The sequence below is a fragment of the Malus sylvestris genome, chromosome 10 (assembly GCF_916048215.2).
Source record: "Malus sylvestris chromosome 10, drMalSylv7.2, whole genome shotgun sequence".
NCBI lineage: Eukaryota > Viridiplantae > Streptophyta > Magnoliopsida > Rosales > Rosaceae > Malus > Malus sylvestris.
In genome coordinates, this window is record NC_062269.1 from 34,716,532 (window position 1) to 34,768,025 (window position 51,494).

Genomic DNA, 51,494 nt, shown 5'->3' on the forward strand with positions numbered 1-51,494 from the left:
GAATTATGCACGTAGAAGACTTTATATAAAGAGCATCAATATATGATCAAAACACACAAGATCCAAAGAGTAAAAACAATAATGTTGCTATTCCCCTCCTCTCTTTATCTATACTAGCATATAGGCACACACAAAGTGTGTGAGAAATTTTTTTATTTTTGTTTTTGAAATAGAAGGAGAGTGAGGAAGAGAGTGATAGAGAATGTGGGAGTGAGAAGTTTTTTTTTTTTAATTAGTGATATGTTAGGATTACAAAACAGCAAAATTTGGTTGTGTGAAATTACATTTATGCCCCATATTTCTTATTCATATTCTGTTTTAATTTAAGGGTTAAACTGGTAATTTCATAGAATTTTGGTTGACAATGAGTGTTTTATTAATTAGTAGAGATATTTTGTGTGATACATTGCACCCGTTAGACTTTTATCTTTAGCAAAAGTTACCTCTCTTACTTTTACCTATTTATAACAGGAGCAACATTATAAGGCATTGGATGCCTTTCTTTTGGTTCCCATTAGCAAAAGACAAAAAGAAAGGTTTTGGGCAAATTACACGTTCAAGATATTGGTGCTACATTTTTTTGTTTTTAGGAGAGATGAAATTATGTATTTTCATCTTCTTTATTTATTCTTTGTTTCAATGAGAACTATTGGGTGTAATAGGATTTGGGGTTTCAAAGTTAAAACTCTATATGTGATCTCCATTGGTTATTAATGAATTTTCCTTTCTGTTTTCGCAAAAGATGTAAGCTTTTGCCAATTCAATATAAATTTTTGTGTCACTTTGAATTGTTTGTTTTGTCCAAATTTTCAGAATTAATTTATTAGTTTCACATTTTATGCTTTCAAAGACCACTTACTACTAGAAGAATAAGCTAAACCATTTAATCAAATTAAACTACAAGTTTACTGCACAAAACTGCTCATTTTGGTTTCATTTGACTGATTTGAATGTTTCATCACATAAGTATAAAGATAAAATTCGATTAAACGGAAGAACAAATACTAATTAAGTGAGAACATCATCAATTAAACATTGGCATCCAATATCGAGCCAAAGATAAGTTGGAAGGATCTAGCAAGCAGCGCCATTAGCCAACATTTATATCCAACACAATCACACAAATTAAACTCTCAACAGAAAAAGTTATATGTGGGAAAGAAAGAATGAATTACATGAAACAAGAATGTCAAAATAACGATGTAATCAACTTATTACGTGTTGTCACGCCACAAAGTTAAATCTTCCTTAAAGAAGCAACAATGAAATCCCCATGCAAGAGCTGTCCACTTTCCAATACTTGTTCAAGAGGAAAAGCTGAAAGAAACACTTTAACATATGGACTTTTAAAGTGAAAGAACAAGTATTTTCCACAAAAAAAAAGTGGAAGACTGACTCTGATTTCCAATACGCGTTACAAAGTGAAGAGAACGGTTTTCTACAAAGAAAAGTGTAAGACTGATCACTGTGAGAAATTTCCAGGAAGCTTCCCAGTTGGTAAGTGTTATCTTTCTTCACTTTTTCATTGCTCACTTAAGTTATTGGTTGTGACTTCTCTGCAACTTCCCAGCTTTCCCATTTTTCAAAATGAAAATAATTACGTCACCCACCAGTGGCGAAGTCAAGAATAAATGAATAAATGAGGAGAGGAGCGAATTTAAAAGCGTTAATAAAAAAAAAACATGGACAACCAAATCCTTTTACATGTTAGACAATATCGTTGTTTATAATGTATCAATACAAAGAAATATTGTTACAATTCTACAGGTGAGGTTTCAAGTTATAAAAATGTGGCATAATAGGTTCATTATTAATAAAAGAAAAAGCATCTCTTTCAATGTAAAAAACCAAGATATCATTCAACAATAGATTTCGATTTTACTACGCAGTGATGTTTTAAAATATTCATAACAATGTTTCTTATAGTTTTGTTCTATTATGTAGCTGTATAATGGAAAAAATTCTTAGACTCTTAATTTTATAGTACAGTCTTCTATATGACTAATAACTCTATAAATTAATAAAATCCTCTTTGTCAACCAAAAGATGATGAAAAGACAACTTATTCTTCTATCACAAAAAAAATGATGGGCAATAATGTAATTTCACATGTCTAAATTTTACTATTTTTTATTGAAATCTCACTTACATGTGATGTTAAAATATCTCTAATATTTAAAATTAAAAAAAAACCTCCCACTTCCCCACGTTCTCTCTCTATCTCTCTCTCTCTCCTCATTTTCTAAAAAAAATCTGTTCATACACACAAAGTGTGTAGGCAAATGCTAGTAATTAATTAAACTAACAATTTAATTAATCAATATCAATAATCACATAAATTATTTAATATCATATAAACTATTCAATAATCATTAATTCAATTCATCAATAATAAACCATTTCATTCATCAATAATCATATAATTCATATCAATAATAAATGATCAATACCATAAGTTATAATTCTGTATCAATTAAACACAATTTCATATTAAAGTATCAATTAGGAATTTAAATAAAAAAACTAGAAATTTAACTTAAAAATTAGCTTTAAAATCCGGCTTTGAAGTAGAAGCTGTTGACTTGGATTGGAACTGGAAGCCTCTGGCCAAGGCTTGGCTTGAAGGCTGGAAAGGAAGGGGGTAATCTGGGCAGAATAACTGATTTGGGTGAGGGGATTGGGAATTTGGGACTGGGAGAATGAAGGATTAATGGGGCCAAGTGCTCCCATATTGTATTATATAGTTTTTTTTTCATTAAAAATACGACGTTGGGGTTAATGGGGTGGTCCCCATATTGTATTATATAGTTTTTTTCATTAAATCAAACAAGGCTCAGTTCCTTTCGTTTTGGGCCTGAACTTTTCAGAAAAAATAGCCAACGCACACAGCAGCAGCAGAAAACATAACCATCACCTGCAAATTTTTCGAAGAACCAGAGGGACGGCTACTCGCTCATGGGCTTCATTTCCGACGAGAGGAGAGGCGGCTGACCCTCCTTGCTCCTCTGTAGCTTCGTCACTGTACATGAATGTTTGAATTCCTCCTCTATAATCTTCTATATCTATATATATAAAGGGAGAGCCCCAGTTTAGTGAAACATTCGATAATGTCAAAAATACCCTTACTTAATGACATAGCACAAATCAAGGATTTGATACCAAAAGAGGGATAAAATGGTACAAACATTAACTACAGAATTTGAAACGTGGGAGGAAAGTGAAAAAGAATAAACAGTCGCCAGTTCAGCTATCAGTTCTTCTTCAACTTCCCATGATTGAAACAAACGGAAAATTTGGAAAAGTAGCCAAATTTTTAATCATTAACAGAGTTTTAGCCAACAATTATAATATTTAATAATTTTAACCAAAATTTGACGTAAAAATACTTAAACACCCTTATTGACTGAAAATTGCTAAAACTATTTTCTGCAACTTCTTTTCTTTCGTCCCAACCGGCATCAAATCAAAATCGTCTAATTGATTCCACGATCATATGGCTATCTTTTTAATGTCAGATCTTCCAACGATCATCAAGGTCAGTGACGCTTTGATGCTCCAAAACCTTCAAATTGGACCAACTCAATATCAAATCCTCCATTGTCCGATTGAGTCCTAATTTCTCAACACAACCATTCCTCAAAACGGAGAACTGAAAATTGTAATTCCTGACTATATTGTCTGGAGAATCAAAGAATTCAAATTCAATTTCTTAACCTTGTCTGCAATTGCCAGCCATTGAAGCCATTTCTTCTTCACTACGCTTCCCTGAATTCACAATTTCCAAATTTGTCGCGGTAGATAGGAGTTAATCGCAAACACTGAAAGCGAAGAACAGAAAAGGATGGTAAGGTGGAAGAAGATGAGGCATATATTCACCTTCTTCTTCTTCTCCCGTTGAGATTCATGGTCGCGTCTCAGCACCACTGCGTTTTTGGAACTCTTTCTTTCTCATTCATTCATCCTTTGTTTCCCAAGAAAATTTGTCGAAAAATTATATGAAATCTTGCGGCTTTGATTTTGATTCGAGAATGATTACAATGAGTTTCAATTGAGTCTGAATGCCAATTCTTAAGGGTTTTGCAGAAATTGGGTTGAAATTTTATGTTGGTAATTTTCTGTCAACATCAAGGATGTTTAAGTATTTTCAGATCAAGTTTTGGTTAGAATTACGATAAATTACAATAGTTGGCTAAAATTCTATTTATGGACCAAAATTTGATCATTTTTCCAAATTTCCCAAACCAACGTGTTTGACGATTCCCACGATCGAAACTAGAGAGCATTTTAATGATTCCTACGATTTGAGTTCAGTTGAAGGTTCAACAATTACTACCCACATACCACCACTATATACAGATGAATAATCGAAAAAAACCCAATTTTTTGAACCAGAATCCGGGATGCGTTTTGGAACCCATCCTTCTTCACACCTTCGATCCCGGACGCCCACCTTCAGGAGCCCAGTCTCTTGGCCATTGCTCCTCTTCCTCTCTCTCTTCCCGATCGCGATATTCATTTAAGTTTTCCATTTTTTGCAAATCCCTAACCCCAACTTTCCTTACTATTTAGCTTTCGATTTCAACTTTTCATTCAACAAAATGCATGCTTTTAGGGTTTCTCAACCTTAATTTAATTATTCTTCATCCATTTTTCATCAATTTATGTCACTAATTTGGTCCATCTCTAATTCATTTGCTGGGAGAGGACATTGGAATACCCCGAGTGTTTAGTTGGGGTTTCGATTTGATTACAATTGGTTTTAATTTTGTCTCTTCTACATTCACCATTGCTGAAACGATGCTATATAGTATTGTTTAAGATGCTTTGGGTGAGCATTGTAATTGTGATTGTCAAAGATATTTCCATATGAAAAACAAATTAGTACTGTCAAACAACTAATTGTAATTGTGATGAGCATTGTAATTGTGCAATGGGTCTTTTCAAGTTGGGGGATCCCAACAAAGCAAAGGATGAAGGTCATGATTTGTAGGCACTCTTATTTACTGGATTGCAAAATACAATTGTATTTTTAAGTGATTGCATTTAAGTTCTAATATTTGGTTTATTAGAACTTATTTAAATTCCTCTGTGCTATATCTTCTTCTTTATTTTATAACTTTATGAGTTCCTTTTGTCTTCTTCTTACATTCTTATTTCAGAGAACTTTGCATATTTCGTTGAATTCTTAAACGAATTTTCTTGCTTTTTTATCTTTTTTTTACATATATCATGGAGACCCCTCCTCCGCGCATTTTCCGTATATATATAATTTCTTCATCTTAAGCCGGCAATCCGGAAAATAAACGTGAGAATGTACAAAACTCGGTGAGCGTTTCCCCACTTTTTTCCAATTTCAGTTTTTTTATTTGGTCCCATCATCTGCACACCGTTTTTTTTTTCTATCTTTCCTTCTGTGTCCTTAGTAGCTTCCATCACTCTTGCTCTCTCAAGATTGCACTGAGACAGAACACTCACTCACTCAAGGATGATCTGGTAAGCATTTTCTTTTTATGTGATACTCTCTCATATTTTCTGTGTTTTCTTGGTGGGTTTTGTGTTTACTGTAGTTAATTTTGGGTTTTGTAGAATGAGACAGCAAGACGGAAACTCGAAAACGAAGAAGTAGAGGAGGAGGTCGGTGATGAAAAGAGAAGCAAAAGTAAAAGGAAAAAAACGTGAGTTATTTTTTATTATTCTCCTTTTTTAAAGAGCAATTTTTGGATTTTTCTTTAATTAGTGTTTGGTTGTTGGGAAAATTGGGTAGCAAAGAAATTTGATTGTTTTGGTCGTATGAGGATAAAATCTTCTCAATTTAGCTTTTATTTGAATTTATTGGGTCCCACCCACATAGTGAGAAATGTGCCTTCATTTGAGGTTTCAGAGTAGTTGGAGGAAGTTAATTTAATTTACATTGTGTCTATATTTCTACAAATAATTTGCGTCTAGCAGCGGTTTATATTGTTTTTGTCTATTTAATGACTGAGAAAGTTTTGAAAGTGGATGTCTTTTTGTTGTTTTAAACACTTAAACTATACCAATATTGTTTGTATTGCATTAACAATGAATGGAATTTTGGTGTTTCTACATCTCCATATTTGGGTGTGGTACTGTCGTTAATCATCTAAAATCTCAATGCTCATATGTTTGATCAAATACCGAGTCTTTCTGGTTGTAAGCTGACATCAATTCATCTTTATGTCTCATTTTTTCTGATGACACTCATGTGTGACCCAAATGTATAAAATTTTGGACTCTACTTCCTTGCTCGCAGAATATGTTAAGGGATATATCATTGTTCTATTATTGCATGTATGCTAGACAAGCTTTAAAGTGCCTTTTGTTAATAGGTTATTTGGACTTTGAATAATTGGATCCTTTCTATTTCCATTGAGCTCAAGCAGTAAGAAAAGCTTTATTGTTGAGTAGATGAGATGACATCTGCTTTTGTCTCTTTGCCTTTAACATTTTCTCACAAGTTTATTAGCTACTTTTTGTTTTTACATTTCACCATGCAAACAAAGTATGAGACGATGGTGATGCATTGTAAGAAGGTTTAAAAATCATTGTACGTTTCTCTTGGTTGTGTTAAAAATTTATTAATTTTGTTTATTTACAGAAACTCCACAAGAAATGCAACAAAAAGTGAAGATGGCACCACCTAATAAAGATGAGACACCTAGCAGACGTGTTTCTATTTTTTCGCTTGGTTGGGGCATCTCCGTTGGGGTGAAAACTATTGATGTCAGCAAACTAATTCTCAAAGAGGTTAAAAAGAAGAAGCACGAGCAGTATGTATTCCTTAGCTTTCTTCTTAATTTTCTATAAATTGAAATTTTGGGAGGAAACATTGAACCTTATATATATCTTTTCATATAGGTGGCGCATGAAAAATGCTTTAGCAGAAATGATAACTGCAACTACTCCTCACATCATACGAACCTACAAAAAAGTTCAACAAATTAGGTATAATCCTACTTACCATGCCTATCTATCTTTGACAAATTTCTTTCTTCGTAATATGTTTGCCAATTAATTATTCATAATTATACAAAACACATGAATATCCTATCTGGATAATTATGTTGGTGCAGGAAGAAGATTAATCGTAACCATACAATTTTTCTATAATATTTTTTTATAGTTAAGAATGTAGTACATTCTATTGCATTAGTTTGAAATCAATCACATAAGCCTTATCAAACTTAATTTTGTAACAGTTCTACAAGCATCATACCTCTCTCAAACTGAAAAAGTTGAAGCATAGGATTAAGGTACAATATCACAATTACTTATTTCATAAATGTGATCACAATTTGCTAACTCGAACTTGACCAAATACTTACTTTACAGTCTTCTTCAAGCAATTGGAGAAAAAGTGTTGCTATGGACAAATTATCTAATATAAAGGTAATTATGTTATTCTACTCACTACTTATAATAATTTTTTTTTATAGTCAGACTTCTAATTTTCTCATATTATTTGTAGATGCACAATGAAAATGTGAAGCATCAAGTGAAAACAAATGGGTGGCAACCATGGCATTGATGTTGCAAGAAAACTTTAGTTTGTAGATATAGTTCATCTTTTACTCAAGATGAATGTTTTATTTTATTTTTAATGTTGCTAACTACAAACGTGTTTTCGAAACATATTGTAAGGTCTTTTTTTTTTTAGTTTCATGGATATGGATGTATTATAAAAATTCGCTCTTTGTAAGGTTTTTTTTCCTTTTCATTTTTTATTTGGTTTCTTGCATGTTTGTGAGATGCATTGCTTATGCAGGATGCCATGGATAAGAAATACTGAAAAGAAGGAAAAAAAATTGAAACAAAGAAGTTAGCTTGGTCTTAGAGAAGAATTCAGTATTGATTATTTTAAATGTTAGAAAAAAAATAACAGAAACAAGAAATTTGCTTGGTGTTGAACTTTAGACTTTAGAGGAAGTCAATGCAATAGTTAAGATTTAAAACGTAAATTATAAAATAAATAAAAAATGAAGACAAATTGGTAAAAAAATATAACTGAACAGAAAACTGTTTTGAAAAGTAATTAAATTAAAAAAAATATACACAATTATCCTCTCAAACTTTGTAGTTATTCGATTAAAAAGGTGAAACACACACCATGGCAAGTATTAAGATTAGTTGGCTGCACATGCTTATGTGCGTTAGTTTTTTTATGATTAATGTTGTGTCGGCATAAAAGTGACAAATCAGTTTGTAGGTGGAATGGGAATTGTAAGATATTGTCAAGAAAAATAGTATTTTATACTATGAGAAAGTCTTTAAAGGAAAAGATTTGTTATAAATAGGCAAAAGTAGAGAAATAACATTTGCTAAGAGCGAGGACGAAGTGGTGCAAAATATCACACTGACAAAAGTATTGCAGATCTTAGAAAATGAAGGATACTGAGAGTATTATATTTCTTCCTTTTTCTCTTCTTGATCTTCTTTATCTTTGAACAATCAAAGTGCTCTATTTATAGAGCCACTTCAATGGAAAATTACAAAATGATTACTATTTAGCTTGTGAGTTTATACTATACACATATGGGCAAACATACCCACTATTTAAAACACTCCCCCTTGGATGCTCACATATTAGTATCAATTGCCTCGTTAAAACCTTGCTTGGAAAAACTCAGTGGGAAAAAACCATAGCGAAGGAAAAAGAGTACAACTTTACCCGGATGGTGTTGAGCATGCTTATGTTGTCTCGTTAAAACCTTGATAGGAAAAACCCAATGGGAAAAATCCTAATCGAAGGAAAAATAGTACAACATGCATGTATCATGGATGCTCCCCCTGAATTGTATCTCCCCCTGATTTCGCATTCTTCAAATTTGTAAGCCGACGTAATCCGATTCCCTGCACCAACTTCTGAAATGTGCACTTTGGTAGAGATTTGGTGAACAAGTCTGCTAAATTTTCATTGGAACGGATTTGTCTGACTTCAATAACTTTACCCTTATGAAGCTCATGTGCACTGAAAAATCTTGGAGATATGTGTTTAGTCTTATCACCCTTGATGAATCCTTCCTTCATCTGGGCGACACAGGCTACATTATCTTTATGGATGACAGTTGGAGTGTCTGTCTTTGAAGGTAGACCACATGAATTCCTGATGTGATGAATCATTGATCTTAACCAAGAACATTCACGACTTGCTTCATGTAAAGCAATTATTTCCGAGTGATTGGAAGATGTAGCAACTAGCGTTTGCTTCGTTGATCGCCATGAAATTGCAGTATCTCCATTAGTGAACACATATCCATTTTGTGAGCGGGCTTTATGCAGATCGGAGAAAAAACCAGCATATGCGTATCCAACAAGGATCTGTTCATTTATGGGCTTGTCTGAGTAGAAGAGACCCATATATGTTGTCCCACGAATGTATTATAGAACATCTTTGACTTCCTTTCAATGACGAATTGTTGGAGCAGAGCTATACCTGGCTAACAAGTTAACTGAAAAAGTTATAACTGATCTAGTACATTGTGCTAAATACAATAAAGCACCTATTGCACTTAAATATGGTACTTCTGGACCAAGGACCAGTTCATCATCTTCTTTTGGATGGAATGGATCTTTCTTAATGTCCAAAGAACGAACTACCATTGGGCTGCTAAGTGGATAAGTTTTATCCATGCCAAATCGTTTCAATATTTTTTCAATGTAAGCTGATTGATGGACCAAAATTCCATTAACACAATGCTCGATCTGCAGTCCGAGACAATATTTTGTTTTCCCAAGGTCTTTCATTTCAAATTCGCTTTTCAGATATTCAGCAGTTTTGTTGAGCTCTTCAGAGGTTCCAACTAGGTTCATATTATCGACGTATACTGCCACTATAGCAAATCCAATATTTGATTTATTAATGAACACACAAGGGCATATGACATTGTTGGCATATCCTTCTTTAATCAAATACTTACTGAGACGATTATACCACATTCGCCCAGATTGTTTTAGCCTATATAGTGATCGCCTTAATTTGATTGAGAACATATCTCGTGGTTTGTTAGTTGCTTTAGGCAACTTAAGTCCTTCTGGGACTTTCATATATATGTCTGTATTTAATTCTCCATATAGATACGCGATGATGACATCCATAAGGCGCATGTCAAGTTTTTCTGAAATCACCAAACTTATTAGTAACGGAACGTAATTGCATCCATTATAGGAGAGTATGTCTCTTCATAATTAATTCCAGATTTTTGTGAAAAACCTTGTGCAACGAGTCGTTCTTTATATCTTGCAATCTCATTTTTCTCGTTGTGTTTCCTTGTGAGTACCCATTTGTAACCTACAGGGTTCACACCAGGGGGTTTGGACTACTGGTCCAAAAACACTTCGTCTTTCCAAGGAATTTAATTATGCATGGATTGCATCTTTCCACTTAGGCCAATCTTGTCTTTGTCTGCATTCATCAACAGAGCAGGGTTTAATATCATCACTTAATATAATTTCAGTGGTTATTGCAAATGCAAACATGTCGTCGATGATTATTTCATTTCGATCCCACAATTCATTAGTACATGCATAATTTATGGATATTTCTTTGCTTTCATGTACTTCTGTCTCTTCAGGGACATGTGTCTCATCAAGGATATTTTCTTTTTCTAGAAGTACAAAATCATGAATTGTGGATTTATCATTCAATTTCTTTTCTTGAATGATATCATTTGGGTTCAACTGTGCCCTTATCTTTCTCTTTCGAGGGGCTGAATATTTTGAACCTGGGGGTCTACCACGCTTTAGGCGTGCACTGGATGAATCATTCGTTGCCACTTTATTTTGTCCAACAGGGACATTAATTCTTACAAGTGCGTTTGCAGCTGGTATATGTGACTTTGTCACTTTCGAAGCATCATTAAATGCATCTGGTATTTGATTAGCAATACCTTGAAGATGAACGATCATTTTCACTTCATTTTCACATTGATTGCTTCGTGGATCAAAATGAGATAAGGTGGAAACAACCCATGTTAGCTCTTGCCGTTCTTCTGGAACGGTATTTTCTTCCCCTAACAACTGGAAAACTGTTTCATCAAAATGACAATCAGCAAAACGAGCTGTAAACATATCACCAGTCAAAGGTTTCAAATATCTAATGATAGATGGTGAATCAAAACCCACATAAATTCCCAGTCTGCGCTGAGGTCCCATTTTAGTTCGTTAAGGCGGTGCAATAGGCATATAAATAGCACAACCAAAAACTTGTAAATGTGAAATATTTGGCTGATGTCCAAACACGAGTTGTATTGATGAGTATTGGTGGTTGGTTATGGGTCTCAGTCGAACCAATGATGTTGCATGTAAGATGACATGTCCTCACGTAGAGACTGGCAATTTCGTTTTCATGAGCAGAGTGCGAGCTATTAATTGAAGTTGCTTGATAAATGCCTCTGCTAAACCTTTTTGGGTGTGGACATAAGGAACATGATGTTCAACATCAATGCCCAGTGTCATGCAGTAATCATCAAAGGTTTGAGACGTAAATTCACCAGTGTTATCAAGTCGAATGGACTTAATGAGATGATCTGGGAACTATGCTCGCAATTTAATTATCTGAGTAAGAAGTCTCGCAAAAGCTACATTTCGAGTAGACAATAGGCAAACATGTGACCATTGGGTAGATGCATCAACCAAAACTATAAAATATCGAAATGGTCCACAAGGTGGTTGAATAGGTCCACAAATATCCTCTTGAATTCTTTGAAAAAATGATGGGGATTCATCATCAACCTTTAGTTATGATGGTATAATTACCAACTTCTCTTGGGAACAAGCCTTGCAAGGGTTATCATTTGAGACATCAATGTGTCTGCTCAATAATGGATGTCCATTAGAGTTGGTAATGATTCTACGCATCATGGTAGATCCTGGATGACCTAGACGGTTATGCCAAAGCATGTAAACCTTTGAATCAATGAACTTCTGATTCATGACAGTATATGCCTCAACTGTCTTTATGTATGTATAATACACTCCACTCGATAAACCATGCAACTTCTCAAATATATGCTTTTGGGTATCATTGGAGGTAATGCATAAATATTCCACATTTTTTACACTTTTTGTTTCAATGTGGTATCCATTTAGATGTATGTCTTTAAAACTCAACAAATTTCAAATGGATCGAGTAGCATATAATGCATTCTTTATGGATAATATTGTTCCATTTGGTAACATAATCTGGGCTTTTCCTGAGCCTTCAATTACATCTGATTACCCTGATATTGTTGTTACCTTTACTTTTGCAAGTACCAAATTCGAGAAGTACTTTCGATCTCGAAGTATTGAATGCGTGGTTGAGCTATCTGCAAGACAAAAGTCTCTGTCATTGCTCTTATTTTGAGACTAACCATAATTTTTATCCATGTTCTCTGAGTAAAGAAAAAGCAGTTTATTCATACTGGAATACTACTTTTATTGAATTGAAAATGTGAGCATTAAACAACAAGTACAAATAACAAGAGTACATTAAACATAAATAATTCAATCGGACCCATAAACTTCATTCCCTCTTTCATTAATAAAGTCTATAGCATCCAGGTGGGTTGTGTTTAACTGTCCTGATAAATTGGTCACTGGATCAGGTGTTTTCATTGGTTGAGCCTGGTCGAATAAATTGATCTCGACACCCTTCTCCTTGAATGAGGCTTGATACAGTTCCACCAGATGCTTTGGGGTGCGATAAGTACGCGCCCAATGTTCGTTGCCACCACACCTATGGCAAACTCATTCAGGATTTCTATGAGTGTTCATATGAGTTTTTCCTTTCTAGCGATTTGCATTTTTAAAGCTCGGGCTTGGATTATGCCTTGGAACTTGGTTGTGAAATTGGACACCATGGTTTTTGCCTTTCCCGTTCCACCGGCCTCGCTTGTGGCCACATCTTTGTTTGTAATTATTGCCACGGGAGGATATGATGTTCCTTTCAAGGGAAGCAACATTCACTTATGGGAACGGTGTTGATCCAGTAGGTCGGGAATTATGATTTTTCATCAGAAGCTCATTGTTCTGTTCAGCTACCAGGTCGGGAATTATGGTTTTTCATCAGGAGCTCATTGTTCTGTTCAGCTACCGGGATCACATATATCAGCTGGTTGTAATCAGTGAAGCCTCGCGCTCTATATTGTTGTTGCAGGAGCATGTTAGAGGCACGAAATGTGCTGAAAGTCTTTTCCAATAACATTTCCTCAGTAATAGTATCCCCACAGAGCTTCATCTGAAAGGTAATTCTGAACAATGCCGAATTGTACTCAACCACTGACTTGAAATCCTAGATCCTTAGGTGAGTCCAGTCATAGCGAGCTCTTGGAAAAATCACCGTTGTCAGTTGATTGTATCTGTTTCTCAAGGCCTTCCAGATGGCTAATGGATCTTCAACCGTTAAGTACTCGCTCTTTAGTGTCTCATCAAGATGGCGACGAATAAAAATCATGGCATTTGCCCGATCTTGAGAGGATGACCTACTCTCTTCCCTGATGGTATCTCCAAGATTCGCTGCTTCCAGATGGATCTTGGTATCCAGTACCGAGGTAAGGTAATTTTTTCCAGTAATGTCCAGGGCAGCGAAATCAAGCTTTGCCAAGTTTGCCATTTTCTTTTCTAAAAGAAAAATGAGGTGTGTAAGAACTTGCAATAATATGTGTTCTGGAGGAATATATTGTTAGAACTTCTGATTCTTACAAATTTTTGATCTTCAGGTCAAAATGTTAAGTACTCAAAACTTCAGGCTCGATATTTACATAATTAATGAGAAGGGTAATTGTACCGCACCATTCTCATCGAAACAAGTATAGGATGGGCGATTATTCTGCACCACTTTAAACAGCAGGAAAATTTAAATATATCGAGTAAGGTGGACGATTATACCGCACCACCTAAAATTGCGATAAAATTTAAATACCCAAAACAGGATGGACGATTATACCGCACCACCTAAAATTGCTATAAAATTTAAATATGCAAAGCAGGGTGGACGATTATACCGCACCACCTAAAATTGCGATAAAATTTAAATATGCAGAGCATAATGGGTGATTATTCCACACCACCTAAAATTGTGATAAAATTAAATAGCAGGTAAATTTAAATATGCAGGATAGGGTGGGCGATTATACCGCTCCACTTAAAATTTGTAGTAAAATTAGATCTGCAATCCAAAATAGGCGATGATACCGCACCATCTTGGATTGCATAAATAAACACTGGGTTAGTAGTCAAGAGTTACACCAAACAAGAAATCAAAGATATAAGTAATTGCTAGGTTGAGAACTAGAAGTAAACATGGTGCAAACAGTTCTTCGCGATGGTATATTCAGCAATTGAGGCAGAGGAAGAAGAAGAACAATAAAAACCTTAGAGGAAACATTTTTTTTTTCGATGAAGGGAAATGAGAAATTATTAGAGATTCGTGTTGATAACGTGTTATAAATAGGTAAAAGTAGAGAAATAACTTTTGCTAAGAGCGAGGACGAAGTGATGCAAAATATCACACTGACAAAAATATTGCAGATCTTAGAAAATGAGGGATACTAAGAGTATTATATTTCTTCATTTTTCTCTTCTTGATCTTCTCTGTCTTTGAACAATCAAAGTGCTCTATTTATAGAGCCACTTCAATGGAAAATTACAAAAGAGTTACTATTTAGCTTGTGAGTTTATAATATACACATGTGGGCAAACATACCCACTTTTTACAACAAGATTCTCATTTTTTTTTTATAAAAATGGAGATTAGATGTGGAGTCCATACCACATCGAACTTTAACGATCATAACCGTCTATTTTTTAAGTTGTACCTTATAGATCATCCTTGCAAAATATTAGCCAAATCAGAAGTATTTAAGGCATCTAATTGGGTTAAAAAAATAAACGAATACTTTATTTACAAGAAACAATGAAATTTGATCTTGATAATTAAATAGGCAAATGGTTTCGAATTGAATTGAATTTTTGCAAGAATGATCTATGAATCGAGATTTACAAAATAGACAATTCGGATCGTTAAAATTCGATGTAGAGTGGACTTCACACCTAATCTTCATTTTAAAAAATAGGGATCATTTACATAAAGGGCCTGTATACCATGAAGCACAAACCCTACATACTCATCATTATCAATTTTTAATAACATATATTAAAGCGAGTTGTATTTTGTAGTGTTGGAAGGAAAAGATGATATGTGAATTCTTACTCTTAAACTCAATGTCGTAGATTAATTGTTTATTTTGTTTTCTTACAATATTATTTGGTTCCTTGCTATATTTCTTCATTTATTTGTTACAAACCTATTTGAATGTGCTTGCAAGGACTTTTTTTATTATTTATTATTTATTATTATTGTTTTATCACATATTTTACACTCGACTTAATTACGTTTTATTTCCTTCATCACTTAAAAACGTCTTGCATTAGTTGTTTTAATTTCATTGTAATTGTCCAATTACCTCACTAAATAAATTGAAAACAACTAATGTAAGACATCTTTAGAGGTGCTACGTGTTAGGGTTTGAATATCAGCCAATGATGTTTCGTCTACCTTTTTTTTAATTTACATCTACATACTATTGCGTCAATAAAACTATGTAGATACTATTGTTATGATGTGCGCACACGCACAATTTATGAAATAATCACCTTAAAAAATATAAAATTATCTAAAGAAACACATCTTTGGGGCGCGTATCGCCCGTGATGTAAAAATGTCTCTCCCATGCGCGTGAGTGCGTGCGGAGAGGCTAGTATTACTTTATGAGGTCTCGTGTTCAGGTAATCTTTTTGAGGTTTTTTGTTCAACTATCATTTCTAAGGTCTTATGTTCCGGTCTTTTATTGTTTGGAGGTCATGTGTTTGAATTTCTTCTAATATTGCTTTATTTGGTTTTGTATTCAAATATCCTCACCTTGTTAATAAAAAACAAAAACTTAGGGTATTGAGCCACAAATTAGGTTAGTGTGTCGAAAACATGGTCTATTAAATTTAGTGTACTGGATCGTATTCTTAACAAAATACAAAATCTCTCCTTTAACTGAATTGTTTATAAAAAAATTCCTACGTGAATTTTGGTCGGGCCCATCCTCTCCGATTATTTCCACCAAGTTCACCAGGTACATAATCTGAGCTTTTAAAATTTAATTCAACAATTATAAATAAAATCTATAATAACTTGAGCCGTTAGATTAAATTTCAAAAACTCTACTTGAAAAGAATCGGAGGATTCTTTTCCAGATTTTTTAACATTCCCCTTGACTGTATCACTGAAGACACTCACCTATCTCTCTCTTGTCTCACTGCCCACTTCCGATGACACCCGATTCCGTTAACTCCCAAACGGCCCCAAAATGCTGAGAAGTATTCGATCCCGGCGGCCCCACCGACCGCGTTACGGCGTTTACATCTGCGCCGTTATCTCCGCTCTCCTCCTCCTCCTCTCCGTCTCTCTCCTCTACACTCGCCTTTCTCACTCCCAATCTCACCACTTCCACTACCGTCACCAGAACCCCGATTCCCAATACGACGACGTTTCTCTCACCAACCCCCTCGTCTCCGATGAGGGCAACGACGTCGGCTCCATCGCCACCGAGGACAAGATCGACGAGCTCGACGACGTCGTAGAGGAGACACCCAAAGACGAGGAAGTGGACGATGAGGACGACCCCCAATCGGAGATTTCGCAATCTAGGGTTTCCGGTTATGTATTCGATCACGTGACTGGGGTTATCAGGAGGGGTTTCAATAAGCGTAAAATTGAGGATTGGGAGGAGGATTACAATGGGTTTAACATGGGATTGGGTGCATTGGATAAGAGCAAGGTGGCGTTCGGATCGGACGATGTGCCGGTGGATATGGAGGTGCGGCGGAGGATGAGTGAGGTGGCGGGTATTGAGGACGCGCTATTGCTGAAGGTGGGGAAGAGGGTTTCGCCGCTAAGGGAGGGGTGGGGGGAGTGGTTTGACAAGAAAGGCGATTTCCTGAGGAGGGATAGGATGTTTAAGTCCAATGTGGAGAAGCTGAATCCGTTGCACAATCCAATGCTGCAGGACCCTGATGCGGTTGGGGTTACTGGGTTGACAAAGGGTGATAAGGTGCTGCAGAAATGGTGGCTGAATCACTTTAAGAAGGTCCCGTTTCTCGGGAAGAAGCCGCTGGGAGTTTCGGGGAGGCCCCGAGAAGTGAAGCTCCGGGAAAATGGCCGCGAGGGTAGGAAAATGGAGAGTGATGGTGGAGATGGTGTTGTGAATGGAAGGGGAAATGGAATAGGTGTAGGAACAGAAGTTGCTGAAAATGAGAGTAAGGGTTTGAATTCAGGTTCAAGTGGTAATTCTAGTACCGACAGGAATTTGTCTTACATGAGTAATGTGAGTGATAAAGCGATTGGGAACACCGTTGAACAAATTAGTGAGTCGGATCCGGATCAAGTGGGTGGCTTTAAGGATGAGTTTTCAGGTGTGATATATGCAGATGGCAAGAGATGGGGTTACTATCCCGGTTTGGACCCGCTTTTATCATTCTCTGATTTTGTGGATGTGTTTTTCAGGAAGGGGAAATGTGAGATGAGGGTTTTTATGGTGTGGAATTCTCCCCCTTGGATGTATACTGTAAGACAGCAGCGGGGACTTGAGAGTTTACTATCCCGTCATCGAGATGCCTGTGTTTTGGTGTTGTCTGAGACAATTGAGCTTGATTTCTTTAAAAATAACTTTTTGAAGGACGGGTACTTTTTCAAACTTTGCTTATTTGATACATTTATTTGTTGGTTTTCTAATTTTCATTTTGTACTGAGGCAATTCTTTTTCCATAGTTACAAAGTTGCTGTTGCTATGCCAAATCTTGATGAATTACTAAGGGATACACCGACCCATATATTTGCTTCTGCCTGGTCCGAGTGGAGAAAGACCAAGTATTATGCTACTCATTACAGTGAGCTCGTCCGCCTTGCTGCTCTCTACAAGTAAGGTTATTTAATTGCAGATCTGTCCTTCTATGGGTCAGTCAATTTTTATTTTAATTTTAAATCCAGTTGGGACAAATGTGAACGTTTTGATTTGGATGGACAAAAGAGTACCGCTGAAGAGTGAAGAAAATGCATGAGAAATCTAAGTTCTTGTCAATTTACTTTAATGGTAGTTTAAGTTTTACCGTAGCTATTCAACACCGTCAATCTGATATGCTTGGGTAGGCATAATCCATGGCCCTAACTTTTGTCTTTCTTGTCATTAGGGTACACAAAGTTTTAAAGAGTTAGAGTTGCGTTAGGATTCATTATTTTTGTTGAAATTAAATGCACAATCCCATTCAGCTTTTGGCTAGGAGCTTTCACCAGTTCAGAGCAGGAACTTAAACTAAGGGCTAAAAGCCTAAAAGTTTTAATATTTAACCGGCTTTTTAGCCAAAATGGTCCCTGAGATTTGCATAACTCCTCACTCCGGTCCTTGAGATTTGAAATCAATAGAAGTGGTCCCTGAGATTGTCTACCGTGAATCATTTTGGTCCTTGGGTGAAAACTTATGTTAAATAAGGATCAAAATGACAAAATTAACCTCAATTTAATAAACAATAGACCAAAATAGTTTGATCAAAATTGAGGGTATTTTGTCATTTCATTCTTATTTTATGGAGATATTTCACAGAATGACCAAAATGATTGATTGTGGACAAACTTAGGGACCAATTCTATCTATTTCAAATCTCAGGAACCAAAATGAGGAGTTATGCAAATCTCATGGACCATTTTTGCTAAAAAGCCATATTTACCACTTGCCAATCTATGGAGGAGATAATGGGTAGAAGTAGGATTCAACATAATATTTTAAATCGATCGTTTCATACATGCCGACCCCACTTAGTGGGAATAGGCTTTGTTGTTGTTGGTTGTTTCATACATTATAGATATATCAGAATGGAAATTTTCGCCTTTTATGTTTCTGTTTATATCCATTTTATATAATTTGGTATTTCATCAAAAAATAAAAAGAGAAATTCTGTCACTTCGGCTTAGAAGAAGACTATCCGGCTGTTACTTGGTTAAAAAGAAAACTACAGCCATTGGCAACTTTGGGTGAGATGGTAGTAACTATCCACAGGTTGTTGATTCTTTACTTACTACCTTAGGCAATGAATTTAGCAGAATAGCTACAAGTTAGTATGGAGTTTGACATCTCATATTAACTGGACCTGCACAATTGTAGTCAACCATGCAATAATTTTCAAGCATTCTTGAGTGGGCACTATTAGTCTATTAGTTCTCCTTGTCGTTGCTAATGTTGTGAAGGGAGTTTAAACCTTAATCTTTCCTAATTGAATTTCATCTCTATACAAATTTTTTTTTTGAATTGTTTGTTGTAACAGATCTGTGTGCTATAAGTTTTTGTTGTAAAGAGGGAAATCAAATGATTTCTTTTCCTTTTCTGGCGTGTAGAGAAGTATGAAGTATTGTTTAGGCAAAATGTAGTTCCTCTTCCTGAAGTTTTTGAGTTTCGTTCCTCCATTTTCACTTTCAGCAAAAATTCTTAAACAAATAAATGAGCTCAAGAGTTTTCATGGTAGTTGCTTTAGTGGTGAGTTTTAACAAATCAATGAGCTCCATTTTCACTTCAGCAAAAAATTCTTAACAAATAAATGAGCTCAGAGTTTTCATAGTATGTGCTTGAGCAGTTGAGTTTTAAAGAGACTGCAAGTTTGCTAGATGAGCTCAATGCAACTAAAGAAGAGTTAAGTTTCCTGCTGAGCATATCATGGAAAACTTAACGCTTGTGATTACTTTTTAGGTTCAGAGTTTTCATTCTTTATGCCAATCTTAAGCATGGCCATTATCATCCTGTCTGATATGATCTGGTTATGTGTTACGTTTTGGATTATATGTGCAAACAGAATGGTGCATTAAACATGACATTTTTCTGTTGAGTTTAAAGATCTCCCTAACTTCATTTCTTTGCATTTGTAGATACGGAGGAATATATCTTGATTCTGATATCATAGTTCTGAAGCCTTTATCATCACTTCACAATTCTGTTGGTAAAGAGGATCAACCTGCGGGAAGTTCTTTGAATGGTGCTGTAATGGCATTTAATAGGAGGAGGTATGAACATGACTTCATCTCTAATTGTGGGAATCAAAGTACTATTTCTGTTGAAATCATTTTGAATCAGAACAGACTTGTATTTATCATTGAATGTTAATAACGACATTTGTTTTCCTTTTTATCTAAGTGTGCTTTTTATATGGGTGCATTGCATAGAGTACTAGAGTTCTAAACCATAAACAGGAGCTTTCAATGGTTCTTCCTGACATTACACTAAACCCTAAACCCTTAACCCTTCAAAATAATTATGTTTGTTTGTGTGTGTACTGGGCTATATGTTTGCGTGTTTTATGTGTCTTAAATTGTTTTGAATTGCAAACCCTTTATTGGGTAAACGCCAAAGAGAGTCCAGGAGAATCACATGAAAATTAGGAAATTGTGTTATATTTGAAAATTTAGTGGCATTGATCTTTTACATTTATTAGACGTCCTATTACAAATTTGAGTGGCACTGATGAGGAAAATTATAAACTAGTATATTTGATTTGTATAAAAATTTTGGATTTTGATATTTGGTTCACTTTTCCATGCAGCCCCTTCATAATGGAGTGCCTGAAAGAGTTTTATATGACATATGATGATACTCGTTTGAGATTGAATGGGGCTGATCTTTTGACAAGAGTTGCACGAAGGTTTTTGAGTAGTCGTAATAAATCAGTTAGACAGCTGGAGCTGAAAGTGCAGCCTTCTTTCATATTTTTTCCAATTGCTTCTCAGAATATCTCAAGGTAATCTTATATGAATTCTTTTCCAATGGAGAGGAGTGTTGTGGGCTGTGAGTGCCTATCAATCTGTGAAAAGTCACCTTTGATCGCCACTCATTTTCCGCAGCAGTCCTGGAACATTCATCCCGCATTGAAGAAAACCCCATCTTCTGATTTCTTACACTTATGTGTTTTATATTTGGATGCATGCTGGTGCATTTATTCAAATATTCTTGAACCTCTTGTGCTTTTGTATAGCAGTTTTTAACTTTTGGTTTACAATTCTCCCATGAGCTTTCTTCCTTTATGAATTAACTCAATTGATGTGGAAACAGATACTTCACTGCACCGTCAACAGAGACTGAAAAGGCTCAACAAGATGCCCTGTTCAGAAAGATTCTAGATGAGTCGTTAACATTCCATTTTTGGAACAGCTTGACCTCTGCTCTCATTCCAGAGCCAGAGAGCCTTGCTACCAGACTTATTGACCACCCTTGTATCCGATGCACTGATGTGTTGTGAGTTAACATAATTCCTCTGGTTGGTTGGTACCGAACGGGCCAATAACACTGAAGCTTATCAAGTTTTCACTTCCTGTCAATAATTAAAAGATAAGTGCAAGCCCGTTCGTGTAGCTGTAAGATCGTGTATCTTCTCTGTATGCTCATGAAAAGACGGAGTTCTTTTCTTTGTGAAATGCTGGTAGAAGCTCTGTTGTATTTGGAAGTTATTTTTTCGATCTAGCTAGTTTCTGAGGTGGCTCTTGTTGTTTAATCACTAGTCTGTGCCATTCTTCTTCCGAGTATCACGGGTGAAAGGTTTTGAATTCTACGTTGGTTCGGCCAACGTTTCAGGTTTCAGCTGTAGTGAAGAAACTATTTGTTACTAGTTTACATGGAAATATAGAAAGATGTCTGATTCTTTGTTATATATGCCCTCTCTCTCTCTTTCTCTCTCCAGAATGTACATAATATTATTTATTCATATGGTGGTACAATTGCAAAATAGTGCCTTTACTTGCATCTTCTACATCAATTATTCATTACAAAAAAAGCAGCGTATAAATAGAACAAGCAAAGCATGAAAGTGCTTTTGTCCAGTCTCCATGACAACCGCTAATAAGTAAAAATTTCCAACAAATCAAGCATCCTAAATCGCCAATCCCTTTACCAATAGGGCCCTCCACCCTTTTGAATCATTTGATTACATAATTACATCCCTCTCTCTCTCTCTCCTCTGACCTCAAAAGCAAGAAAGAGATCCATAAGCACTTTTGCACAAAAGCATTAAGCAGCTGTTAACCACAGTTCCATCCTCCTCCTAGTCCATAGCATTGGGACCAAAGCATCTTCTTTTCACAGGGTTCCAAATCCACTGTACCAAAAACTTTCTTCCTTTCACCCCATTTACATTAAACCCATTTCCCCATCTGTCCTTTGAAACCGCCCCAACATACCCTCCGCCCCCGCCACTACCATAAACCCCCAGACACAAATCTGCAATTTCTGTCGGTGCAGTTGGATCATCGCCTGCGTACCACGCATTCACAAGCGGGTTGCTCGAGACCTCCGCTAGCTCATGAGCTATCACACTTATCATCCCATCAGTGCCCGCGTCCCCGTTGGGCGCGCGCATAATGGTGTTCCCTCCAGGTGTGCCTGGTGGCGGCCGGCCTGAGTCCTTAGGCCAGGCAAAAGGGTAAGCGCATACGCCCGGACACTGACTCCCGCTATAACCCACCCATGCATACGGCACAGTCACACCAACTAGGGTTGGAAATGTGAAGTAGTGAAAACCACATACCGCCCTGCAGAAGTCTTGAACCCTAACATCAGATGAGCTCAGAACTAAGTAAACGCCGTTTCTCGGGTTGAGAGGCAAGGCTCTTGGATGTGAAGTGACAGCATTTTTTATGATGGACTGCATCGAAAGGCGGCTGAGAGAGCTTCCATGGGAGTATGAAGAATCGTAAAACTCTCCGGAGAGAGCAATGGTTCTAGTGATGTTTGAGCATGTTTGATCAGTGTAGAGCCTCACAGTGCTCCACCAATCAGCAACAGAAGGGTAAGGGGCAGGAGAGGAGAGAGAGTAGAGGAAGTCTCTAATGGTGGATTGATGAGTAGGGTTCCAGTGGCCATACCATATAACATAAAGGTTGATGGGAGAAGCAAGGACAGGACCCATATGGTACTGAAGGTCCACCAGATCAGATGAACCCTCATAGTTTTTGGCTTGGTTGAATTGTGTGTTCTGGCTCCATGAATATTGAGCCAGAATTGTAAAGAAAAAAAATGAAGAGAAGAAGAAGAAGAAACTGCAAAGTTGCAGATTTTGCATGTTTAATGGTGGGTGGTGAGAGACTTGGAGTGGGAGGTTCTTATAGAGAGAGAAACCAATGAATGTAAATAATGGGGTTGGTGAAGATTCTTATATTATAATTTTTGCTTGTGGTGATGAGCAGTTGTTTGCATGTTTTGCATAATTTCAAGTCCTCGTCTACTTTTTAATGATAACTATGTTGTTTGCATTTCTTTTGTTTTGGTAACCTTTTTCGGTTCTTATACATTTTTATTTATTTCTGGTATTTAGATCGAAGAAATAAAGAATGAATCAAGAGACATGTAAACATGGATGTGTACAAAGAAAAAAGGAATTGTTAAAATTATTTCCCTTTACTTTTCTATCATTATAAGAAGAAAAAAGAAATTGCAAACATGCTCATCGAAACTCTATTTTATTGTACAAATTTAAAGATCTAGTTTTTGAATGGAAAAAAGCTACATACACGACTTTCATTATAATCGACAGTTATTTCATAGTAACGATTTAAAGGCCTAAATTGAACAGAAAAAATTATAAACACAATTTATTGCACTCAATCATTATAACACTATAGATGAGGAGTTTTGTATTATGTAATTTTGTTCTTTTGTGTGTTTTTTACTATGATCATTAGTTGTCATGAACTAAATTAATTAAATAAAGGATGAGCTCTATGATATTCTTATTCCCATATTAGAATAAAGGTGTTATGCTAACCAACCTCTTTATCTATATATAATTGTTCTAGCCTACACTTGGGGTAGAAGATTGGGATCATAGAAGAAACTGTTTGTTTGTCCCCAATACAATTATGGCACTAATTTTTATATGTGATTCTTTCTTGATTCAGAAATTTTTATTTTCAAGTTTCTAATCAATTGATTATTACTGAAACTTTGTCCAAGCACACTGAAAAGTCTATCTCCTCTCTTAGATTTTTCTTGTGTCTTGCCACCTCTCTTCAAATTTTCAAGTTTAAAAATCTTTGATACTATGAGATACTAGATTACTGTTGTTGTCAAACTCCACAACTTTCTTTAATACAAAACTTATTCTTCTGCGGTTGTGGCCACATGTTATGGTTCTTGCTCATAAACTAACTTATCATTTGGATAATCAGCAACCTGATTAACTTCCAATGACTAGAAAGACTACTTAATTTGTTCAATTTACTCTGACAACTGATAATATTTAGTGAGAAACACTGAACGAGTCAAACTCCAGAAAGAAAAGAAGAAAAGAAATGAAAAAACCCTAGCTTGTGGTGCAATAGCAATAGGGTGGTGCAATAGCGATCGGGTAGTGCAATTGAGAGTACATAATTTTTTTTCTTTGTTCAAAGCGGAGTTTTAAGTGTTTTTGATGTTTACCTTTAAAATCAAGAGTTTTATGCACTGCCAATTATCCTTAAAAGAGTCCCACACGGTTTTGCATCAATGGAATTGTGATATACTTTTTTTCATTAAAAGTTGGAACAATCGACAAACTGTGATTACCCCATCTCTTCTCAGATGGTTGTTCGCCTCAATCCCCGATTGTCGGTGGTTGTGGCCCTGAGCAACATTTCAATTTGGGAACTTAATTTCCTCTCTTTTGTTTATCTTCCAAATTCTCTCTATTCCTTGCTATTGTGTTCCAAATTTCCATTAGCCCCAAATGAACCTCAAATCCCTAACGCATACGGATCCAGCACTCAAGACTCTATTTTGCCGTCAATTTGCCCACTTTCGATTGAGAAGTCCGACCGAGCAGTTGTGTCTGCTATCCACCTCAAGAGCGAATCGTCACTCATTTAGTTGAAGATGTGTGGAACTAAGACTTTGTAGGTTAATTGGTGATAATTTTTCAGTTTTATTTTGGTTATTTTAATGTTGTTTGTTTGCGTTTATTATTTAGGGTTTTTGAAGGTTTGGAATAATTGTTGTTTTGTGGAGCGGAATTGACGGTGTGGGTTGTCGGCTGTTTCTGGTTTTCAGGCAGCTACGGCGGGTCATCTCTCACGTAGGCTTGGTTTACTCCACTAGCCACCTTTGACCTCTATTGTTTGGCCTTATGTGGAGGATTTTCTTTTTAGGTTGAAACTCTTTCATGTTTTTTCATTTATGTAATATTTTGTATTTGCTGCTAAAGAACCATTACTCATGTTTTGTTAGTGTAAGCGGCGTTTTCTTTCTATATGCCGATCCTTTCTAGAGCTATAAGAGTTATAATTCGTCTATTTGACTTCTTTTTATGAATGTTTCTCTACCATTGACAATTAAAGAAAAACTGTGATTAGGGTTTTGGATAAAGGTGTCACATGAAAGAAGAAGAAGCAAGATGATGAGGGTCAAAACCAAGTATTAGAAAATGAATGATGGGTGTGGTAAAAAGCAAGGCATGTGATGCCTTTCCATACTTTTCTCCCTTTTCGACTACACCCCTTTCCTTTTCATGATCATTGACTATCTATGTTCTTCTTCTTCTTTTTTCATTAGTTAATACATCAAATGCATGGAATAGTGCTTTCTTATAAAATTTTCTGACCAATTTGTTCTCTCTCTCAACAAGTTAATTAGTGTAAACCACTAATAATAATTAATAGCAGCGAAAAACACTTCAAGAATTAAATTACATATAAAAAAATTTAACGTATCAACATATAATAAATGGTGCAATTCAAGTTTTTCTTTTTTCAAACCAGTACTTTAAGTGTTTTTAATTGTAAAATAGAGTTTGAAGAGTTGATTTGTGAATATATATATAGGTAACTTGAATCGATGGTATTTCATAGTCTAAAGATTGACAATAGGTGGGAGCATAGCACATTTTCAACTCTCATCAGCCCTTAAAATTAGGGATGGATTGGATTCTTAAAGGCAAAGCTTAAAAGAAGGGAACTATAAATGAGAATTGCTGGCCTGCTGCCACCTAATCATCATAAAGGTCTTCCCTTCCAATTGAGTGTCAAATACCCGGATGCTTTTCAGCTACCCTTCAGAGTCGCACTCTACTGCTAGTACTTCCTAAAGTTCTAAACCCGCTTTTAAATAACTAAAAACGCTTGCCACAATTTATACGTAAACGAGCTTCTTACAAAACTGGTAGAAAAAACTTGAAGACTCTTTTTGTGATAATCACATGTTACAGTGTACTTTCATAGAAAGCAAGCAATTATAATAGAAATGTTTGTAAGCAGAATTGACTCATATAGGAGCAGTCTTCACGGACCTTAGAAGTATATTATAAAAATAATTGGATAATAATTTTTTTACTGTGCTTCTCTAGTAAGTGCTTCTAATAAAAAGCACTCCTAGACAAACATCAAAACCTATTTACTATATTAAGAGGAGCAGAAGAAAAATAAGAATCTAGTGCACTACAATCTGAGGCTATATATGTTCATGACAGCATCATAAAGTGCACCCCAAGAGAATAATTACAATGGATTATGCTTAGTTCTTTTGTCTTTTTCACTATATCTAGAAATCGTGGTTAGAAGGATCTTGGAAGATCTTTATTTTCTTGTAAGTAAGTAATCCTATCACATTACCAATTAATGATGTGATTCAGTTAATATGTCATTACAATTACTTAAAAAACGATTCATAATTGCTAATGAAAATTGCATTGTACCTTGAAAAATTTGGAAGTTCACATGCAAATTAAATAATAAAGTTAGGTGTATACTTATGGGAGGGCGAGCTTTGGCGCAATAGACAGGTTGCTCTTTTGTGATTGAAATGTCACATGTTCGAGTTGTGGAAATAGTTTTTTTGCAAAGTAAGGGTAAGATAGGCGTTCCCTCTTGACCCTCACAACCTTTTTTGCAAAATAAGGGTAAGAGACTACGTACGATAGGCGTTCTACCTGATCCTCGAAAACAGGGAACCTTGTTAGCTTGGGATCGCTTTTAGGTATTGTTGACCCTAGAAACTAAAAAGCCTACGTGGCGCGCAGGCCGAGTATATTCTAAGCTAACTACGTCCTTTGGTGATTGCGGGGCGTGCCAACTCGTCGGCCGAGGCTCGGCCGAGGAGTAAATTTGATGATGCTGCGTTGGGTCGCGCTACTGACTTCTGCGTCTTGCGATTGCGGCCGAGAAAGGAACACGTCTCGGCCTCTTGGGTTCTCGAGCCTGAAGACAAGGCTGCTATTTCTTACAAAGTTCACGAACCGAATTCGGCTTGCAATGTGCCGAATGTAATAACTGTGACACCTCACCTCGCCGAGAAGGCTAATGAGATGACCTCGACCAACAAGGATTCGAAAATCCTTCTCGACCGAGACTTAGATAGGTAATCGACCGTTCTCGCCGCAGTGCTGTTGATGCCAACGGAAGATACTGCGAGACCGACCGACTCTACGGTGACAGAGCTATCTATGCCGACTTAAGATATCACCGGTTGCTTCCATAGTGCTGTTGATGCCAACGGAAGATGTGTCAGCGAAAAAAGGAAAAGAAAAAGATCTCAAGTTGTGAGAGTTGCGCAGGGCAATTTTGTATTGATTTTGTGGGGCTTCTCCTGATGCACAGCGTCCCTTATTTATAGTGCTGAACCTTGAGTCCGAGTTTAAATCCTACTCGGACTAGGTTTCCCTCTCCGGATTGCCTCGACCAGTCCTACATCTACTAGGACTATGAACCTAGTCCTTAGCTAAGCTGGATTAGTTTCCTGGATATCCGATCCCGTCGAGACTCCCCATTGCACCAGGATTCGTCCTAACCGCCCTAGGTTTGGACTCCCACGGGTTGACCGATCCATGGTCCTTTTGCCGCCCGGCCTCCTGGGCCGAGAGTGATCATACCCTCGGCCCAAACTATTATTTTGGGCCCAAACATTGCCCCCTCGCTTCTGAGGTCCTCGGCCTGAAACCTTCGGCCGAGTTTCGGCCTTGAAGAAGCGAATCTACCACTCAGGATCCTACTACCCGCGTTCCAAGGCGCATTTATTGAGCACGATCGCACGATCTTGATCCTGCTAACCCATTCGCCACATGGCGTCTTCTAACATGGCCAACTCCCCCATAATGACGTCTAAGGCGTGCGGCAGCCTGAACCGTCTTGCCATCATGACCACTATCTCAATCCGCGAGCCACCACCTCAGTCCGTGAGCCCACTTGTCATCGTGCGGGCGTCGAACCGTCTTTCGTCATTAATTTTGCCGTCACACTCAATCGTGCGCCCCCAAAACCCTAAAACCTTCGGTCTTCTCAACCGCATTTCCCAAATGTTCATCATGATCAACAATTCCTTCGGTCGATTTTGCCCTTTGTTTTGAATTTCGAACGATTGCTCTACCTCCCATTACTCTATAAATACCGAAATTTCCTCATTTGTACTTTACGTTCTCAAACTTCCTGAAATCCCCTACCCTTGCTCTCAAGTGCATTCCTCCATTCCAAGTTTTCGTCCTCAAATCCCCAACCCAGAAAACCTCCTTACGCTGTGCTTTACAATGGCCTCCTTCATCTCCAAGCTTTCCCGGGAATGCGACCAGCATCAAAAGATCCTTGATCGGAGCTCGATCAAGACTATACGGTTCGAGAACGACATGAGCACCGTCCACCAAATCCTGGGTCCTCTCTTCAAGGCAACAATCCCGCCGACCATCACTGGTCTTCTCCAGGAACACTGCCTTACACCCTTGCTCCAAGGGTTTGAATGGTCGAGATGGGAGGCGGCAAAGCCCCAAGGCTCCTGGCCCTCGACGACCACCACCTGGGCGACCTGGGTCGTCCGAATGGAACGGCTCTTCGGCGAAAAATGGAAAATCCTGGGTATCTACGACGCCATCCTCCTTTCGTCGATGGACGTTGTCCCTGACAAGGAGCTGCTCCTAGCCGCTCTATGCTTCTGGTGCTCAGCCACCAACACAATGGTCCTTCCCCTTGGTCCCATTGGTCCCACCATCCTGGACATCACCGCCATTGTGGAGACCTCGGCCACCGGGATCCCTGTCGACGCGACCCTCTCCGGGCACCCGTCGAATATCGATCTGAAGACGCTCTTCGACCGTCGAGCCTTCGAGACCCTGAACAGTGACGGTCACATCCCGTCGAGGGATGAAATACAGAAGCTCCACAAGAACTTTCTCAACTACAACACCCTCTACCTTCACTTCGCCGGCCGAGGGGAAGAGGACCTGCGAGAGGGAGAGCATGAAGCCTTCCTCTTCTACTGGTACAACAAATACATTTGTTGTACCAAGTCAAACAAATGTTTGGTCGAGAATATGCCAGTGGCCGAAGCCCTGGCCAGTGGTCACGTCCTGGCGCTGAGTTCCAATATTCTTGCCCACCTCTACCGTTGCCTGGCCGATGCGACTCTCCACACGGTGGACCCCCACCAGAATGGCCCTCTATGGGTCTTCCAGCTCTGGTTGCAGGTGTACTTCGCCTCCCTTCGGCCGGCTATAGCTGATTTCTCAGCAACAGAGGCTCTTGGTCCTCAGCTAGCCTTCCGACCAACACCTCCTCATCAGGCCGAAGAGATATTTAGGTACCTCTTTGCCCTTGACGATCTCTCAAGCGACGAATTCCTGATTTGTCGTTGTCGCGACTACCCCCCCTCCATCAGACTGCCTACCTCTACGTGGGCCGCAGAGGAGGATGCCGCTCTTCGCCAAACCTGGGGGTCGTTCGTGCTTGCTCGCGACCTTCCTCTCGGCTGCGACGGGAAACGGTCGGGGTGGGAAGTGTACCATCCGAACTTCCTTGCCCGTCAGCTCGGCTATCTTCAGGGCTGTCCCGTCCCCCTTCTCTCTTCCCGCACAGTCTTGAGCCGCGGACGCGAGCCTCGCTCTTCAGAGAACGAGTGCAGGACAGCCGCGAAGGAATTTCAAGAGTACTGCCAAAGATTTCGCCTTCGACCGGCCACCCCAGAAACCCATTGCACTGACACCTTCGGTGAGTGGTGGGAAAATTACACTCAGGAGTTCTTCGGTGCGTCGGTCGAAAATGTGCTAAGCAGGCTCTTCGGTGACCGACCTAAGAAAGCCCCGGCCCCCCATTCTCAAGGTAGTTGTTCAATTCCCCCTTTTTTTCTTCAACCTTGCATATTGTACGCCCTACTGAATTGTCTTTATCCTTTTAGGTAGTCGGCCTTTGAGAAAGACGGAGGCAGTTGCCGCTGCTACGGCCGGGAAAAAATCGGTCGTGGCCCAAAAGGACAAAACCGCTGGTAGGGCCGTGCTGATCAAACGGCCTCGCCAAGAGGCCGGGCCAGCTATCGAGTCTTCCCCGCCTGCCAAGCGGGTCAAACAACTGGCGAAGAAAGGTGCACGGGAGATCCACGTTATCTCCAGCCACACGACGACTCCCAGTGCTTCCCCTTCTCCCGCCGCCGGCCATTCCGGGGTCAAGAAACAGCCGGCTTCGGCCATAGAGACGGTCCCAGCGCGGCCTGCCTCTGTGGCCGGCGAATCAGTCGTACCTCCCTTTGTCGAGAAGGCACCTGTCTCACACCAGGCGGTTCCTACGACCGAGGAAACCTCTCCCAAGAATCCAAAGCCCACGGTCTTCGTGTTGGAAGAGAGTGAGAGGAGCGACGAGGTCCTGCTGGCGCGTCGTCCTCCTACTCGTCAACAACCTCCTCCAGTATCCGAGATGGTGGTTCAACCCGGCCCCTCCTCGGCTAATCGTGGCAAGCGCACGGTCGAGGAACCGACCCCGGCGGCCGAACCTCTCGTTCCTTCCCAGGACCAGAACGTCCCTGCCTCCACTGAAGCAGCTGCGTCAGTCGGCCCATCGGCAGCCGACCGTGGCAAACGCCTGCTCGAGGAACCCGAGGCCACGGCGGAATCACCGGTCCATCCTCAAGACCAAGGCTTCCACATCCCTCCACAGGAGGTTACCTCGGCTTTTGTAAGTACCTTCAATTTTCCTCCTGATTGCTTTTCTGCTTTAGAATTCTAAACAAGGAAAAACTAAATGTCAGGTGCCTGTACATTCTTTTCACCGTCAATTCTATGCGCCGAATGGCGTTATCTATATTTCCTGGCCGCCTCAGTGGCCATCAAACGTAGATAACCTCCATCGGCCGCGTGAAGTGAGAAGCAATCTGAAACATTGGGCTCGGCCATTGAGTTCTTTAGGTTCGAGCAACAACCCTGGGGACATGGCCGAGGTCTCTTATCGGCAGGTTAAAAAACGACACCTTCTTGCTATTCTTGCCATGACTTCCTTTAAGCTTAACCTTGTCTATTCGTGCAGGCTTCATGGGAGGTTGAATTCAAAGCTCTCCTCTCCAGCACGACCGCAGAGTCCGGCCCTTCGGCCGCTCCGACTGAGGCTGCCGATCCAAGCGCCCTATCCCAATTGCGAGAAGTCCTGTCGCTCTCATCATCGCAAGTACTTGAGCGCAACGGTCTTGATCTGCTCGGCGTGTGTCTGAACGACCTTGGAGCCGACGGTCGCCTGAGCGGAGATGCCATTGTTCGGGCATCGTCTGCCTTGGAGCGCGTTCGGGAGACATTTAGCATCTTCCAGACTACTCTGAAGGCCGAACAGGACCTGCAAGCCGCCACGGCCGTTCAAGACACCCTCCGTCCGAAGATTGACGATCTACGGGCAAAAGGAGAAGCGTTAGCCGAGCTCGACCGTCAAATGGCCGAACTAGCAAAACGCCGTTCGGTCATCGCTTCTGAGCTTGCGAGGGACTTCGAGTCAGGCGGGAAGGATCGCCTAACTGAGTATGCGGCGGCCAAAAAACGGGTCGAGCGCCTGAGGCTGGACAAAAAGAATCGGCAAGCCGAAGTCATCATGGCCGACGTGCGGTGGTTGGAGTTGAAAGCTCTGCTCAGCACTCTTCTTCCCTCGTCTCCTTGAATGTATTCGACCTACCCATTTTTGTAATACCTATCAATTTTAATGGAATGATTTTTTCTACAACAAATTTTTTTTTATTCACGCATTTCCCATGTGACCGGATAGTATTTCTTCAAGAACTTCCCATTAATCGGTAATTTGTGAACTACTCCAGTCCGGTCTTTAAGATGATACGCCCCTTTGCCGTATACCTTATGCACAATGAACGGCCCTTCCCAATTCGGCGACCACTTGCCGAACCTAGGATCTTTTATTCCTACGGGCAACACCGTTTGCCACACCAATTCACCCTCGCCGAACGTTTTTTGTCGTACCTTTTGATTATAGGCTCGCTCGGCAATCTGTTTTTGTGCCACCAGTAAGTTATAAGCGTCAAGTCGCGCCTCTTCCAAATCTTCTAGTTCTTGTCTCATGGACTGATTATATTCGGCGCTAAACAAACTACTTTGTTCAATTAATCGCAATGAATTTATGCTCAACTCGACTGGTAGCACCGCATCGTGCCCATAAGTCAATGCGTATGGGGTTGTTGCAGTCGTCGATCGGGGCGACGTTCGGTATGCCCATAATGCCTCGTTCAACTTCAAATGCCACATGCCAGGCCTTTCTTTTATTATTTTTTCGAGGATGCCAATCAACACTTTATTACTTGCCTCGGCCTGCCCATTCGCCTGTGGATAATACGGTGTGGACTGTTCCAGCCGAATTTTCAAATTGGCCGTGTATTCCTTAAACCTTTCGGCTGTGAAGATTGTTCCATTGTCGGTTATGATCGTTTCTGGCACACCGAACCGGGTCACAATGTGTTCCTCCACAAAATCGCAAACTTCTTTAGATGTTAACTCGGCATATGATTTTGCTTCGACCCACTTAGTAAAGTAATCAGTTGCGACTATTATCCATGCATGCTTAGCAGCTCCAGAAGTCGGCGTGATTTTACCGATTACGTCCATGGCCCATCCTCTAAACGGCCACGGCTTAATGACCGAATGTAGCGATTCGGCCGGGACCCTTTGTATAGGCCCATGGATTTGGCACTGCACGCATCCTCGTGCAAACTCGATACAATCCTTTAGTATTCTTGGCCAAAAATAGCCGTGCCGTCGAAGTAGCCATCGCATTTTCCGTCCAGACTGGTGAGCTCCGCATACCCCTTCATGAACCTCTGCGATCGCTCGAGCACTCTCTTGGGGGCCAAGGCATAGCAATAACAAACCATCTTCGCCCTTTCGGTACAACTCGTTCTGGTACGTGACATAGTTCGTGGCGTGAGCCCGTGTCCTGCGACTATGTTTTCCGTTAGGATTGTCAAGGTACTGCATAATGGGCTTTCTCCAATCATCTGGTACTGCCTCGGCCGCGCAAATGTCTATAGAGTCCTGCCGATCTAACAACGAAGGCAAGGACATGACCCTGGTGCATATCACATTGTCTCGACGGAGGATTTGCTGATCAACCAAGGCCGGGTATAATTGTTGTAATATTGGTATTTCCCGGCCTAGCTTGCCCCCCAGGAGTTGTGCACCGGAGGCGATTTGAGCCAAATCGTCTGCATCGGTATTATGAACCCGAGAAATATGCTCGAATGTAATACCGTCAAAGGACTCGGCCAAATAGCTGGCGACCATGTGGTAAGGCGCCAGAGTACAACTCATGCAACGAAAAGACCCATTAATTTGGTTAATCACTAGTTCAGAATCCCCGAGGACGAGGACACGAGTGGCATGTAGGTCAAGAAGGAGGCCTAAACCAATGACTAAAGCCTCGTATTCGGCCTGATTATTGGTGCAGTCGAAATCCAATTTGAGCGAAAAATACCAACGATCGTTGTAAGGAGATTGAATGACGATGCCTACGTCGGCCGAGGACGAAGTACTGGAACCATCGAAATACATCGTCCAATAGTTGTCGCGGGTCACCACCATGCCAATCTCGACATCAGCACCCCCGAAATCGTAAGGCGAAGGGTGCTGGGCAAGGAAATCGGCCAACGCCTGTCCTTTCACAGCTTTTTGCGGCACGTATTGCAAACTAAACTCGGACAACGCCATCGTCCATTTCCCAATTCGGCCATTCACAATTGGCCGGGTAAGCATGTACCGGATAACGTCGGTCTGGGCAATGACTTGGGTGACCGACGGGAGCATGTAATGCCGAAGCTTGGATGCAGCGAAGAACACGGCGAGACAGAGCTTCTCAACGGCGGAATAATTGATCTCCGGAGGACTCAGATTACGGCTAAGGTAAAAGATAGCCTGTTCCCGCCCGACATCGTTGTCTTGCGCGAGGAGGCAACCGATGGACTCGTCGACCGCCGAAATGTACAGCTTGAGAGGCTTACCGCGCTGAGGAGGGACCAGGACAAGTGGGTTTGTAAGGGAAACCTTGATCTGCGTGAACGCCGCCTGGTGCTCCTCATTCCACATGAACTTATCTGAGTCCCTGAGCTTCAAAAGTGTGGAAAATGCTTTCATTTTACCTGCCGAATTAGCAATAAATCGGCGTAAAAAATTGATCTGGCCGAGTAAGGACTGTAATTGTTTCTTCGTTGTTGGGGGTGGGGCGGTGACGATTGCGCGTGCCTTATTCTCATCGACTTCAATCCCACGATGATGTACGAGGAAACCAAGAAAATTCCCGGCCGATACACCGAAGGCACACTTGGCAGGATTCATCTTGAGGTTGTGCTGACGCATACGGAGGAAAGCCTGTCGGAGATCGTCCAGATGCGTCTGTCGGTGTTTAGATTTGACGACAACATCGTCGATATAAACTTCGACGATGGTGCCAATTAAATCATGGAAGATGGTGTTCATCGCCCGTTGGTACGTGGCGCCGGCATTCTTGAGGCCGAATGGCATGACAACCCATTCGTAAGTGCCGAGTGCCCCCGGGCAACGGAAAGCAGTTTTGTGCACATCGGCTTCGGCAATAAATATTTGGTTGTATCCGGCATGTCCATCCATAAAGGATAAGATCACATGATTCGCCGCGGCATCGATTAACAGATCTGAAATCGGCATTGTATACTCATCCTTGGGCGTTGCCAGATTCAGATTTCGAAAATCGGTGCAGATGCGCAGCGCACCACTTTTCTTTAATACAGGAACAATATTCGCCAACCATTCGACATATCGAGCTGTCCGAATGAACCCGGCTTTCAAAAGCCGAACTAGTTCGTCCTTGACACTGAGTTGTACTTCGGTCGAGAATCGACGAGGTGGCTGACGGAAAGGCTTGAATCCGGGCTTAATACGTAATTCATGCTCGACTAAAGCACGATCTAAGCCAGGCATTTCATGATAACTCCAAGCAAAACAATCTTTGAATTCCGTAAGCAATGCCCGCAACTCGTCCTTCATTTGTTGAGGAAGTAACGCACTAATAAACAAAAGTCGTGGGTCATCGGCCGTCCCAACATTAATCTCTTCCAAAGGGTCCTTAACAAGGGGCCGATGATCTTCGAGCTCGGCCGGGGCGGCTCGAATTTTATCAAAAGATAATACAGGCCCATTATCTCCCTCAGCAAGGAACTCGACGAGGTTGACGCCCGAATTTGGTTGTTTAGATATCGTATACCAATGGGCCAGCAGTCGTTCCATAGTAGATGAAACCGCGGCCCTACGTGCTTCCCGATCGGCGTCAAACATCGGTTTCGGGGAGAAAGTTAGCTAATCCGAGTCTCGCCGAATCCTGCTGGACAGTCTCGGCGCCAACCTCGATAGCTTTCTGAACGGAAATCCGAGTCGGCCGTCCCTCTTCATTGAAGCCTTGCAACGTAATATAGCCGACGTGATCGTCATAATACCGTGCTTGAATCATGTTGGCTTCGAAGGGCTGGCTATGGCCGGATGAACAGTGACCGATTTGCCGTCCCAAAAGACAAGCACTTGGTACAACGAGGAAGGAATACAGCTGGTTTGATGAATCCAATCTCGGTCGAGCAGTGCATTATACTCGGTTTTGGAATCAACCACGAAAAAGGCGGTCATATGGGTGCGACCGGCAATATTCACAGTTAACGGAAGCACACCTTTAGTGTGGGACTTGTCGCCGACAAAACTGCTCATTGTGATCCCCGACGGAATAAGTTCGTCATTTGAACGGCGCAAGGCCTTCATGATGTTCAGGGGCATGATATTGACAGTAGCTCCACAATCGACGAAAACTTTAGAAACCGGATATCCCTCGATGTGTGCCGTTACATACAATGGCTTTAAATGGTGAAGCTTGGCGGATGATAAACGAGGGAACAATTCGGCCAAAGCAGCCTTTAGACTATCATCTTTTGTTGTTGGCTTGCCTTCAGCAATTGATACAAAATCCACATGGCCGGGTTCCTCAGCAACCACATCTCCATCGAGGAAATTTGGTTGAGCCGTGCTTGATTGAAAATCAGCAGGTAACACATGAACCATACTGATTTCCATATTATCCAAGACTGACGGGCCCAACTGGTCAAGACCTTCCTCGTTCGGTTGGTCAGCGACTACGTATTCAGTTATCGTCAGAGTCGGACAATGAGATTCTTCCGTCCCTTCTTCAATAATGTCACTCGGCGGAGCCGCTTCGGCCACTTGTTGGTTCTGCGTGACCGCCTCAGGTAAGGTCGAGATTGACAATGAACTTGGGGTCAAAACCTGAACCTGCTCCTGGTAGTGTAGCCGAGCATCCCTAGTGTCAAGATAAGCATCCAGACGGGCAATACGTGCGATTTCATCGGTCGTAAGGCCGAAGAGAGAAACCGCCGAAAATACTTCAAAGTGATACCGTAAATACTGAAGGTCCTCCAACGAGAAAGGAAGGTCGGCTGCATTGATATCGATGTACGGGTCGACTTCAAACCCAAAAACACGAGCTTCTCGTATGTGCTGGAACCTTGCTTTCAATCCGGGGTCTGAGGTTTTCTGGATGATCCGCTCGACATCCGGACAAGTCAGGATCAGATCAATGATGTCCTGGCATGCCTTCGGCAAACCATATAGATCGTTGGCCGAATGACTCTTATGAAATTCTCGCATATACTCTAAAGACTCCCCAAGGAACGGGGGATGCAAATTCCGTCTAATTTTGACCAAAGGCTCTTGCATAGCTAGCGGGGATAATTTGCTTTCGGCCTCTTGCCTGAAATGTTCAAAACGTGCCTTCATTTCCCCCGGTCGAATGAGAAGTTTGATCCGTTTATCAGCTGCTTCAAACATGGTCTCGACATCTTGATCGACCAACCGTTTCCCCTGAGCCAACTCTGTCATAATTGCTGGAGGTGGTCGCTCCTCTTCAGTGGCAACTGTATCCTTCGGCCGCCACTTAGGGGCCGAAGCTTCTTGGGCTACTTGTCGTCGAGCCATGCAATCTATCCGTTGATGCCGGCGTTTCTGAGATTTGGACAACGCGGTGTAAACGCCCCTCGAAGAATGGTATGTATACCAACGTTGATCTCTAGGCTCGGGAGGCTTGAAGGTCTTTTGACTCCGCGATGATCCTGAACCGCTAAAATTACGCTTATAGTAATCATCGTCATAAAATGAAGCATCAAAATCGAGGCGCCGCCTGACCGGGGGTGTCTCTTCCACCCGTGCTTTAGGACCGAGCCTCCCAAAAACCCCATGATGTTGGTTTTCATTGGCTATCTTTTGCCGAGTTACGGCCATGGGTTGCGAAGAAGGCTTCTCCTCTGGTTCATTGTCGACCTTCGCTTTACATTTCCTGCACAGAACCGCCGTCCCACTATCTTCATCGGCGCTACACTCCGTCATAGATTTGACAAGAGCGAGCCCCGTTAAGGCCGCAGATGGTTTATTCGAACGTGAATCGGCCATGAACCGTGGCCGAACATTCTGATTCCGCGGGCGTTGTGTCTCAACCACTTCAGCCTTGCCTTTCCCTTTGTCATTGGGTAGGTACGCGTCGACCATATTTACTGTTGCCGTGGGGAACGGATCAGTATCAACACTCATCCTCTTCTCGGGGAACTTCAGTTTGCCATTATCAATCCAGCTTTGGACGTTATCACGAAATACGACGCAATTGTTTGTCGTGTGTTTGCTCGAATTGTGGTATTTGCAATACGCCTTTCCTTTAAGCTTTTCGGCCTTAGGAATGTTATGACCGGGCCGAAGCTTAATGATTCTTGCTGATAACAGTTGGTCAAAAATTGCATCAGCCTTGGTGATATCAAAAGTATAAACCTTTGACGGTTTCGATGTTCCTTCAGTGGCCGAGCGACTTTTGGCTTCTCTAGAATCAACCTGAGTCAATGCCTTGCAAATGTATGGCTTATCTATTACTATCTCAGCCGCATCCACACTAACACATTCATCCTCGGTTGATGCATAATTAACAGTAGGGTTCTTGTAAATCGTTCCCCGAGTTGGGGTCTTCGAAGTCTTTTCCTCGCGGAGCAAATAATCATACTGCTCGACATGTTGGGCCAATTCGTACATATCCCGAAAATTTGCCCCCAAGAATTTCTTTTTGTATTCGACGTCGAGGCCATTCAAAGCAAGCCTGACAAATTCGACTTCGGGTAAGGGCACTCGACACCAATTCCTGGCCGATTTGAACCTGGTAAGATAATCCATTGGTGACTCATCAGATGCTTGAGCCATCCGTGCTAACGAAGAGACTGACATCTCCATCCCCGGCCGATAAAACTGCTCGTGGAACTTCTCGACCAACTCCTCCCAATTTTGGACAGAATTAGGCGGGAGATTGATGTACCAGGCAAACGCCGAGCCGGTCAATGAAAAATTGAACAGCCGTAACTTGTGGAAATCACTATTAACATCTCCGCATTGCGCGGTGAAACGAGCCACATGCTCCAACGAAGACAGGGACGATTCACCAGCAAAAAGACTAAAATCTGGGATCTTGAAACCCTTCGGGTACCCAAACGTCTCCACGTAAGCTGGGTACGGATGAATAAACTTGGGAAACTTTGGCCCTTTCTTCATGGCCGAGTCGATCATCCGCTGAACTTCGGTCATATCAACAGGTGTTGCTTCGACCCTCTGGTTGGTCCCGTCTAACCTGCTATTCGACCCTCCTCCCTTCTCCAAGTTAATTGGTTTAAGCGGGGCAGGAATGGGTTCGGCCGGTACAATCGGTACCGAGTTGTTTCCTGGTAAACAATGTTGGCGAAGATCAAAAGGCCTGCTGCCACCAACTTGACTAACCAACATTTCAAGCAGCCTGGTTTGTCGATCATTGGAACTGAGTATCGCGTCATGCAGCTTGTCAATGCCTCGACTAAACGTCTGCTCGACTGACCGAGACTGCTCGTCCAGTCGCTTTCGAAGAAACGACCTTGTTGGTGGATCAGATCCTTCACAACCATCCGCGTCACACTCTTCTACTATCCCTTCAGTGAGAATGCAGGTGTTCCGGTTAGGGATTTCTGGACCGCGGAGTTGACTGGCGAGATTAACTTCTCTCTCTCGGCGGGTCGCACTCGTGGACTCAGGTGTCACGGCGCCAAGGGGATTCTGCGCTTGTGGCACACTTTGTCCCGTGCTTTGATTCGGCAAATCAGCTATCGACTTTCCCATAGTGATTTTCTTTTTTACCGATCGTGTTTCAATTGGCATGAACTTCGTAGTTTAGCACTGGGTCCCACTGGGCGTGCCAAAATGTTGACCCTAGAAACTACAAAGCCTACGTGGCGCGCAGGCCGAGTATATTCTAAGCTAACTACGTCCTTTGGTGATTGCGGGGCGTGCCAACTCGTCGGCCGAGGCTCGGCCGAGGAGTAAATTTGATGATGCTGCGTTGGGTCGCGCTACTGACTTCTGCGTCTTGCGATTGCGGCCGAGAAAGGAACACGTCTCGGCCTCTTGGGTTCTCGAGCCTGAAGACAAGGCTGCTATTTCTTACAAAGTTCACGAACCGAATTCGGCTTGCAATGTGCCGAATGTAATAACTGTGACACCTTACCTCGCCGAGAAGGCTAATGAGATGACCTCGACCAACAAGGATTCGAAAACCCTTCTCGACCGAGACTTAGATAGGTAATCGACCGTTCTCGCCGCAGTGCTGTTGATGCCAACGGAAGATACTGCGAGACCGACCGACTCTACGGTGACAGAGCTATCTATGCCGACTTAAGATATCACCGGTTGCTTCCACAGTGCTGTTGATGCCAACGGAAGATGTGTCAGCGAAAAAAGGAAAAGAAAAAGATCTCAAGTTGTGAGAGTTGCGCAGGGCAATTTTGTATTGATTTTGTGGGGCTTCTCCTGATGCACAGCGTCCCCTATTTATAGTGCTGAACCTTGAGTCCGAGTTTAAATCCTACTCGGACTAGGTTTCCCTCTCCGGATTGCCTCGACCAGTCCTACATCTACTAGGACTATGAACCTAGTCCTTAGCTAAGCTGGATTAGTTTCCTGGATATCCGATCCCGTCGAGACTCCCCATTGCACCAGGATTCGTCCTAACCGCCCTAGGTTTGGATTCCCACGGGTTGACCGATCCATGGTCCTTTTGCCGCCCGGCCTCCTGGGCCGAGAGTGATCCTACCCTCGGCCCAAACTATTATTTTGGGCCCAAACAGGTATATACTCAGTAATAAAACAAAACCAATATTTTTGTACGTGTGAGTTCAGGTTCTAAATCCAATCACTTCTTTTCTTCCATACGAATTTAATTTATACTTTCACTTTGTATGTATTAATGTCAGACGCAGTATGTTGAATGTATTATACTAGAATTAGAATAATTAATCTGATCTGAATGCAGTGAATTATATAGAACATTACTTCAACAGCTTCAAATTTATAAACCTAAAACAATTAATTGCAGCCATAAAACTAAAAAACAAATAAAAACATCATGGCAAAATCCCCTATGTTCTGGAGCCCAAAGAAAAGCCCAATGTTCAAATTCGTCCAGCCCGGCCCGTCCAATATTAAAGAAACCCATCATCCTCCTGGACACTCTCACTCCCAAACTCTCAGACCTCAGTCCCTCGACAGTTCCCTCGACTCCAATCGTCCTCCCCCTCACCAACCGTCGATTCTCCTCGGCGAACACAACGGCACCACCCATCATCCTCCTCGACAACATCCCAGAGAACCCAGGCCATCACCCCTGCCGTCGATTCTCTCATCTTAGACAGTAACCCCGGCCGTCGTGACCGCCATCACCCCATCACCGTCGTCGAGGACACTGGTACCAGTCATCATCCCTCTAAAATTTAGGTAATTTTGAATTAGGGTTTTGTTATTAATTTGAATTTTGGGTGTAGGAATTTTAAATTGGAATTTGGGATTTTAGGGTTTTCGAACTAGGTTACTAGAGTTATTTTGCAGTAGGTTGATGATTGAATTGGTAATTTTGCAGTAATTTGGCAAGCTTTGATGCCTTCTAACTTCTAAGTTCTTAAGGAAATTAGATACTAGATTAGTAGAGAGTGTGAGTCTATACATTTCTTCTTCCTTTTGAGTTGAGTTGGATCTTGGATGCAAAAACTGGTCAAAATCTTGGTCTGCATCTGCACCACAATCATTTTTCATGGAGCTTTCGAGCCCCACTCTGAGTTTGACAATATGTAGTCTCAAACCATTTGGTCTGTTAGAGCACGGAGTCGTGTTCTGCATATGCATTAGTATTTGGCTTTACCCTCGGCCCCTCATCTGCATATCAAATTTCGCTTTGATTGCTGTTGCAGTTGTGTCAAATGTCCAACCTTCATCCACCGTATAAAACGCTCTTCTGTGTAAAGGATCATTGATGAAAAATTACAAAATTTCGTTTGTCCTCTTTGATTCAAAAAATGATCTTTGAATCTGAAAATGCCGTGAAGAAAATTGAGTTGCTTTATCTATTGGTATCCGAGGAATACTTTAGGTTTTCTAAATTTCCAGTCTGTTAATTTGGTAGTCCTACAATCTTGTCATTCCTGGATCAGAAGCAGACCGGAATATTTTTTTTTACTTTGTGAAGCTGCTACTAGCATTTCTGTTAATAATTCCTCTATTTCCTAAATATCATTCATCATACTGTTTTATTGTAAATTTCCCAAATGGTCTAGACTCTAGAGTAACTCATGTTTATGTTGTTTTGGATTATTTGATTCTTGGAATTTGGATGTCTTGGACTTTCGGAAATTTTGTATGTTGATTTGTTTTTTGGATGTTGGACGATTTAATATTGTTATTTTGGATGTATTGTTAATCTATGAACTTGGATGTTGGACTTTGTATTTAGATGGATGTGAATAATGGTGAATTTGTGCAAAATCTGCATAAATGCAATATTCCCAAATCCTAATGTTGGACTTTAGGATATCTAATCTGAACCGTTTGTAATTAAAATGCAATTAAATCCTAACGTTGGACTTTAGGATATTCCCATCTTGTATACTTTAGGATATTCATCAAAATGCAATTAAATCCTAACGTTGGGCTTTAAGACACAATAGAATAAATTAACTTTTATAAAACCAAATTACTTCATATAATAAAGCAACTCAACTGCACTGGGATTGTTGGCCAAAAACAAAATACACTACAGGCAATGATGGTTTAACAAAACCCAATATAATATATCAGTTAGAAAGGGGCCAAGCGACCAAGGGAATTTCGAAAAATTAAGTCAGGTAACTAGATATTTCTTTTTAATGTCAACAAGTAACTAAATTTTAATAGATTAATTTTGCGTTAACAGTTTCATACAGCTTGCAATATCTAAATTAATAACCTTATGGTTCCAATCATTTAATCAAATCATTTGTTATCGAAACTTTCCAGTCCTTTAATCTAAACATTAGTTATTGAAACTTATGAAATATACTGTCATGCTTGAGTTCAAACTTTCCAACTTCATAGCTACATCTCAAAAAATTCTCTTTGTTAACGGTAAAACATGCAAGTCTGCAAAGAAGGAGGTAGAGGTATAAACGTACCTGATTTCGAGCTAGAAGGAGATGCTCAGCTTCAGTCTCGAGCTCAATTAAGCTTTTCTGGAACTGCTTCATGGTCTCATCTATTCTTTACTCCTCAATAAGTATCCACCTAATCGTATTCTGAAACATAAGCCATTATATGCTATTCTTAGTCTCTAAAAGAAAACTTTGTCAGGGAATAGAAACCAAAAGAGTGGTCTAAACGGAAACATGTCATCCGCTTTAAAACCCGGTCATCCCAAGAACAAACACAAAGACGAGCAAATATGATAATATACAAAGAAAATCTAAAAACAAGTGAAGGAGAAAGAAACATAAGAATCTCATCAACTTTCCAAGCAATTTAGACATCTCCCATCAAAATTTTCTTGCTTAGACAGAAAACATTATTATCTGACTGAAAAATATCTAGCCCCTTCTAATACACTTGAATTCAAATACAGTGTAAATATCAAGCCAACCACACCTACTTAGTCTAATAATCATACAAATAACACAAAATAAGCAACCGTCCACACTCTAAATCTCAAAAATCCGAATTAATGATGCAGAAATAATAATGTAAATCCAAAAATCAGAAGAAAAATTAGCAAATGTATTAAATACCAAAAAAAAAAAAAAAAACCAAATCAAAGAAATACCTGATCAAAGAATGGAGACGATTAGATGATTTGTTGGGAATATTAGTGTGGGTAGATGAGAAGCGGTGCTAAACCCTAGAAATTTAAAAGGGGAAGAACAATACCAAATTGAAAAACGATGCTGATTCATTTGTAATTGAGGATACGAGATGGAAATTGCAAATATTCACAAGGGTAATTTCGGTAATTTAGTCGAAATACCCCCTATCTGTTTCCCCTGTCAAACTTTTGGCAGTATACTAAACACGGGCTTTACTCGGTATTGCGTAATGTTTAGATTAAAGGATTGGAAAGTTTCGATAACAAATGATTTGATTAAATGATTGGAACCATAAGGTTATTAATTTAGATATTGCAGGCTGTATGAAACTGTTAACGCAAAATTAATCTATTAAAATTTAGTTACTTGGTGACATTAAAAAGAAATATCTAGTTACTTGGCTTAATTTTTCAAAATTCCCTTGGTCGCTTGGACGCTTTCTAACTGATATATTATATTACATTACGCAATACCGACTAAAGCCCGTGTACAGTATACTGCCAAAAGTTTGACAGGGGAAACATATAGGGGTATTTTGGGTAAATTACCGAAATTACCTTTGTGAATATTTGCAATTTCCATCTCGTATCCTCAATTACAAATGAATCAGCATCGTTTTTCAATTTTGTATTGTTCTTCCCCTTTTAAATTTCTAGGGTTTAGCACCGCTTCTTATCTACCCACACTAATATTCCCAACAAATCATCTGATCGTCTCCATTCTTTGATCAGGTATTTCTTTGATTTGTTTTTTTTTTGGGGTATTTAATACATTTGCTAATTTTTCTTCTGATTTTTGGATTTACATTATTATTTCTGCATCATTAATTCGGATTTTTGAGATTTAGAGTGTGGACGGTTGCTTATTTTGTGTTATTTGTATGATTATTAGACTAAGTAGGTGTGGTTGGCTTGATATTTACACTGTATTTGAATTCAAGTGTATTAGAAGGGGCTAGATATTTTTCAGTCAGATAATAATGTTTTCTGTCTAAGCAAGAAAATTTTGATGGGAGATGTCTAAATTGCTTGGGAAGTTGATGAGATTCTTATGTTTCTTTCTCCTTCACTTGTTTTTAGATTTTCTTTGTATATTATCATATTTGCTCGTCTTTGTGTTTGTTTTTGGGATGACCGGGTTTTAAAGCGGATGACATGTTTCTGTTTAGACTACTCTTTTGGTTTCTATTCCCTGACAAAGTTTTCTTTTAGAGACTAAGAATAGCATATAATGGCTTATGTTTCAGAATACGATTAGGTGGATACTTATTGAGGAGTAAAGAATGGATGAGACCATGAAGCAGTTCCAGAAAAGCTTAATTGAGCTCGAGACTGAAGCTGAGCATCTCCTTCTAGCTCGAAACCAGGTAAGTTTATACCTCTACCTCCTTCTTTGCAGACTTGCATGTTTTAGCGTTAACAAAGAGAGTTTTTTGAGATGTAGCTATGAAGTTGGAAAGTTTGAACTCAAGCATGACAGTATATTTCATAAGTTTCAATAACTAATGTTTAGATTAAAGGACTGGAAAGTTTTGATAACAAATGATTGGAACCATAAGGTCATTAATTTAGATATTGCAGGCTGTATGAAACTGTTAACGCAAAATTAATATATTAAAATTTAGTTACTTGTTGACATTAAAAAGAAATATCTAGTTACCTGGCTTAATTTTCGAAATTCCCTTGGTCCCTTTCTAATTGATATATTATATTGGGTTTTGTTAAACCATCATTCCCTGTAGTGTATTTTGTTTTTGGTCAACAATCCCAGTGCAGTTGAGTTGCTTTATTATGTGAAGTAATTCGGTTTTATTGAAGTTAATTTATTCTATTGTGTCGTGTTAGTAACACAGTGGAGGATTGTGTTTGTTATATGAAAACGCAGATGGTTGAAAATGACAGGGTGAGGAATGGGAACAGAGAAGCACTTACATCTCTGAGGAAGATAGCTCGGACAACCAAAACTAGCGTTCCATCTCCTTTCGAGTCAATAATGAAGGAGATTGGAGGGCCTCAATCAAGACCTCTGGTGAAGGAGGTATGCCCTACCTGTGGCAACCATGACTCAAATGACCGTACTTGGATGATGTTCCCGGGAACTGATGTCTTTGCAAGGATTCCATTTCATGCTGCCCATACCATCTTGGAGACAGGTTTTCTCTCAAGCCGCTTATTTTTCATTTTATGCAACTATTTGGGACATATATCAACTGTATCAGTAAGAAGTTTAACTCTTTCACATATCAATATGTGCATTTAACCATATCCCGATGGATTAATGAGTAATCTTGAATGTCCACTGTAGTAGCCCTTGTGAGCAAAAAGGGTTAAATAAACTATTTAGGATCTTTTAATAAATTGGTTGAGTTATTTATGAATTCTTAAACTCTTGAAGCTCTAGTGTTTTGTTTAAAAGGCCTATAGATGTTCATGAAGGTGCCATCTTCTTAATGCAATTTCCATTAAGCTTACAAAAGGAAGCTATGCTTGAGATTACCTTGGCAAATTTGAAATAAGATCAGAGGGATTTGTCCAGCAAACTTTTAATTTGTCGACTTCATAGTGTTCTTGCTTGTCAATCATAATTTCTCAAACTTAACCACTGATGCTTCTAAGAGGAATTCATTCGAGTTTTTAGATATGTATTGTTGTCCAGTCTCTTTTACCGCCAAAGTTGGGAGTATGGCTCGTGAACTCTCAGAATTCATGAGCTTTCATCTGTGCTTTCTTTTTCTATGTTTTATAGATATATTATTTTATAAGTCGAATGCTTTGTAGCTTCATTATTTATTTTTCAGAAAGAAGATTCTGAACTTTTGGTTGTTGCCTTTACGATGCAGAACAAGAACAACTTGATTTAGACTCTAGAAGGTTGCAAGGCATTGTGAAGGAGAAATCCCTTGTGATTTCGGGCAAAGGTGCCCTTGCTGATAAGATCTGTCCGGGTGTGCTGAAGTCCTTGGTAACCCTGACAGACAAACCAAGGTGAATTGTGCTTGATGCATTAATATTCAATTCTGTTATAACCTCACATCCACGCCCAACTAAGGAGAAAAGGAATGAATGTTAATCACTCTGGCTACCATCACAGACAGAGCTCCGTGTAGACTAGTGTTCATAATTTTTCCATTGTAGCTCTGGTGCTGTTAACATCAGAAGTTTCGCCAAAACGGGGATTGATTGGAATGGAAAAGCTAGCAGTTGTCACATACTTGCAGAATAGGAAAAGTGTGATGTATCATATTGAAGGGATTCATAATTTTGTTGTTAAACGCTATATTTTTGTGCGCTATTCCATGAGTCCCCAGAATTTATGTTGTTACTTCTTTCGTAGTGCTCATTTTCCTACTTGAATTCAATGAGCAAGACAGGTTCTCAAAGTACTTGAATTCATATGCATGTTCGTCAGGATGCCCCCACATCGGTGCTTCGTGCTATATTTTTCGGCTTTCTGTGTCCTCTTGTGTAAAGTTAGTTCCTCCTTGCCGAATGAGATTGGTGTCAGGTTATCTTTGTTCTTGGGGGAACCATTTTGTTTTAGGTGCGTGGAAGTTTCGCGTGCCCAGCTAATAGAATTGAACACAAATGAGCTTGTCTTGTATATTCTTGGTTGTCACGGTCAAGGTTGAAATATTCATTGCATTTTAAAACGGGCCGAGTCCGGTTCCTCCAAATTTGGGCCCGGCCCGGCCCTACCCGTGCCCACCCGTACTCCAACAGCAACAGAAGCTATTATCCCCTGCTCCAACACCCAGTTGTTTATTCTGCACCCTCTTCTCTCTCAGAACACTCTCTTCCTACACTCACTATGACGCCCCAAACTCCACCGCGGTCGCTACCGCCATCGCTTCTTCCCAATCGCAGTCACTGGTCAGTTCATTCTGCTCATTGGTATACCAATCCTATTCCCCACTAACCCATCTGATATCTTCACCTCCCAAGCTCAATCTCGACTTAAATCCTGAATCTTTGACCCACGAGCAGGCCATTTCCGTCGTCGCTTCACTGGCTGAGGAGGCAGGTTCCATGGCGGCGCTGAGTTTCTTTTACTGGGCAGTTGGGTTTCCTAAGTTACGATATTTCGTGCGGCTTTACATATTCTGCCAATGTCGATACTTGGCAATGGGATTTTGGATCATGAAGTGGTCCATTGTATGGTGATGAATTTCGCTGAGATTGAGAGGTTGAAGGAGGCTGCTGATATGGTGTTTGAGATGCAGAATCAGGGTCTTGCGTTCTCGGGATTGCCTGTGATCTGGGTTTGGTTGAGTATGCAGAGAATCTGTTCGAGGAAATGTGTGAGAGAGGTGTGTCTCCTGATTCCTTGAGCTATAAGTCTATGGTTGTTGGGTTTTGTAGGAGCGGGAGGGTTTCGGAGGCAGATAGGTGGTTGAGTAAGATGCTCGAGAGAGGTTTTGTATTGGATAATTCGTCGTTTACTTTGATCATAAACATGTTTTGCGAGAAGGGTCTTGTAGGTCGAGCGTCGTGGTGTTTTGATAAGATGATTCGGATGGGTGTGAAGCCAAATTTGATTAATTTCACGACGATGATTAATGGGTTGTGCAAGAGGGGTAGCATTAAACAAGCATTTGAAATGCTGGAGGAAATAGTGAGGAAAGGTTGGAAGCCTAATGTGTATACACACAGAGCATTAAGCCTAATGTGTATACACACAGAGCATTAGGCTTCCAACCTTTCCTCCTAATATGTTTTGCGAGAAGGGTCTTGTAGGTCTTGTCCTACTGCAAGAAAGGTTGGACTGAAAGGGTGTTTAGACTGTTTCTTAAGCTGGTCTGGAGCGATACTCACAAGCCAACTGTGCATACATATACTGCTATGATCAGTGGATATTGCCGAGAGGACAAAATGAGCCACGCAGAGATGTTGTTGAGCAGGATGAAAGAACAAGGATTAGTTCCTAACACCAATACGTATACTACTCTCATTTCGGGGAATTGTAGAGCTGGGAACTTTGAAAGAGCATATGAGTTCATGGATATAATGGGTAAAGAAGGATTCCCTCCTAATATCTGTACATACAATGTAGTAAATGACAGTCTCTGTAAAAAGGGGAGGGTTGAAGAAGCAAATCAACTGATTAAGGGAGGCCTTCGCCAAGGATTGGCAGCTGATGGGATCACTTATACCATTTTCATATCCGAGCACTGCAAACGTGCTGATATTAATAGGGCCCTGGTGTTTTTTACTAAGATGGTGAAGGTTGGATTGCAGCCGGATATACATTTGTATAGAACTTTGATTGCTGCCTTCTGCAGGCAAAAGAAAATGAAAGAAAGTGAGAAACTTTTTGAGTTTGCTGTGAGGGCTGGCTTGATTCCCACCAAGGAAACCTATATGGCCATGATTTGTGGGCATTGTCGGGATGGAAACATTGCTTCAGCTGTTATGTATTTCCAAAGGATGGGCGACCATGGTTGTGCACCAGATAGTATTATTTACGGTGCTCTGATGAGCGGGCTTTGCAAGGATGAGAAATTGGAAGAGGCTCGTAGGTTATATGATCCCATGATGGACAAAGGGCTGTCGCCTTGTGAAGTCACTAGGTTGACATTAGCGTACAAGTACTGCATGAAAGATGACTCTGCCGCTGCCATGGTTATGTTGGAAAGGCTAGAAAAGAAGCTCTGGATCCACACGGTGAATACATTGGTCAGGAAGCTTAGTAGTGACAAGAAAGTAGGGATAGCAGCATTGTTCTTTCATAAATTAGTGGACAATGACCAGAACGTGGATCGCGTGACACTGGCAGACACAGACGATCTAACCTCCATCGTATCCCTCATCTCGCCGCCGTCTCCTTTCTCTCGCCGATCGTTGGGCCAGTTCCGTCTACAAGGACCACAATGAGCGGAGCTTCTTTGAAGTTCGAAAGCCCCATTTTGATAGGATCAGTGAATTACTTATTCACTAATAAGCATTTTATTACTGTTATGTTAATGGCACCTTGGTGGGGCTAGGCCTTTAAATTGAGCTCTCTCTTGTAACGGTTATGAACTTTTATTAATTCAAAAATATATTCACTGGAGCTCAACTCCTTCTTCTCCCTTCGCCATTCTTCCATTGCTGCAATTGTTAAGGTTGAAGCAGGAACTGTAGGTGGTTGCTATCATTGGTATCACCTATACACGATCCTAGTTTCCCTTCTTGATTGCTCCTTAGGCTGTAAAATTTGACCTCTGTAAATTTCCAGGTTATTCTGGGACTTCGTCAACAACGCAGAGTTCTCTTCACAGCGCATTCCGTGCAGCATAGCTCGATAGCAGTTTTAGGTGAGTCTCAATTGTCTACATATGATTTTGCTTTAATTTGTTCATTTTCTTTCGAATTTCTGTGCAAATATTTTTGTAGCCCAAGTGATTTAAATTTCAAATTTATGTGTAAATTGATAAGTGTGGGTGTAGACACCCAATATGGCTTTTACATGGTGTTGCTATCTGGTTTTTGACAGGATTATATTGGGGACCGTCCAAATTTTGGTTTAGCTGCAGATGAAGCAAGATCAAAAGGTTATAAATTAGAGGTATAATTTAATTTTATATTTGATGCATCATTAGATTAATGAATACAGCGGAACATTGACTTGGCGTATGTGTTTTCGTTCATTTTTTAGAATGGAAAACTGAATTTTGTGTGTTTATGAGTGTGTATATATTCAGTACTTATTTAATTACAGTGGAAGTGATTGAAAATTATCGAGAATTAGTACAAGTTTACACACCAAAAGAAATATATCGAAAATAGCATTATTTAGTAGTAAGGAAAATTAGGGTTTCAATTAAAGGATGGCAGGAGGAGGAGGAGGAGGAGGATGACCTTTGGAGCAAACACCAACTTGGGCAGTTGTTGATGTTTGTTTTGTTTTGGTTTTGGTTTTGATCCACATCGAATATTTCATTCATTTAATTGGAAAGGTTTCCTTTAACACGTAATTACGTTAATTTCATCTTATGAAGTCACTTTCGGGTTTATTATGAAAGCGAAATGAGGTATTTTGATTAAATTTTAATTGCACTCCTTGCAGTGGTTGACTAAGAGAAACAAAAGAGCTCTCTATGAAGTTCTTGAGAATATACTATGAAGGCTCCTATCTTTGCTTCTAACAGTAGGACAAGACCGCGTTTAAAATATGTGTACATCGAAGGCTGTTGAAGCAACTTGGCATCCATGCAATAATAAGCAAGATGTCAAATCAGACAAAGGCAAAGATAATAGTGGTGCTTCAGATGACAACTCCCGCAGAAGGCTTCTCTCAGCCTTGGATTCCAGTGGGGGGGTGGCCGATGTGAGCTGCTGGATATGACAAATGTGCAACCAAGGTGCACTAAATTGTCCATGCCTTTAGTTTTATAAATTATGACAAGGTGATATACATGTTCTCTCTGTTTTTTTACCTGTACAAATGAAATTAAATGTGATTTTGCGAGGTGCTTTGATTGCTGCCAATTTGATTCTGAAAAATAATGTCCACTGTTGTCTTGCATATGATCTTAAATGCTAACTCTGTAGCCACGAATGTGTTATATTTACTGTTAACGTGATTCTTAAACCATCTATGTTAATTGTACAATGTCTTTTTATATCAGCGGTGTTGAATGTATATAAAAGTCAAGTTGCTTATCTTACCATCTGTGTTCATTCATGATTGTGTTGAATTTATTTTGGTTAAATGTGTCTTATTCATGCGGTTGAGGCTAATACATTCAATTCCCGCAGCAAGGCGCATACATATTTTCTAGTTATTCCTAAAATAACCTCTAATATTATATTTCCCTACCCACTATTATTCCTAAAAATTGAAATGTTATTTCCCCAACAATTAAGTCTCATCCGACGATAATCTACCAACAAATAGATGACCCTCAAAATACTATGTTGCTGTGTGATTCTGCACTCCAATAACTACCATAAATATCTGATCATAATTAGTTACTAGCTTCTTACTCTTTAATTAGAAAAG

The 51,494-nt window shown here is 40.1% G+C and overlaps 3 protein-coding genes, 3 long non-coding RNA genes and 1 pseudogene across 9 annotated transcripts; 5 read left to right on the forward strand and 2 right to left on the reverse strand.

Annotated features, from left to right (window-relative positions):
* Nucleotides 1-985: 985 nt before the first annotated feature.
* LOC126586050 (uncharacterized) lies at nt 986-4,237 on the reverse strand. The gene is made up of 2 exons (XR_007610728.1): nt 3,715-4,237; nt 986-3,062 (listed from the first exon to the last, which is right to left on the reverse strand). It is a non-coding gene; the product is annotated as an uncharacterized LOC126586050 (long non-coding RNA).
* Nucleotides 4,229-7,821, forward strand: LOC126586048 (uncharacterized). Its single transcript, XR_007610726.1, has 7 exons — nt 4,229-5,493; nt 5,587-5,675; nt 6,617-6,788; nt 6,877-6,963; nt 7,218-7,271; nt 7,351-7,407; nt 7,487-7,821. It is a non-coding gene; the product is annotated as an uncharacterized LOC126586048 (long non-coding RNA).
* Nucleotides 7,822-16,224: 8,403 nt separating this feature from the next.
* On the forward strand, nt 16,225-21,727 carry LOC126586029 (uncharacterized protein At4g19900-like). The gene is made up of 5 exons (XM_050250732.1): nt 16,225-17,728; nt 17,816-17,965; nt 19,958-20,092; nt 20,629-20,823; nt 21,135-21,727. Exons 1-5 carry the CDS (start codon nt 16,356-16,358, stop codon nt 21,319-21,321), a joined length of 2,040 nt encoding a protein of 679 aa, XP_050106689.1. The 5' UTR covers nt 16,225-16,355; the 3' UTR covers nt 21,322-21,727.
* Nucleotides 21,728-21,763: 36 nt separating this feature from the next.
* Nucleotides 21,764-23,202, reverse strand: LOC126586033 (protein EXORDIUM-like 7). Its single transcript, XM_050250738.1, has one exon. It carries the CDS (start codon nt 23,134-23,136, stop codon nt 22,120-22,122), a length of 1,017 nt encoding a protein of 338 aa, XP_050106695.1. The 5' UTR covers nt 23,137-23,202; the 3' UTR covers nt 21,764-22,119.
* A 1,397-nt stretch (nt 23,203-24,599) lies between these two features.
* On the forward strand, nt 24,600-25,296 carry LOC126586049 (uncharacterized). The gene is made up of 2 exons (XR_007610727.1): nt 24,600-24,925; nt 25,018-25,296. It is a non-coding gene; the product is annotated as an uncharacterized LOC126586049 (long non-coding RNA).
* Nucleotides 25,297-40,851: 15,555 nt separating this feature from the next.
* LOC126586038 (uncharacterized) lies at nt 40,852-46,893 on the forward strand. 4 transcript variants are annotated; one of them, XM_050250741.1, is made up of 4 exons: nt 40,852-41,127; nt 44,761-44,880; nt 45,399-45,666; nt 46,354-46,893. In XM_050250741.1, exons 2-4 carry the CDS (start codon nt 44,797-44,799, stop codon nt 46,500-46,502), a joined length of 501 nt encoding a protein of 166 aa, XP_050106698.1. In that variant the 5' UTR covers nt 40,852-41,127; nt 44,761-44,796; the 3' UTR covers nt 46,503-46,893. The 4 variants fall into 4 exon arrangements, with proteins under 4 accessions (XP_050106698.1, XP_050106699.1, XP_050106700.1 ...); XM_050250742.1 differs by having other exon boundaries at nt 40,852-41,098; XM_050250743.1 differs by lacking the exon at nt 44,761-44,880.
* Nucleotides 46,894-47,161: 268 nt separating this feature from the next.
* Nucleotides 47,162-49,562, forward strand: LOC126584507 (pentatricopeptide repeat-containing protein At4g19890-like; annotated as a pseudogene).
* The last annotated feature ends 1,932 nt before the right edge of the window (nt 49,563-51,494 follow it).

Bases quoted from the DNA above. Each gene is read 5' to 3' on its own strand.
- LOC126586029 (XM_050250732.1), top strand. From the start codon at position 16,356: ATGCTGAGAAGTATTCGATCCCGGCGGCCCCACCGACCGCGTTACGGC. The intron at 17,966-19,957 runs GTAAGGTTATTT...TTGCATTTGTAG, and splicing joins CGCCTTGCTGCTCTCTACAA to ATACGGAGGAATATATCTTG. The intron at 20,093-20,628 runs GTATGAACATGA...TTTTCCATGCAG, and splicing joins ATGGCATTTAATAGGAGGAG to CCCCTTCATAATGGAGTGCC.
- LOC126586038 (XM_050250741.1), top strand. From the start codon at position 44,797: ATGGATGAGACCATGAAGCAGTTCCAGAAAAGCTTAATTGAGCTCGAG. The intron at 44,881-45,398 runs GTAAGTTTATAC...ATGAAAACGCAG, and splicing joins TCCTTCTAGCTCGAAACCAG to ATGGTTGAAAATGACAGGGT. The intron at 45,667-46,353 runs GTTTTCTCTCAA...TTTACGATGCAG, and splicing joins CCATACCATCTTGGAGACAG to AACAAGAACAACTTGATTTA.
- LOC126586033 (XM_050250738.1), bottom strand. From the start codon at position 23,136: ATGCAAAATCTGCAACTTTGCAGTTTCTTCTTCTTCTTCTCTTCATTT.